Raw genomic sequence first — 72,089 nt, forward strand, 5'->3', positions numbered from 1 at the left:
CTCCTAGGGACTGTGAAGGAGCTTGTATACAGTATGAGAGTGCTGGATGAGCCCGGCTTAGAATGAAAACAGTGCACAGGGGTCCCCAGCTGCAGGAGTCGCCGAGTGAGCGAGAGGTAGCAAGGGGAAGCACCTGCCCACTCAAGGTTCAGGAAGGCATGCAAAGGGTCAGCATATAAACAGATTTCTTAGAACTCTGGTTACTTTCCTGTCGTTTTTACACTGCCTGCCTATATCCTCGTGCTTCAGGAGCAAACAGAAGTATGTTGACGGACTAAGGATGAGTAAAGGAGTCAACCCTGCGATGACACTGGAGATCATAGGGGGCATGATTTTACTTTCGCTAACACTGGCATGTTGGTTAATCGACTTTCATTGCTTCTGTGCCCCTCTACCTGCAATTGTCTAGTCTTAGTGCTGATGTAACCACTGTCCGGTCCCTGCCCTGGGACTGAAGTATCCTCCAGGCTCCCGCTCCCCGAAACAGTTTACTGCTTCAAAATGGCTAAATCCCTCAAGTTTAACCTTTGCAAATTAAAATACAATTGATTGCGTTCCGAAATAGTGCAGCGGTGCATCACAGGTTGCCACATGGATGTGTCTCCACCTGGGGTCAGGCCAGGGAAGCCGCATTTTAGGTGTTTTCTGATGGAGTCAGTAAGCAGAAACTTGAAACTTTGGAAACCTCGCTTTCTAATGGCAGATTTAGCACAGGGCGCATGATCTGGGGCCACTCTACCTTATTCTAAATATCCGATTCTTTGGTGGCAAGCAGAATTTTATTTTAATGATTTATCACTTCAAGAAGTTATTGGTAATCCATATATGGGATCTGGTCAGCACATATATTTTTGTCCTTTAGTTACCCTCCCTCACTCTGCGCCTCACTGTATGACTCTCTCCATTCTCTGCATGTTTCTCTCTCTATTTCTCTATACTTCCCTCTATTCCCCACCAGATTTCTCCTGCCTTCCTCTCTCACTCTTATTCATTGACTCTTTTCTCTACCTCTCTCGCTGTATATATTTATTTTTTTGTCGTTTTTTATACCGTGGACCAGTCCCCCAAAGTAACATAATATGAAAATCTATAAAAGGTTCTCTTTCTTCTATTGTCCCTCTGTTTTACATTCGTCTTACACTGGTGCCCCTCTCATACTCCATACATGTGCTGTGATTGTGCACTGTCTTCTCCGATCCCATCCGAGGTAGCTTACGTTTTCTTATATCTTTATTAGCTTGAATGGTTGGTTCTGGAACTTGTAGTGTCTCAAGGCAGACTCTCTTTCGTCTCGGGAAAACATGCTGAGCTAAAAATTGCTTGCACACTTAAGTAGAGTTGGTATTTATTCCTAACTCTTGTCCAGTAAGGCTGTTGCAGCTCTCGATCTGAGTAACCAGCAGTTTCTTGCCAGGAAAGGATCCCTCCCCTCCCCCCCAAAAAATTGGTTCCTCACCACGTCTGGCCTGCAAAGGGTTAATTTTATGTGCTTCTTTCCTCACCTCAGTGCTCACAGGGACTCTGACGGTATGATGGTAGTAGTGTACTTGAAGGGGATGGCTGCATGAATTATTACAATTCAGGGCCTCTGAGTTTTCACTAGCCTTCTGTGTACCATTTTGATGTTTGCAGTTTGCGTGTGAAGTATAAAAATAAATAAAACTCATCGCTCCCTTCGTGAATGGCATATTCTGTGTATCTGTGATGTTGTTATGTGGAGAAATTATATATGTTAGTCTGTAAAAAGAACAAAAACATTAGCAAGGCTTGTGATTAGGTCATAATGCTTGAGAGTGCATTCCTCTGCTCTGCCTATGAGTGCAAATTAATCCACAGCCAGTAGTGGCTTCACATTGAAGCATCTTATTGCTGTTTGGGATCCGGCATTAGTAGATGTATTTCAACAATCTTTAACACACTGCCATATGCAGTGTCTAGGTGCGTTCCGTTCACTTGTGATTGAGAAAGCAGCCAGTTTGTTAAGTGAGACTGCAGTTAGCGCTGGCGCCTTTATGTACCACTTCTAATATACCTGGAAGTGCAGCCATAGTGAGTTGCTGAACTCCCCTCTTTAATTTCAGACAGTGCGGCTACTCTTTCTAGTGCCCACAATTACTGTTATATCTACTGTATGGCAATGTTTGGCTTTTCACATGGTTCTCCATTTAACCAAAACCGACTGTTACTGAGTTTATATGTGTTATGAGCGCTGGCACATCTGGGTATATATGAATATAAGTACTGGTGAGTGTGGACTAAACCTAGTTGGGAAGTTGGTGCCTGTGACCGCGATGGAAAGGTAGATTTTATATGCTTTCCCAGTGCTTAATTTGAACTGGCTGTTGCAGGTGGGTCTCACCAGCACTTATTTTGGGGACCGCTACCTATTTTTCTTAATCAGACTTTCACCCAAAGCAGAGAGACAAAAACATAAAAAGGGGAAAGAAAGAGGGAGAAAAATATGGAAAAACAGTGACACATGAAGAAAGCAGTAATGAAAAAGAATGTGCACGAATTAAGGGAAAGGGTTGGCTGGAGCTGTTCAATGGAGATCTACATGAAGTGCTGACATTCTGTGAAACAAAGAGATAGACCTTTTCAAGTGGGGATAGAATGTAATCCTGACCTAAAAAAGTTAAAAGGCATCTCCCTTTAAACATTGTCTCTCTTACATTCCTTTGAGATAGGGACTGTAGAGCACCCAATACTTGTAACTGTCATGCTGCTTCACTTCAGCCACCATTTTGCATGGAAGCTCCCATATTGCATCTGTCCAGGGTCCACTAAATGAACCTTTGCCACCATGTGCTAGTTTTCTGAAACTTGAGAGTCAGAAGTGCCTGTTGAGGATGTGGGTGGGGCTTCTAGAGTAAGTGGGTGGAGCCGAGGGAAATGGGTGTGGCCTCCTAAAAAAAATGTGAGCACCTGCACTTCATATTTTACAAATTAAGCACTGTATGCGGGGTGATTAGCTGTGCATGGCGAGGGTGCGAGTTGTAGTTACCTTAGGGCACAAGTTACCAAGGGCACTAGAGATAAATATAACTGGTGAATTTCAGCGTTTTAGGAATTTAAAATGTTACATTATCATTGAAATTTACACTTAACTGTAACGTGACTTTAACCTTTGTTTTTTCAGTGAATTTCTAGTTTTTTTTAACCATAAAGTAACACTTTATTACCATACATAAAGCTACCCCCCCCCCCCCACGTGCATGGCGTAGGCTTGGCTGAAGGGCCTGGCCTGCAAGCAGCCAAACCAACGCAATGTACAGACTTCTGCAACACCAACATTTTAAAAGTGAGCCTATTAGCTTTATCAAGGGGAGAACATATCAATATACCATAATGCAGATCTATTACCTTTCTCTAAAAATCAGCAATATTTTTAACCAAATGTATATTTCAATAATTCGCACAATGCAACATTCATTAATATTGATGATTATTGAAATGTTTAATAAAGTTTTAATAAAAAAACATCTCTGTGATTTATTCCTATTTTCATAGTTATTATTATTATATGTTGTGGGTGCAAAATGACAAAATAAATAGTCAGACACAAACTGTTTTTTTTTTAAACCAAAAAAAAAACATTTCTGAGTTTTTCTTTTAACATTTTTCAGCCCAGAAAATGCAATCAGAATACAACCACAGGAGGGCCTTTCACTCCACCTGTAGATCATAGACGTCCAGCTAGGAGGAGTGCTTTTAAAAATATGGCGGGGGCTCCTGGACTTCACTAAATAGGACCCTATGACCCCCAATTCGGAATACAATATGTGAAGAAAGTACCCTTTTCAAAATGGCAAGGTTTTTTATACTATGTTTTGCCTGAGTGCAAATGCAAGACATGCCCTTCCAAAACGGCGCTGATATGTGCCCCAACAGGCTTTGTCACTTTACTTTGTTTATTGTTAATGTCTGTACTAAGTTTTGTATATAATTCACTGGAAAACTGGGGATCACCGTCGTGACAAAAGTAGAAACACGTTGATTAAACCTTAACTTCCTCAGTGCCGTGACTTTCTTTATTTGGTGGAGAGTCATTATATATAGTTGTATACAATGCTGTATCGTGTGGGCTATTTTGACCTATGGATGCATTTGATACATGTTAGTGCACTTTAGGGATTCGTGCAATATGCAGCAGGAGCACTTTATATATTAGTTAGCCATGTTGGTGCACTTTATGGGTTTTGTGCAATAGGATAGAAGCATTAGCACTTTATACTTAGGATATTGACTCTTGCAGGATAAAGATTGACTGTTTTCCATAATATTCATATAGGAATAACATGGTGAATTAATGACCTGCAGATTGTTATGCTTACATGGAACACACTGAATCATTTGTATTTACAACCTTATCATTTATGTACTTATAATGCTAGTTGGTTGATTTATGTGTAGATACGTCTGCTTTTCCAGTCTTGGCCATTTATTTATTGGTGTATATTTTCCACCCCCCCCCCTTTCTTTGACCTATTTTAGGTGTAAGTTGTCAATATGTACAGATTGTGCACTGTGGACCGTGAGACTACTCTAAGATTGCACTTGACAATGAGAATTTCAATAAGGCTGACACCCATTGACAAGAGTTTCTCCTTTAACATTCTAGATGTTGCCATTAGGAAGTGCAGGCTGTGGGTGCATGAGTCCCTTGTTGCTTTTTAAACACTGGTTGTGGGGTGAATGGGATGGCTCGGTTGAAGGTTCAAGCCGAAACGCGTAGGCTTTCCAATGTGCGGTGTTGCTAAGATGCAAGAATAGCAATAAAAGTCACCCAGCACCTGGACCTGTGGTCACGCTGTCATCTTTTTTTTTTTTTTTATGTTTTTAATGGTATTTACAAGATTCATTATACACAAGGAAACATTGACATATATATATTTCGGCTTTCGTTATCTGGGGTCAGAGTAGTTGTTTTGTTATGCGCTTTACTAATGTCTGCCCTGTGAGGACTAGTTTACATAAAGACATAAAACATATATCACATGGATTGTTGCAGTTGGGCTCGTGCTGAGTTGGAACAGAAAGACATTAAGGTAACTGGTGGTTATTTGGTGACAGATCGCCGGAGCTGGTTTGGATTGTTTGCCAGGCATGTGTTTTCTATGGGGGTTCGTAGGTGTTTAGGCATCTGTCTAGTTTCGCCCACATCCCTCTGTCAACGTGCCTCCCCGGTGTGTGTCTGAGAGCAGTGCTATCTGCTCCTCTGAGGAAGGTCACCCAGTTCAGTCACCCTTCTTTGAATGTGGCTTTGGAGGTGTCCTTCCACTTGGCTAGTACTGTTTTGACTGCCGTCGTAAGGAGGAAATCTAGGAGGTTTCTGTCCTCTTTGGTGGTGATGTCTGGTATGATGTGTGCTGTGACAGTTTTGGCAAATGTTGCCTTTATACTGAAGCCTAGGATTTTGTTTGCGAAGTCGATCACCTTCTTCCAGAAGTTTTTGACCTTGGTGCAGTGCTAGATGAGATGCTCTTGGTCCCCTATGTCTGTGCCACAGTTCCAGCAGGTGTCTGTGTCTCTTATACCTATCAATGCCAGGCGGGCTAGAGTCCAGTATGCTTGGTGCAGAAGCCATAATTTGGTTTGGGCTAGCACTGGGGATATCATGTTTTTTGACCAGAGGGTTTGTAGTTCTAGTTGTGTAAGTTTCAATCCTATTCGGGTTTCCCAATAGCTGGTGTTTTTGGCATTGAGTTTGGTGGAGACTGGTCGGAGGAGTTTGTAGAGGAGCGAGACTTGGTGCCCTGATTTGTTTATGGTTTCCATATATTGGAAGATGGATGGTTTCTCTCTGCTTAATTTGGACTTTGTTAATGCAGTTTTTATTGCTAGGAAATTATATAGTTCTATGTCTGGAAGGTCGTATCTTGTTTTCAGGCTGTTGAAAGTGTGGGTTTCTCCATCAGCTTCTAGTTGGGCTGGGAACGAGAATCCCAGTTTTCTCCATGTCGAGCTGTTTCTTTCTGTATTTGATCTTGGGGTTTGCCCATAGTGTCTCCCACTGTGAGTTTCTGATGCTGTTTGCGAGTTTCTGATCTTCTTTGAGTAGCACTTGCCTTGTGATCTTAAAGATCGGGTTGTTCTTAAGTGCTTGTTTGTTGGATGTGAGGAGTGTTAGTGGGTTTGTGTTATTTAGGATTGCTTCCTCTATGGCGAGCCATGTCAGTGTATATTGCTGTTTCGGGAGCACCCAGTTATCCCCTGTCTGGCTATGAAGGCTAGTTGAAATGTTCTCAGGTCCGCTACATTGAGACCGCCCAGTTTTTTCTCTAGTCTGAGTTTTTTAGGCCAATTCTGGGTTTCTTTTCTCTCCAAATGAATTTGTTTACAATTCTGTCTATTTTCCTGTGGACGTCGTCTGTGAGTGCTAAGGGTAGCATACCTGCAAGATAATTAACTATGGGGGCGATCATCATCTTTACAGTGTCTATTCTGCCCCCACCAGGTGATGTATTTCGGTGACCAGGTTTCTAGTAGCTCCTTGATCTTTTTTAGAGTTGTTTTCTCATTTTGCTCTAAGGTGCTTATTAGACTTTTTCCAAATTAGATGTGTAGGTATTTGACAAACCCAGGCTGCCAGGCCAGACCCGAGGTCCCTATCACCCCTCTTGTTGCGCGTATGTTGAGGGGAAAGCATTCTGATTTGTCTCTGTTGAGTTTGTATCCTGAGTGATTTACGTATTTTTGATTGTTTGAATGAGTACTGGTATGGATTGGTCCGGATTTTCGTTATAATAAGTAAATCATCGGCGTAGGCGGCAAGTCTTGCTGTGGTGTTGTTGATTGTCAAACTTGCTATTTCTCTAATTTCTCTATTGGCCAGAGTATCTCTTATGAGGGGTTCGAGTGCTAATATGAACAGTAATAGTGATAGCGGACATCCCTGTCTGGCCCCTCTCTCAAGTTTAAATTGGGCTGAGGTACTACCGTTAATGGATATCTGTGCTTTGGGGTTTTTGTACAGTGCCATGGCTTTCTTCATGTAATTGTCATCTAGTTTATATGCTTGCATGTTCTGCTCTAGGAAATGCCAGGATACTCTGTCAAAGGCCTTTTCTGCGTCTAGTGTGATAGCTACTGCGGAGTTGGGTGAGTTTGAGCAGTGTTCTATGACTTGACAGAGGAGTCTTGTGTTATCGTGGGACATGCATGTTTTCATATAGCCTACCTGTGTGTTACCTATCAATTGAGGTAGCAGTTTGTTTAGCCTTGTGGCAAGTACTTTGGCATATAGCTTACAATCTAAGTTTATGAGTGATATGGGGCGGTAGTTTTTGGGCCTTTGCAGGTCTTTTCCTTCTTTAGGAATTACAATTATGTTGGCTTGTGTCATAGTTTCTGTTACTATACCCTCTTTAGTGCAATGGTTGAGGGTTTTGGTGAGGACTGAGAGAAGGTGCTATTGGAACGTTTTGTAAAATGTCGGGGTGTACCCATCCGGGCCTGGGGAGTTGTTGTCTTTTATGGATTTTATAGCTAGCGCGTCCTCATTCTCTCAAATTTTTTGGTCCAGTGTTTTGGCTTCTTCTTCTGTTATCTTTGGTAGGTTTAGTCTGTCTAGGTAGGCAGAGGTCTCCTCCTAGTCGATGTTGTCATCTCTGGTGTAGAGCTCCTTGTAGAACTCCATGAAGGTGTGTAGGATATCCTTGTATCTGGTGTGTGTCTTGTTGCTTGAGTCTGTGATTGTGGAGATGCAGTGTTGACTTTGCTTGCGCTTGAGGTATGATGCTAGTATTTTTTCTGCCTTGTTGGCTTCGCAGAGGTTGATCTGTTTATATTTTCTTATCCACATCCCTGCTCTTTCACTGAGAATGCTGTTAAATTTGTATTTCTTCCCTGTAAGCTCTATCAGGACCGCTGTGTTTGAGGTGTCTGCAATATGTTTGGTCTCTAGTCGCTTGATGTCTGTTTCTAGCTGGTCAAGCTGCATTTTGGCTTCTTTGTCTCTTCTGGTTTTGATTTCTATCAGTGTACCTCTGACGGTCGCCTTAAGGGCATCACATAGGGTTTTGGGGTCTATGTCTTGTGTTTGATTCTCTTTTACATAGTCCTTGATGGCTTGCTCTATTTTGCCTTTGTCTTCTTGTCGCGCTATCGTTATGTTGTTGAATCGCCATCTGCGGGTGATGTGGTCATTATGTCGGCCTCTTAGTTGTAGACTGATGCAAGATTGATCTGAGATTGTTCTTGCTGCGATGTCTGTGTGTTTTATGAGATGTGTGTGTGAGCCTGAGATGAGGATGTAGTCGATTCTGCTGTAGGAGTTATGTGGGTTCGAGTAGAAGGTGTAATCCCTGGTGTCTGGGTGCTAGAGACGCCATGTGTCTTTCAGGTCAGATTATTTGCATATGTTTTTCAGAGTGTTGTATGAGGCAGGGGGGCATGTTTGAGAGATTGATTGTCTGTCTAGGGTGTGGTCTAGGACTAGGTTAAGTCCCCACCACTATGTTCATGTCGCTCGTCTGGTTCGCTTCTAATTCTTTTGACACCCCCTCCCAGAATGTTCGACAGTAAGACAACAATTAACAGGCCAATACAATGAACAACAATACACTGCTGTCCGATCTTTTTTTTAAAAATTTTTTTTATTTATTTATACAGAAACACATGAGTCGGTTGGTACAAAAACAGTAAAAGGAGAAGACCTTTTGTCGAGCACATACAAATTCAAATCATATCAATTTAACACATACAGTTACAAGAATGATATGGAAAAAAAGGAAGAAGAAAAAGACAGAGAAAAAGCAGAAAAAAAAGACCAGCTGTTAGGAATACATTTCATAAGGGCAGTCACAATTAGGACCGAGATAAATTATAGACATTCCCCTCAAATCCCCCCTTACATCTCCAAATAATTTGTAACTAACCCCCATATCTGTTCCCCGATCTTCCTTCTGCGGGAGCCCTTTAAAACATACAAGCTGTGCTCATTGTTATGTACCGAAAAAAAACGGGACCGCCAAGCTTCAAAAGCAGGCGGTTCTTGTTGCAACCATGCAGATGCAATACACAGGCTATAGACTTCAGTCACTAAGAAGATTAACTTAACATGCTTCTTCGGAATGCTGGTGCTCGGTATGCCCATTTCAACACCAAATAATATCTGTGTTGCTGATAACTGTATCTGGCTACCCACAACTGCCGAAATACATTTTTCTACCTGAGACAACAAGGGAGCTAATACAGTGCATGCACAGAAAATGTGGACATCATCCGCTGAGACAAGCCCACAACGAAAGCATTTCCCTATTGCATCACCCGGCCATTTGGACACTTTGTCTGGGGTGTAATATAAATTGTAAATTGATTTAAAATGTTGCGCCACCAACTTTGCAGACAGGAATAAGTCTTTAGCCATACCTAATGAAATTTCTATTTGAATGTCCTGTCTGCCAAGTTTAGCGCCCCATTTACTATTCTGTTGCTCTATATCATCTTCTTTCGTATTTAACATATGATTATATAGAACACCAATCCTTGCCCCTTTCATAATGTCCTCAATCACAGGATTCGGTTTAAAGTTACTCCCAGTGCACATTAGATAATTTCGAATCTGGGGAGGAGCTACGCTACGATCCAAGATGGCCACATAAGCTCCCGGCTCCGCCGACCTCCACCGGCAGCTCGTATATCCTGCCCCTTATCCTTCAAGCACGCCGGACTCCCACACGTATGAAGTGCTCCTGACTCCTGCGGTGCAAACCCGGACCCTCCAACTTACCGGGCGACAAAGTTACGTCGAATTTACTTCTCGGCCTATTCCAGAGCTTCCACCGGGACCTCGATTTCTGACCCACCCGAGTTGGATGTGATCAACATCGGCTGTGGGACCAGGGTTGCTTCCGGTCTCCCGACCTCGGTTCAAACCTTCTAATTCCAGTTGGCAACTGAGTAATCGGCTTCATTCAAGGACACGGCACAGTGACGCTTGTGATATCGGTGATCACGGTCCGGGGTCCTATGCCCGGTGACCCCCTGGGGGGCCCGGGTTGTCGGGCTGGCCCCCGCGAGTGGCGAAATACCGTCCCTGCCTGTTGTGTGAGCGCTCGTCGTTGTCATAAGCCCCGTGTGTGCCTGGTTCCTGGACGGTGTTTCAGGGACCCAAATCCTGCCTCGTCTCATGCCGGAGGAGAAGGGAGATACTGACGGTACACCAACACTGAGGTCCGTAATGGCAGCCTTTGGGGCGCTCCGCTCTCACTTTGCCGTCCTGTGCCAACGGATGTCTGTAAAGCTGGACAATGAACACTTGGAACCAGAAGCGGATAATCCGACACATTGTCAATATGCCTTGGACCCCGTGGATTATTCTCCACACCATTTAGAGACCCCCGGATGGAAGCCTGCTTTAGCCTATTTTGATGACTCTGGTCTTACGGAGGGTGCACCTGTGATCGTCGCTGGCTTTCCCTGCTCCATTCCTGTTCGACGAAACATTGTTGCTAAAGGTCTTCACCGCCAGGGACAGTTCTTCAGTGACTTTCGGAGAGGTTTGCCTTCCTTCTTCATCCTCCATTGTCAAATTTTCAGATGCCGCCATTTTGTCTCCTCTCCTCTATCCATCGCCATTGTTTTGAACTGTCTTGAACGCTTCGCCTTCTTCGCGATCAGTGTGGCTCGGACGACATGGGCTTTCGTGAAAAACCGAACTGGTCAAGGTTGACTTTGACATTCGGGGTTAGCTTTTCTATCTGTTTTATGCCGGATATGCACCGTGTATGCTATTGGGAGACGGGAGGTTTTTATTGGAGTTCTCCCCATGTACGTGTTCAAAACTTGCTTTAATAGTTGACATGGAATTTGGGGAGGCTGCTGCTGGTGGGGTGTAACGGGGACCGGGAGTGTGTCTATTGTTCTCCTCCTCCGCTTTCCTTCCTTTTTGTGGGGCAGTTCTGGGGCGACAGGCACGCTGTTAGTGGGGTTGGCCGTAGCCATTACAGGGGTGCAGGGTGGTGGGTGTTGGGGGGGTTATTATTTTAGCTTGTTTTGTTCTATGGTCTCTTTCTCTTTCCTTTCTCTTTCTCTTAGGTGGGGCTTTCCTTCCTCTTCAGTAGGTTGGCTGTCTCTCTCTCTCTCACTTCTTTCTCTATCTGGCGTCTATACTTGCCTATGCCTTATTTCTCTGGAGGGTGGGTTTTTCGGGAGGATGCTCTAGCTGAATCGCTTGCTATTATGCTGATTTTTGCTCCTTGTTTGCCTTAGCGGGCGTAGTATGTTTAAGGCTGTAATGTTCATCACCTGGTTCTGATTACGTTACGGGGTGCGTCCCCCCCCATCTCTTCTTAATTCTATTCTATGGTGTGACGCCATCGATAGTGCAGCCACTACTGCTTCTTCATAACAAAAAAATGAAACCTTTGATAGCCTTTGCTTAATAGCACATAAAATCATAAGCTATGCTTGTCTCGTTGATATTACGCGGTTGTATACATTTGCATGCCACCTGAATCTATATCCTGAGTTTGCGGCCGGCCCCTGTGGTTGTAGGCCTGCGCTTGTAAGCTTTGATAAATCAATAAAGGTTTAAAAAAAAAAAATAATAATAATTTCGAATCTGTAGATATTTCATAAAATGCTGTCTAGGGAGAAGATATTGTTCTCGTAGTTGTTCAAAAGATTTAAAATAGCTAGCATCATACAGGTCACCCACCACTCTAATACCTTTCTCCCTCCAAATGTGTACTACTCTATCCCACACATCTACAGGTAAGAAGAACGACGATGACAATGGAGTGTACCACGTTATTTTTTCCAGGCCCAGTAGCCCCCTAACTATACGCCAAACCTTATATGCAGCCTCCATTGTCTTAAAGCGCGTGCGTTTGTAATAGCTTTGTTCTAGATGTATAAATAGGCAATTTTTAACTTTTACCCCCAGCAACATTTGATAGATCGAAGGACAATCCGCAGGCCTTGCTGGACCTTTGCCAGTTAGTAAAATTCCCATACCTGGCAACTTACAAGCGTAGTAGTATAATGTAAAGTCTGGTACCGACCAGCCCCCCAAGTTCCTTGGCAGAATCATAAAACGCCTAGCCCTTCGTGCTTTACCCCCAGACCACATAAAGCACATACATATTGCCTGCAGTTGTTCTAAACTTGTCTTATGATCCCGGTAGATTCACTGGTTTACCCTTTTTATGAAATACCACTATACGTGCTTCTTGCCATGATTTGGGAGATGAGAATTTCTGTGCTGCCAGCATTGTTGCCAAAAGATCCTTTTTTTAAAGCGTAAAAAACGTTTTGTATATTTTCAATGGTAATTTATCTGGGCCTGCAGCCTTTCCCAGAGCCAGTCCATTTACCGCTAATTCTAGTTCTTCCAAAGTAATGGACGCCTCCAGCGTTGCTCTATCATCTACCGAAAGATCCTTCAGACAGTACTGACTAATCAATAATGCAGCATTATCACCATTATACTCATCACTCTGATATAACGTCTCGTAAAACTGCCTGAATACCTCCAAGATACCCTGCTTGTCCTTGACAGAATCACCATTCTGATCTAGTACCTCATCAATGCGCTGTGCTGTTTTTGGGCGAGACATCTGCCACTTGCCACGCCATATTCATAGTGGATTTGTTTTTTAGCAAAAAAATTCTTGGCTGCTTCCTGGGACCACCTCAAATTTACCCTTGCCTTCAGACGCGCTACTTCATTGATCTCATCATCTATATTAATCCCTGCCTGTATCCCCACCATGAGCACCTCTTCAGCCCTAATCAACTCCTGGTAGAGTACCTTTATTTCAGCTGCCTGCTTTTTTTGATTATACAGACCCAAACTCAGTGTCTCCCCACGAAAGGCAGCCTTGAAACAGTCCCACACACAACCCTCATTACTACTCCCGCGATTATTGTTAAAAAAAGATACGATCCACTCATTCATATGCTCAATGAAGAATTGTTCAGTCAATAATTAACGATCAAAGGAGAACTGTCGTGGACGCTCACTAGAAATGATGCTAGATAGAGTCATTACAACTGGCCCATGGTCTGATGTCACTCTAGGATATTCTTGAATTGCAGCCTGATTTAATAACAATACAGAAGTAAAGAAATAATCTAATCGAACCAATGTCCGATGTGGAAAAGAAAAAAGGTGTACCCAGGTGACCCACCCCTTAAAAATGACCACACATCCACCAATCCATGAGCTCCCATGAGTGCCTATAGGGCTTTAAATACTCTCGGCTTCCTGCCAGTATATCTCGACTTCTCATTATTTAACGCGTTGGGTGCTAGGTTTATATTAAAATCACCACACATGATCAATGGTGTGGGCCAAGCTGCTAATTCTACATTTAGAAAATTGAGAGTTTCCGCTTCATCTAGATTTGCCCCATATACCACACACACAGTAGCTTTAGTGTGGCTCACAACACATTCTGCTATTGCCCAACGTCCTAGCCCATCAGATTGTATCCTCCCTGTAGTACCTATATAATTCTTGCCAAGAATTGCCACTCCTCTAGCCGCCCCTCAATATTTAGTGCATACAATTAAATTAAACCCTAGTTCTGTTAAAAGTTGTCTCTTAGACCAAACCACATGGGTCTCTTGTAGATATATGATATCACATTGCAAAGCCCGTATCTCCTGTGCAACTCTTCGTCTTTTCTCCACTGAGTTCAGCCCCCTAACATTCAGCGTGCCCACCCTTAGACCTATACCTGCCATTTAGCCACTTCAAATTTTGCGCCTTTGATCCAACTCATTTTCACAAAGTGCTCACCGACAGCAACAAAATACAAGTTTCTTCCCAACCTTAGCTCATGTGTTATTTTCTTTTTCCACCCCACTTCCCCACACGCCCCCTTACCCCCTCCCTCCCCGCCCTCACCCACCCACCCAACCTCGCCACCACCCTTCGCGAGGCTTAAGGACCATGTCCTCTGCGTTGTAGAAGTGCCTCCACTGCATATCATGACTCCCCTTCTCACCCCACAGATTCGGTCGCTCCACACCCTGAATCACCAGCCTTGCTTCAGGCTTATTATATCCTCTTCAGGATGTCCCCCATAAACTCTAACTCAAGAGCCAGCATATCAAGCATTACATCATGCATATAGTATTTCTCCCATCCACAGATAATCTAAGGGATCAGGCCTCTATCTAAGACCAAGTCAAACATTACATCATGTTTGTAGTATTTCAGGCCCTTGTCCCCAGGGCACCAATTGCCTATCCAATATTCCTGCACTAAGTTTCCAATGCTGACTCCAGAATAAAATTTGCCTAAAAGAAAATTAAATGGGGGAAAACAAACCATTAAATGTGCAGGGCCTATAGTCTAAAAACAAAACAAAATTACCTCCCCTACACCCCTGATCACCCTTAGTCACCCTCTTAGATTACACCTCAACTCAAAAGCCCTCCCACAAGTGCAACATGTCCATTAAAGCTAATTTTCTTAGGGCTAGTTCTTGGAATTACATTTTCGCCTGTTTGTCCATTTGATTCAAATATAGCTGAGCCTCAGACCCAGAAGTGAAATATCGAGTTTGTCCTTTAAATATAGTCTTCAGTTTAGAAAGTATTGGGCGCCTTCTGCCTGGAACGGCGCGATTAATTTCCGCATTTGCCATCTCTCATTCACCGTTGTTGGGCAAAAGTCAGGGTGGACAAAAAACTCACACCCACCCCCATTCCTCCTTTTCTCTGGGCGTGCGAGATCATACAAAGCCTCCCTTAAAAGAAAGTTATTCAAACAGATCAGAATGGCCCTTGGATATGCATTCTGACCATTGTCACGCCGCCGATTCGCAAACGGAAACCTATGTGCGCGAATAATTTCAATGTCCCAGTTCCAAGATTTTAGTTCCGGAAAGGCCTCCCTGAACACCTGAATGATGAAACTACGGGGGTCCGACCCCTCTTTACCTTCCGGGATGCCCAGGACACGTACATTATTGCGCCTAGCGCGATTCTCAAGATCGGTGAGTTTCCAGTCTGTGTCCGACTTTGACTTTTGCAGTGTCTCAATGGCCGATTGATGTTTTCCCAGGCTGTCTTCAGTTGAGGAAACTCGCTGTTCCACCTCCGTCACCCGGGTGGTTACCCCGGTACAGGTTTTCACTAGGCGCCTTACTGTATTCTGAAGTTTCTTCACTGCTCCTTCTGTCTGCAGTCCTTCAGCTCTGGTCTCATTCCGGTGAGCCATTACGCTTTTGTATATCAGCCCTAAAGTGACTGCATCTTCGGTAATCTCCTCCTCATCCAGATTGAACTGGGCACAAGGGGCGCCTTGGTTCTGGTCTAGGTTTCCTGCCACTTCTGCCACTTTCCTGACTGTCTCACAGGTTACGCCATGTTCATAACCGTCATGTTCTTCCTCACCCGGCATTGTTCCCCAGTCACCAAGGTTACTTAGGCTGTCTTCATCATTTTCTTCATTTTCCTTATCTGATGGAGTGGTCAGATCTGACATTGAGTAAAATTTTCCATCTGAGCCTGCATATTCTGACCCGTTGCCTCTCTCGACCCCCAGATGGGTGTCTGTAGCTATAATATTATCCGCCCCTATGCTAGTGGTATTCACTGCACCATGTGCCTCCCTCAGTATATGCTCTTCATCGCTTTTGACAAATTCAATTTCCTCCCCAAGTTCGGGCTGGGATATTAAAGTCGGATCGTTATCAGGTAACGGAGTTTTCTGCGGGTCATATTGAGATCCAACCATCACTTGATCATTGTGGAACTCCAAATTTGAGACGCTGACCTTGGACTTTTTACCCTTTTTGTTGAAGATTGCTGGGACGACTCGCTGTCGCACTGCCCCCTCTTGTAAACCTTGGCTTGACTGAGTCGAAACATTTTTTTGAGGCAGCTGAGAGCTGGGAATAGGCAGAGTCGCTGATGCATCTTGTTGCGCATTACTCGCGCCCATGGAATGTGCGCCATTAAGTACAGTCCCCAGAGTTCCATCCATAATACAGGGTTGCACTGTATTACCTGCCATATTCACTTCTGCACCCCTTCTGTTGACGTACCCACAGGGGCTGATGCAGCTGCGGCCCCCCGATTCCTCGTGCCACCTCTCCCTTTCGGCGCCATTTATGATTCCGATATGACAACGAGTATGAAAGCAGGCTCTCTCTTCAAAGACCTCCAAAAGTTGGGCGTTTGCTTTGCTTTTTTTCCCCACTATAGTTTATACTGGGTTCGCATTTGCAATAAAGCAATAGAGCACCATGCATGCAATAGACGGTATACGACGGTATACGAAGTGCTATACGAAGTGCAGCACCAATTGTTTTTCTTTCCTCAACGCAGCTCACTGTTTCAATGTAGGTTTCGGTATCAGGAGTTTCTTTTACGCCGATAGCATCCCAGCCGCCGCGTTACAGCTCTCCCCAGCAGCGTTCTGCCGCACTCAATCCAAAAACTGACCGTAGGAACACAGCTGCAGTGCGTCTGCAGGCTAACGGCCGGACACTCCCTGCTCACTCCAGGGGCCGCCTCTTCCTCAAGCTCCTCAGCAGCTTCCCCCAAACCGCTGACCCAGGCCGACACGTCCGTGCCCTAGGGACACCCGCTCGAGAAGCCTCACGTTCTATGGACCAAGGACGGTAACGATGTCTGCGGTGAGCCGCCGTCTAATGGGTGTAGGGTGTAGGGAGAATCTAGCAGGGGGGATTAGCGAGGAGTCATGCAGGACGCAGCTCACAGCACTTCACCGGCCACAGCAGCGGCCGCCATCTTGCCCCGGTTTTTATTATCACCCGGTTTTTATTATCACTGTCCGATCTTAAGATCATCTCCCTCAATGTCAAAGGTCTGAACCACCCAATGAAAAGTAAAAAGGTTTTTGACTACCAAGCTAAGACCAAGAGCGATATTATTCTCCTTCAAGAAACCAAACTCTCAATGGAAGAGGCGAACAAAGTCAGGGCGAGGTGGATAGGCCAACTAGCATGCTCACCAGCAGTAAGGAAAAAACAGAGGAGTAATCACACTAGTTAACACTAAGTCCAAGCTGGCCATTGAGAGTGGCCAGCACGCTGTCGTCTTTTTTAATATATATATATATATATATATATATATATTAGATCGAGAAAGGCTTCTGCGAAGCCGACGTCTCTTGTGTCTCGAGGTCAAGGGAGGCCAGAAGAAAATAAAGTTGCTGTATCCTAGCAGCCTTGTGTATGTGCCTTCTTCATCGTTGGAGCAGGATTGTGTGGTTATATACATATATATGCTTTAGTTGAAGCACCCCCACCCCATTTCTGTTCTGGCATCTGGTTCAACTACAAACTGTACGATTGGTCCACAATTGCCACCCTAAGGGACCCCTCATCAAGCTCATGCAAGCTGCCATTGCAGCCTGTGTGTCTTGGTGCAGGGAAAACCGTAGAGTTGACATGGCACACATCCCTGTGTGCCATGCCTGCCAGCACTACATGTGGCATAGGTAAGATGCCCCTACGGCAGGCCTTACAGCCCTCGGGCAGGTTGCACTATACCCATGTGAGGGCATATTTGCAAGAGTAGATATGTCCCAGTGATATCTAAGTTCAGCCTTAGATATTGCCGAGGCTAGCCATAACAAGTACATGGTCTGGACACCCGTCATTATGAGTTTCCCAGCTACATGATTGCTTCACTGTACCCCAAGGTGTTTGGTACCAAAACCCCATCTTTATAAACCCACACTGATGCCAGTGCTGGATTTAATAATAAATGCACACAGAAGGCACCTTAGAGGTGCCAGCTGAAAAACTATCATCTACTAGTGTGTTGACTGACTGGTCTCGACCAGCCTGCCACAATTGACAGGTTTCTGACCCCCTGGGGTGAGAGCCTTTACTCTCGGAGGACAGGAACAAAGCCTGCTCTGGGCGGAGGTTTTCACACATCCTCCAAGCAGGATGGAAATTCCAGGTCGGGAAGCTTCAAAGGCCTGCCACCTTTGTCACGCAAACCTGGTCTCTCCAGATAGTGGAGTTAGCAACCCCCTGTCCTCACCCCACTTTTTGTCAGCAAGCAGGTGGGATAATTAGTTAGATTAGGAGGTGTGCCAACATTCAGCCAGCACCACCCCTAGGACGGGCCAGCTGATGTGGCCCCTCTTTCAGATTCCTTCATTTTATTTATAATGGAATTAACCTTCTAGGGTCAGGGTTACACCCACTTCCCACAGGAAGTGGTCATATAGAGGGTATAGACACCATAACAGGTAGGTAGCCTATTCGCTACTACCTGTCACTCCCCATAGCACCCCTAAATTGAGTATTTAGGTGGAAGTCCTGAACCCAAGAACTCAGATTCAATGGTTCAACAGAAGAAGGACAAAGAAGAGTCACTGCCATACAAGCACTGCAGCAGAACTTTAGACTTTGGCACAAAACTCTGCCGTTCTCTGCCCTCTCTCGACAATCGCAACAGAGTCACAAGTCCTGAAAATTGAAGAGCTACCAAAGCCTTGGGCAGCCTGCCAGCACTTCAAGAAACACTGAAAGTCCCCCTAGAAGTAGAGGAGCTACTCCCCTGCAGTCCGCAGGCACCAACAAGCAGAGTCTGGCCCACCGCCTTGCAGCTCCCTGGCCCAACCAATGCCGAAGACGACCAGGAGAAGGTCATGCTCTCGAAGGTCAGATCTGTCCCCCGCCAAGTGTGAAGACACTAGGATAACCGGAGCCATGCAGCACCAACTACCGGGAGACCGGACACCCAGCACCAAACACAGACCACGAGTGTCCAGCCCGGATCCTCACCGCACCAGGACCAAGCAGCCGTCGAGGGATGTCAGCATCACTAAGACCCACTTTGACAGTGGCCCAGCTGCTCTGAATTTGCCCCGGCAAGCTGTGTGTCCCTGATTGCGAGGTGCATTTTTGGTCACCCAGCGCAGTCAACCTAACCACTCTGCCCCCGAGCCCCCCTGCTCGGGTCCTTATGAACCGGCTGTGCCCCACGGCTCCATGACCCCTTGCAACCTGAATCCCTGTTTGGAAGCCCATGGACTTGCCCACAAGCCCCGCTGTGCAGCCTCTTTTCAGGTGGCCATCCGTCTCTGTAGAGTGCCAACCACCAGCCTCACCAGCCAGCACCCTGCTCCCTGTAGAACCTGGGCGGTTTCCAAAGAACTGCTGGTAGTACTTTGAACCCTGCCCCACTACTAGAAAAATGCACTTTTGTGCATTTTGTCAAAGTTTTCGCAAATTACCATCATTGTAATTTGCATTTCTTAATAGCGAAAGAGCTATTTTTTGTTTTGTTGTTGAATTGCATTTATGGAATCGCAATTTCCGATTCCCTAAATGCAATCGCAATTTAAATAATCACAAATTTTGCGATTACTTAAATAGAGATTTTTGCATTTGGGATGCTGCATCCCAAATGCAAAGATTGCGGTTGCAAAGGGGAAGATTCTGCGAATCTGCTCTTTTGCGACTGCAAAAAGCAATGATGCATGTGCCCCAAAGGCCTTTTGCCATTTATACAGCAACATCTTTAAGCAAAGGATTAGCAAAGTAGTATCCATGCTGAACTGTAAAATGACAAAATCCTTTTACCACTCCAGGCACTGTATTACAACTTTGGATTAGTAAAATATCATCCAAGCTGACCGGTAATGTATGGATGGCACAATGCTATTCCTATGCTTAAAACTTTGCTAGAAAAACAGACATTTGAGGTAAGCAGATTCAGAGTGTCGCTGGGGTTGCCCGGTGCTCTATAAAGGACCTGCTCTCCACCTAAATTTGGGAACTGCCAAGAGTTCTCTCCTTTCTATTTTGCATAAATTATTCGGGCACTCTAGCCTGAAAGGGTACTGTTTTAACTTATACTGGGTGCTCCCTTGTATCTGGAAAAAGCTATAACTCTCTGAAGAGCTCTAGTGAGAGCAAAACACGTGTTCGGGTTGCTTTTATGCATTCCAGGTTGGCATGGATGGTATTCTACTAATCCAAAATTGTAATACTGTGCCTGGAGTGATAAAAGGCTTTTGTCATTTTACCGCTCAGCATAGATAGCAATTTGCTAATGCTTAAAGATTTTGCTCTGTAAATGACAAAAGGCTTGTCCCTTTCTAGCTTGGCATGGATGGCACTGTGCTAATCCAATACTTAGAAACTTTGATAAAAAACTGAAATTTGAGGTTATCAGATTCAGAGTGTTTCCTGGAGTTAAAGGGTGCTCTATTTAGGAGCTGCTCTCCATCTAAATGTGGAAACAGCCCGAGTTATCTGCTTCCAATTTTGCATAATTTATTCGGCACTCTAATCCTGAAAGGGTATCTCTATCTATCTATCTATCTATCTATCTATCTATCTATCTATCTATCTATATATATATATATATATATACACAAAGTTTGCCCCAAAGCTCGAGAACGCAAGCCTCCCTTCTTTTTCAATTTATTTGGGCCTTGGGGACCCCATCCCCCAGGGCCTGCCCCCTAATTTTTTTTTAATATAAAAAAATCAGGAACGGGGTTGCGTGGCCCCCCTCCCGAGACCTTAATCGCCCCAGGGACCCTGTTAGACCTGGCACCTTGGCGTGAGTCTCCCTTCCACTTTTTGCTGATGTGCCTCCGATGTTTTGCTGGTTTTCCGATACTCAGGGCACTGCGCCACGGCTGACCCGTGCCGCAGTGCAAGTGCTCCCTACTGTAAATTGTACATGCGATTGGTATCCATGATTGGTTAATTGGATTTACTGTTAGTCCCTAGTAAAGTGCACTAGAGAGTGCCGGGGCTTGTAGATGCCAATACTGCTGGTGGGCCTGCAGCGCTGGTTGCGCCACCCACCGAAGCAGCCGTAAAGATGTGTCTGGGAACTGCGACCGCAGAACCCGCGTGCGGTCTCGTACTGTCACGATAGCTGGGCAAGTGCACCCACTTGCCAGCCCCCGAACCTTCCCTTGACTACATGTTAGTCACCCCTATGGTAGGCCTGCGGGCAGGGTGCGTTGTAGGTGTAAGGTAGGACAAGCCCTGATGTGTGTGGCCTGTCCTAGTAGTGACTTACAACCAAGACCGTATTTCACTATTGAAGACTACCTGCTCCATTAGGCCAGACTGAGCTGCTGGAATTATTACACCCTATAATCCCAGCAGGCTCCAGGAGCATGGTAGCGCGTCGTGTTTAGTATGCCTGAACTCAGGATGATAAAATATTTCTTTTAGTAAAGTTTATTTTAGTATCCTGGGTTTGCAAATGCTACTTTTAGAAAGTTAGCATTTGCTTGCTTAACCATTTCAGCCCGCCTCTGCTGGTATGTGTATCTGACTGTCTGGGACGTGTGAGTGACAGGGCTGGGGGGATGACAGGTGGTGAATGCGCAGATTACACCTTAGTGGGAGGTAGGAGTGGCTCTTGACTCAAACTGTAGCTGTGCCCTGCCACCACAATGCTGGCTCCACCCTCCTGGGGAGCGACTGATGACTCAGCCGGCCTCTGGCCCAGGAAGGGCGAAGCCCCCATCAACAAGGTACTCTGGCAACCCCCGTCCGCACAATGCTGGCTCCACCTCCTGTGGGGCGTCTGATGCGCCTGCCCCTCACACTGAAAGCAGAAGCCGGAGTACACCCGCCGGGGTACTCAAGGACTGAGAGTGGCTATGCAAAGGCCCCCCTGGCCTGCGAGAACATAAGAATTGGCCTATAAAAGAAGGAGCCCTGCTCCTTGAAAATTAGATCCTGTTTGGGCCACAGAAGGACTCTGCCCTACGAGAAGGACCGTGAGAGACAAGGGAGGGTGCTGACTCTTGCCTGTGTCTGGTGCCTTGCTGCTGAAGGAGAGGAAGAAGAAAAGACTACGAGAAGACTTTAGCTTTACTTTGTGCCAAACTCTACTAAAGAGATCTCCAAGGGCTTGCAACTGAACTTGCCCCCTGACCAGCGTCCCAGGACCAGTGGACGCTACCCCCTGAAAGAAAGCGACTGCGGGTGCTGACCATCGCTGCAGTACCGACGGAGGAATCTCCTCCAAGGCGACGACATCTACCTGACCACCGTGACCGGGGCCCAAAGCAACAGCGAAAGCAAAGTGAGGACCAGCCGCCGCTGGCCCGAACACCGTGACCGCAACTGCACCGGGAGCCCGAGAGCAAAGCGAAGGAGGACCCGTCCGGTCCAAGCTCTCGAGTGGACTGCGCTACGAGCAGCCACTCACCTGCAAAGACGGACAGTTGCCCTGTGAGAATCCGCAAGGTCAGTAACCTGCCCGACAGCTCAGCTGTGAGCGCACAGCTGCACCGGCACTTGGCTGGGTACGTCCTGCACTTGGGGACCGTACTGCCACTTGCCACCCCCGCACAGCCGCCGCCGCCAGGGTCGGAGCTGATGACGAGGAGAGGACCCTGCCGCCACAGAACACCGCTGCCCCGGATGACCCGTGAACTGCTCGGCTGAGAGCCGCAACGAACAGCGACCCCGGGAAGGCAACGCGACGTGGGACAGATCCCCTGGAAGCCGCCTGCTCCACAAGAACTTTGTTGACATCGGCCTAAGGGCCCTAAGAGAACGCTTAAACTGCTAGAAAGAACTGTGGTAACCTGAACTGAGTAATTTGCAACCGTTATCGTAAAGTACGTTGACTGTATTCACAAGCCTGCTTAAAATCTATATAAAGATATATATTTTTACAGAATACAGTCTGGTCTCGTTGTGTGGTGGGTTGGTTGTAAAGGTGTACTATTGCAAGTGTTTAACCCTATGTGCCCCAAAGATTAGCCTACGACTGCTTAAGCCACACTACCTAGAGGGTAAGCAGAGGTTGTCTGGAAGGTAACCCTCAGCCCTGACGAGGAAGAGAGAGTCCCTGCTTGTCGCTAGTGTTGCACTGCGCCAACTAGAGCCTCCCCCTTCCTACATTGGACGCAGCAGTGAGGATTTTCGAATTTACACTTGCGATATCTATACCTGAGCTTCTGACCACTACACAAGGATTACGGTCCAGTTACTTAGCCACAGACTTTGCTTTTTGAATTTTGCCGAAAGAAGATTCCGAGTGCAGAAACCATGCCGGGCACGAAGAGCCTGGATGGAGCAGAGTCCACGAACTCCGAGGTATTGGAGGTGGAGTGGGACCCCGCAAAGCTGGATAAATACTCCAGAACAGAACTGAAGTTTTTTTGCAAGAAACTCAAAGTTCCACACACCGGTTGCAAGAACAAACCACAGCTCTACAAGGCCCTGAAAGCCTGGATAGAGTCCAGAAAGACCCCGGAGGATCAAGACGCCCTCGCAGAGCAGGATGCAACAGAGGAGCAGAATGCAATGGAGGAGCAGAATGCACTTGGAGATCTGATTGATCTCGAACGACGAGACAGCGAGCGCAGCTTTGGTAAAGGCCTGTCGCCAGAGGAGCTGGCGGACAGGAAGGAAACAAGGAATCACGAAAGAAAGCTGGCAGAATTGAAAATCCAACTGGAGCTTGAAACAAAGAGAATGGCGCTGGAAGAGCGAAAGCACCAGATGGATTATGAAGTAAAAATGAGGGAGATAAGTCTCAAGGAGAGAGACTTGGATCGTCCTCCCTCTGGTGGCAGCACATCGCCAGTGCAGGTAGAGTCAAGGGTGCACATCCCGAAGGACGTAGTTAAGGAGTTCTTTAAGGGGGATGACATAGGACAGTGGTTTAGGGCATACGAGGTAGCCATGTCCTCCCACCGGGTCCCTGACAAGGATTGGGGAGCGGGGTTGTGGGGAAGGTTCCTTAGCGAGGGGAGAGATACCTTGCTAGATTTGCCCGTTGAAAATCAGAGATCCTATGCCCACATGAAAGAAGCTTTAATGAACAGGTACGGGCTTACCCCTGAAATGTATAGACAGAAGTTTAGGGGATGTACTAAGCGGCCTGGGAATACGTATGTGGAGTATGTGACTTACTTTTGCAGAGCACTGGATGGTTGGGTGAAGGGTAGCAAAGTTAATGATTTTCAAGGTCTCTTTGATTTAATTGCATGGGAGCACTTGTCTGATCACTGTTTTCCTGAGTTACGCCAACACCTGATCGATAGCAAGCTGTCCAACCCGAGGAAGCTTGCTGAGGAGGCGGACCGCTGGCTCAGCACCAGGGTCCACAAGGGTCCCGTGGGAGACTCCGCCAAGAGTGGGCAGGGTCCCCAGCAGAAGAGTGGGGGGGACAAGGGGGGAAAACAGAAAGGGTTCCAAAAAGGCCCCCAAAGTAGTTCCCAGGGGAGCCCGCAGCAGGGTTCTCAGCCTCCCCCACCCCCGAAGCAGAATGGAGCCCCGACAGGTAAACCTGTTCCAAAGGGGCCCTTCAATTGTTACAAATGTGGCGAACCTGGACACATCTCCAGTGACCCCAAGTGTCGCCTGTTTGGAAAACCTGCACCCACTGGTGCTCCGCCCCGTCAAGTGACTAGCGTTCACCTGGGAGAAGAAATGATGGTCCCGGGGGGTGGAGATCCCGTTCACATGACCCTGGTCTCGCTAGGAGACAGTGAGATGATCCCTACGAACTACCTGCCCTCTAACACTAAGAAATATGGGCAGGTGGTGATCATCAATGGTAAGGAAGCTGAGGCTCTTAGAGACACAGGAGCCAGTGTGACTGCAGTGAGGCAGCACCTGGTGTCTCAAGAGCAGGTTGTACCCCATGCCTACTGTAGGGTTATCAACGCTGATAAATCAGAGAGTCAGTGTCCGATGGCTCAAGTTCCCTTCGAGTGGGGGGGGGGTCTCTGGTACTCTACAGGTCTGTGTAAGGAAAACCATGCCTGTTGACTGTTTGCTAGGGAATGACTTGGAGCACTCCCCTTGGGAAAAGGTGGAGAAGACGACTCACCTGCGGATGGTGGGTCTACCTGACTGGGCGTGCGTGACCACCCGGTCGATGGCAGCCAGTAGGGGTGATCAAGAGGTCCTGGGGCCTGAAGGAGAGGCCCAGGAACCGGCCTTAGGGAGAAGGCGCAGGGGGCGCGGGAAACCGGCCCCTGAAGTTCCCACGGTCCAGGAGGAAGCAGACCTTGAGGGGGATGCCCTGGAGCCTACAGGGGAACAGATCGCCGAACTTGGGGACCTGCCTGAGCTGACCCATTGGCAGCAAGAAGGAGGACCCTCCAGGGAGGAATTCTGCAAGGAGCAGAAAGAATGCCCTTCTCTCGTGGGTATGCGGCAGCAGGCTTCAGACCAGACCAATGGTGTTCAGGCCAAAACACATTACGTGTACTGGGAGAACGACCTCCTGTATTCAGAGCCTAAGGCTGCTGAACCTGGGTCAGCCCGTGTGCTGGTGGTACCCCAGAAGTTCAGAGCCTTCCTACTGGGTCTGGCTCACGATGTGCCTTTAGCAGGACATTTGGGGATGGACAAGACCTATGACAGGCTTGTCACCCACTTTTACTGGCCCCAAATGCATAAGAGTTCAGACGCTCATTGCAGAACCTGTCCGACTTGCCAGGCAAGTGGGAAGACCGGAGGGAAGAACAAGGCTCCCCTCCAACCCTTCCCTGTGGTCGGTACGCCATTCCAGCGAGTGGGTATTGACATCGTTGGGCCTCTGGACCCCAAGACAGCCATGGGCAACAGGTTCATCCTGGTCTTGGTGGATCATGCCACCCGGTACCCTGAAGCCATCCCTCTGAGGACAGTGACGGCCCCCGTGGTGGGACGTGCACTGATGGGAATTTTCTCACGAGTGGGATTCCCTCTAGAGGTGGTGAGCGACAGGGGGACCAATTTCATATCCAAGTATATGAAGTCCCTTTGGCAAGGGTGTGGCGTAACGTATAAGTTCACCACGCCGTACCATCCCCAAGGTAACGGGTTGGTTGAGAGATTCAACCGAACCCTGAAAGGCATGATCATGGGCCTAGAAGGTCCGATGAGGCGTAAGTGGGACGTCCTCTTACCATGCCTACTCTTTGCATATCGCGAGGTGCCACAGAAGTCCCTAGGGTTCAGCCCCTTTGAACTACTGTACGGCCACCCCGTGAGAGGACCACTGAGTTTGGTAAAGGAAGGCTGGGAGCAATCTCCCAGGAAACCTCCCCAGAATGTATATAGCTACATGCTGGCCTTCAGAAACCAGACCAGACGCTTCAGACAACTTGCCGAGGCAAATCTGGAAGCGAGCCAGGAAGAAATGAAGCGGTGGTACGATCAGAATGCCACTCTGGTCGAGCTTCAGCCTGGACAAGAGGTGTATGTCCTGGCCCCAGTGGAGCCCTGTGCCCTTCAAGATAAGTGGACAGGCCCATTTGAGGTTGTGGAGCGCAAGAGCCCCGTGACATACTTGGTGGACATGAAGACGCCCAGGAACCCTTTGCGGGTCCTACATGTCAACCGCCTCAAGCCCCACTTGCGAAGGTCCGAAGTGGGCATGTTGTTGGCAACTGATGACGGAATGGAGGAGGAGTCGGAGCCTCTTCCTGACCTCTTGGTGGCCTGTGAGAAAGACGGGTCAGTGGATGGAGTTAACCTCTCACCCACCCTGACCGCCGAACAACAGGAGGACTGCCGCCAGTTGCTGGGGCAGTTTCCAGATCTGTTCTCCCTGGTTCCGAGTGTCACAGATTGGTGCGTCCATGATGTGGACACTGGAGACAGCTTACCTGTGAAGCATAAGGCTTACAGGGTGACTGACAGGGTCCGGGCCTGCATCAAGGAGGAGGTCTCCAAGATGCTTGCCCTCGGGGTGGTTGAGTCTTCCAGCAGTCCTTGGTCCAGCCCCGTGGTCTTGGTTCCGAAGGCTGCTGCGCCGGGAGCCACACCCGAACTCCGGTTCTGTGTGGACTACAGAGGACTCAATACAGTCACGAAGACTGACGCGCACCCCATCCCCAGAGCTGATGAGCTCATTGATCGGCTGGGGGCTGCTAAGTTCCTTAGTACGTTTGATTTGACGTCTGGGTACTGGCAGATCGCCTTGACCGATGGGGCAAAGGAGAGGTCGGCATTCTCTACACCAGATGGGCATTTCCAGTTCCGGGTTATGCCATTTGGAATGAAGAATGCCCCTGCCACCTTTCAGAGATTGGTCAACCAAGTGTTGGCTGGACTGGACGAGTTCAGTGCCGCCTACCTGGATGACATCGCGGTGTTCAGTGGCACCTGGCCAGAACACCTGCGACACCTCTGGGAAGTGTTGATGGCCCTGCGCAGAGCAGGCCTCACAATCAAGGCAAGCAAGTGCCAGATTGGGCAGGGTTCAGTGGTGTACTTGGGACACCAAGTTGGGAGTGGCAAGGTAGCACCCTTGCAGCCCAAAATCGAGACCATCCTGGCTTGGGAACCCCCCAAGACCCAGACTGCAGTGAGAGCCTTCCTGGGGCTCACTGGGTATTACAGGAGGTTTGTCAAGGGCTATGGCACGATCGTGACCCCCTTGACAGAGCTGACTTCGAAGAAGCAGCCCAGGAATGTGATTTGGACTGACACCTGTCAGAAGGCTTTTGACACCCTGAAAACTGCCATGTGCACGGCGCCCGTGCTCCTGGCTCCTGATTTCTCCAAGGAATTCATAGTGCAAACAGACGCTTCAGAGCATGGTGTAGGGGCTGTTCTTTCACAGATGACTGAGGAGGGCTTTGACCAACCCGTAGCCTTCATAAGTAGGAGGTTACTTCCACGGGAAAGTAGGTGGAGTGCAATAGAGCGTGAAGCATTTGCTGTGGTCTGGGCGCTGAAGAAGCTAAGACCCTACTTGTTTGGGTCTCACTTCCGAGTTCAGACGGACCACAGGCCCCTCAGATGGTTGATGCAAATGAGGGGTGAGAACCCGAAACTGTTGAGGTGGTCCATTTCTCTACAGAGTATGGACTTTACGGTGGAACACCGCCCTGGCACCGATCACGCCAACGCTGACGGTCTGTCCAGATTTTTCCGCCTTAGTGATGTGGAACTCCCTGGGGAAGGGTAGTTCCCCCCACATTTCAGCTGGAGGGGACACATGTTAGACCTGGCACCTTGGCGTGAGTCTCCCTTCCACTTTTTGCTGATGTGCCTCCGATGTTTTGCTGGTTTTTGCGATACTCAGGGCACTGCGCCACGGCTGACCCGTGCCGCAGTGCAAGTGCTCCCTACTGTAAATTGTACATGCGATTGGTATCCATGATTGGTTCATTGGATTTACTGTTAGTCCCTAGTAAAGTGCACTAGAGAGTGCCGGGGCTTGTAGATGCCAATACTGCTGGTGGGCCTGCAGCGCTGGTTGCGCCACCCACCGAAGCAGCCGTAAAGATGTGTCTGGGAACTGCGACCGCAGAACCCGCGTGCGGTCTCGTACTGTCACGATAGCTGGGCAAGTGCACCCACTTGCCAGCCCCCGAACCTTCCCTTGACTACATGTTAGTCACCCCTATGGTAGGCCTGCGGGCAGGGTGCGTTGTAGGTGTAAGGTAGGACAAGCCCTGATGTGTGTGGCCTGTCCTAGTAGTGACTTACAACCAAGACCGTATTTCACTATTGAAGGCTACCTGCTCCATTAGGCCAGACTGAGCTGCTGGAATTATTACACCCTATAATCCCAGCAGGCTCCAGGAGCATGGTAGCGCGTCGTGTTTAGTATGCCTGAACTCAGGATGATAAAATATTTCTTTTAGTAAAGTTTATTTTAGTATCCTGGGTTTGCAAATGCTACTTTTAGAAAGTTAGCATTTGCTTGCTTAACCATTTCAGCCCGCCTCTGCTGGTATGTGTATCTGACTGTCTGGGACGTGTGAGTGACAGGGCTGGGGGGATGACAGGTGGTGAATGTGCAGATTACACCTTAGTGGGAGGTAGGAGTGGCTCTTGACTCAAACTGTAGCTGTGCCCTGCCACCACAATGCTGGCTCCACCCTCCTGGGGAGCGACTGATGACTCAGCCGGCCCCTGGCCCAGGAAGGGCGAAGCCCCCATCAACAAGGTACTCTGGCAACCCCCGTCCGCACAATGCTGGCTCCACCTCCTGTGGGGCGTCTGATGCGCCTGCCCCTCACACTGAAAGCAGAAGCCGGAGTACACCCGCCGGGGTACTCAAGGACTGAGAGTGGCTATGCAAAGGCCCCCCTGGCCTGCGAGAACAAAAGAATTGGCCTATTAATGAAGGAGCCCTGCTCCTTGAAAATTAGATCCTGTTTGGGCCACAGAAGGACTCTGCCCTACGAGAAGGACCGTGAGAGACAAGGGAGGGTGCTGACTCTTGCCTGTGTCTGGTGCCTTGCTGCTGAAGGAGAGGAAGAAGAAAAGACTACGAGAAGACTTTTGCTTTACTTTGTGCCAAACTCTACTAAAGAGATCTCCAAGGGCTTGCAACTGAACTTGCCCCCTGACCAGCGTCCCAGGACCAGTGGACGCTACCCCTGAAAGAAAGCGACTGCGGGTGCTGACCATCGCTGCAGTACCGACGGAGGAATCTCCTCCAAGGCGACGACATCTACCTGACCACCGTGACCGGGGCCCAAAGCAACAGCGAAAGCAAAGTGAGGACCAGCCGCCGCTGGCCCGAACACCGTGACCGCAACTGCACCGGAAGCCCGAGAGCAAAGCGAAGGAGGACCCGTCCGGTCCAAGCTCTCGAGTGGACTGCGCTACGAGCAGCCACTCACCTGCAAAGAAGGACAGTTGCCCTGTGAGAATCCGCAAGGTCGGTAACCTGCCCGACAGTTCAGCTGTGAGCGCACAGCTGCACCGGCACTTGGCTGGGTACGTCCTGCACTTGGGGACCGTACTGCCACTTGCCACCCCCGCACAGCCGCCGCCGCCAGGGTCGGAGCGGACGACCAGGAGAGGACCCTGCCGCCACAGAACACCGCTGCCCCGGATGACCCGTGAACTGCTCGGCTGAGAGCCGCAACGAACAGCGACCCCGGGAAGGCAACGCGACGTGGGACAGATCCCCTGGAAGCCGTCTGCTCCACAAGAATCTGCCTAAGGGCCCTAAGAGAACGCTTAAACTGCTAGAAAGAACTGTGGTAACCTGAACTGAGTAATTTGCAACCGTTATAGTAAAGTACATTGACTGTATTCACAAGCCTGCTTAAAATCTATATAAAGATATATATTTTTACAGAATACAGTCTGGTCTCGTTGTGTGGTGGGTTGGTTGTAAAGGTGTACTATTGCAAGTGTTTAACCCTATGTGCCCCAAAGATTAGCCTACGACTGCTTAAGCCACACTACCTAGAGGGTAAGCAGAGGTTGTCTGGAAGGTAACCCTCAGCCCTGACGAGGAAGAGAGAGTCCCTGCTTGTCGCTAGTGTTGCACTGCGCCAACTAGAGCCTCCCCCTTCCTACAGACATCATCCCTCGGGGCATGGCCTTTTGATTTCTTTAAAAAAAACTATTGGGGAAGGGGACCTCGTGGCCCCCCTCCCAGGCCACTTATGGCCCCAAAAAATGTAAAAAGAAGGGGGGGGGGCTACATAGCCCCCCTTCTTAAAATTATTATTAATTTTTTTTTACTTTTGGGGAGGGGGCCGCATGACCCCCTCCCGGGCCACTTGTAGCCTTGGGGACCCCATCCCCCAAGGCTGGCCCTCTCCGTTGGGGACTGTGGGGGGTCCTCAATCCCCCCCGGCCCCGCCGGCTCACGCCTCCTGCGGTACCCGGCATTGCTTTTCCACACGGGGAGCAGCTTACATGCTGCTCCCGATGTGGAAAAGCAATCTGCTTTGCTATTTGGAAGAGAGAGCAGGTTTCCTGCTCTCTCTTCCAAATAGCAAAGCAGTTTGCTATGGCAGGGTGGGAGCTGTGAGGCTCCCGCCCTGCCATAGCAAACTACAGTGTCCCGGGGGTGGGCACACTGGGACACTGCAGGAGCCGGCCCTGGGGGGTGGTGGTTCCAAGGGCCTTCGAGGGCTCCAGGAGGGGGCCCCCTCCCACCTTTTTTAAAGCCCCGGGGAGTGGTGGTCCCCAGGGCTGGGTGGTCCGTCACGGACCCCCCAATTTACAAATATAAAGCCCGGGGAGGTGGCGGTCCCCTGGGCGTGTGGGGGGGTTCAAGCCCCCCCACACCCAGGATTTTTTTTAAATTAAATCAAAAATAAGCCCCAGGGTGGTGGTCCCCGGAGCTGCGGGGGGCAGTGTGCCCCCCTGCAATTTCAATGTAGTCGAGCCCCGGGGGTGGCAGTCCCTGGGGCTCGGGGAAGGCCTTAGAGGCGCCCCCATTATTAAACTTTTAAGCCCCGGGGTGGCGGACCCCGGGGGGCTGCCAAGGGGGCCGTGTGCCCCCCGCAATGTCAATCAAGTGGAGCCCCGGGGGTGGCGATCCACGGGGCTCGGGGAGGCATTAGAGGCATCCCATCATTAAACTTTTAAGCCTTACGGGGTGGCGGTGCCCGGGGCTGCAGGGGGGCCTTGTGCCCCCCGCAATTACACATGCTTTTGCCCCAGGGGTGGCGGTCCCCGGGGCAGTGCGGGGGACATTGGGCCCTTCACACTTTATTTTCATAAACATGCCCCCGGGACTTGGCCCCCCAGGGGCTAATTATCATAGAAGCGCGGGAGCCCACACTTCGTTTTTTTTTAATCGTCAAGATCCACGCACGCTGCGCGGATTTTGCCGATTTTTTAAAAAAAAATATTATTTTGGGCCCTGGGGGTCCTTGTGGGACCCCCTGAGCAGAGCTAAGGGGTCAGGGTGTTTCTACCCTGCCCCCTTTTCGCTTTTTGTACATTTTTTATTTAGATTTCTTGTGCCTCGGTTCTACCGAGGCACAAGATGGCTGCCAACACTTCCTGACTTCAAGTGTTGACAGTCAATTAGAATACAGCTCGTGCACGGCAGGGTGCGCGTATCCTACGAGGCCATAGATATATATGTACTTTTAATTGTAATTTTCTCAGGGACTACTAAATGGATTTACATCATTTAAGCAAAAGGCACGAGTCTGAACAGAGGACTACCTCTTTGCTAAATTTGGTGTAATTCCGTTCAGCAGTTCGGGCTGTACGGTTCCTATGGAAAATTGCATGGGGAAAACACGTTTCGAGACCCCCCTTTTTTCTCGGCCCCCGATTCACGAATCACACTGAGACTTCCAGGATAGGAGTGGACCGGAGCGCATAAATAGTTTTGAAAATTTCGCGAAAATTCGTCAACCGGCGCCAAAGTCATTCCAAATATAATGCTTTGGATTACCTATGGAAAATAGGTCATAACTATAACTATCTACTGGCAAGCGCCAGTAGGTAATATATATATATATTCACACATTTGCCCATATGGCACTTCTAAATTAAATATCATATATAGACTATGTTGCTCTATTTAAATATATACAACAGGATCAAAATCTATAAAAAGGAAGTGACAGAAATGAAGCAACATAAAGTTCAACGAGACAAACAGGATTATATGTCAGGACACATTCTGACATGTGCAAGGAAATTCGACAAAGCCAGATTGGAGTTGGCGAAGGATAGAACACTTAGTCAATTGATAAAGATAGAGGAGAATCCAGCACTGATCTGCGTTCCGACCTGGTGTCCAATGAGTTCCCAATCTGCCACACAATCAGTAAGGATGTCTTTTTCCTAGGAATATTGACTGATTAAACAAAACAACGAAGAGCCCTTCGAAGACCAACAGAGAGGCAGAGGCAGAAGGTTCAAAACCAGAAACAACGCAAATGCAGGAAAAGAAAAGAACACTGGCATGGAAACACGGGCCAAGGATAAAGGAAATTATAATGGCTGAACCAATATCCTAGCTAATGGTAATTAACCTTTTTTAGAGGGAACTTACAGAAACAGTGGTGCAAGTTTTAAGGAAGGGCTTTCCTTCTGCCTAGACATGCCACTAGATTATGCAAAAATACAAGTTGACTTATATAAATTCACCCAAAAGCTAAAGTTGTACAAGGCGAATGCCTTGAAGAAACAAAAAAAGGACATCGCAGACACCAATCTGCCAAGGTGCAAGAACATTTTTACATATTCGTTGGTGATACAGAAACACTATATATAATGTATGATTTAAGTGTATCTGGGGGAGGAACACCACTCGGGGAACTCCATGACCCATTTGATTCCATGTTTATAAGAGGCTTACCCTCTGCCTATGGTATTGATACAGGCACCAAAAGTGAGACAAGCTTCAGACTGCCATCCAGGCATGTCCCACCAACACCAAGAGACCACATAGATATATTTTGGGAAGTTATTCACTAGTGAGATACTCAAACTCAGGTCCCAAATAGAAGCAATATGATTAAAAAGCAATGGGAAGCAGCAATGTTTTGGGACACACATATATGATTCTGAAAAGATCAGATAGAGATTTGCTTGTGTGAAAATGTTTTTATGTTTGAAAATGATTTGTTTAAACAGACTCGGGACTGCTATAAACACCAACTTCACCCCCAGCTACGCCAATTTGGTGATGGGCTGGTGGGAGAAGCAGGTGCTCTGTGGCAGCGACCTAGCACACTGGATAGAGAAAATCAGTGTCTGGGTTAGATATATATATGATGTTTTCTTTGTTGGGATGGTGATGAAACTGAATTAAACACCTTTGCACTAGCTCTTAAAAGACCCAATATGAATTTGAAGTTCACCATGCAACACAGTCAAAGGCCCATTTATTTCCTAGATATAAGGCTGACTATTGTCGATGTGGTTTTAAACACAGTACTGTTCAGGAAACAAACAGTGGGTAACTCAATCCTACAGGCATAAAGCTGTCACACATATAGTTTCAGATGGAGTATTCTCTACAGAGAATATCTTCGACCCAAAAGAAATTGCAGCTCTGAACAGTTCCCAAAAAATAAAAGGTGAGATAAAAGACTGTTAGCGGTGGATTATTCATGCAAGGCACTGAAACAGGCAAGCAACAGGGCAGATAAAGAGAGGAAGATCTATTTTGTTCTCCCCCAACTAAGGACCAGCCTGGTAATGTACCTATTCGGTTCATAACTAATTTCAGTAACAAGGCTGGGAAATTGAGGCAGATTCTGAAAAATATATGGGGAGTCCTGATGCAAGTCAATGTTTTAAGAGAAAAAAACGCCCCCCCCCCCCCACAATGACCAACCAAAGAAATGTGTCTTTGAAACATATGCTACAACACAGCCACCTAACTGCAAATACAACCAATTGGTTGGGACAGGGCAGGGGTTCCTGTTGTTGCTGCCAATGTAAGGCAGATTATCTGCATTACACATACTCGAATCCCAAATTATCCTATATGCTGGTTGTATCACTCCGCTGGGAATGAGCACTGATAAGGAATTACATTTGCATCTTTAAGGAAACAACATAGATGAGCCTCCACAATGAATACAGCTTTGGTGCTTAGTTTGCATTTTTTGGTTGGTTTTTACTGTGGTGAAGGGAAATTTTAATGCAATGGCATGTGGGACGTAGGATGAACAAAAACGTTTGCTATCTTATTACAGGTTTTTTTTTACCTATTTAACCTTGTGTATCAGTTAATTTTATGCTGCAGGTAACATATCCACTTCCTTACAGGACCTTGTGGCAGAGAATGAGGAAGACCTGAGATTAGCCAGGTATGGACAGTTGATCTGCATGGGAAAGGTGTACTACGTAGTCATGGAACCTTTCTCCTTTGGGGAAGATCAGTTAATAGTGGTAGGGCTATTGTAAGCTTCATATATGAATAGGACAAATTTACTTGTGCATGAGCTAGCTGATCCTCTCAACATGTTTATTATTTTTACTTTTGATTATGTACTTAGTAACGATGATCTAATGTGATTAACAGGCATCAAGCAATGATACACAACTTCGAGTGCTCTACCTCAACACTCGCTCCATGGTGAAACAACAGCTTGACCTATTCCTCCTGCTCACCACGGATAGACCTGATGCACTGCTATTGACCGAGACATGGCTCACCCCGGACTCCCATCCGGATATTCTAGCTGCCCTTCCTCCAGACTATTACATCCTTAATGTCAATCGTCCTTTGAACCGCCCCGGAGGCGGAGTAGCGGCCATTATTCATAAAAAGTTCAGATTTCTCACTTCCGTTTTGCTTACTTTACCTGGGACAGATATCATAGTCATCAGCTTGGAAACTGAAGGTGGTGCCCTCGCACTTGTACTACTCTACCGCCCCCCTCTGTCGATGCCATCTTTCCCCTTATCCTTGAGCGAACAGGTAGCTGACCTACTTACTCATAACTCTAGAATCGCCATATTTGGCGATTTCAATTATTGGTTCGACAACGACCTAGCAGGGCCTCATGCTACTGAGCTTTTTGAAACACTGTCCTGTCTGAATTTGACACAACACATTACCCTACCTACCCATACCAAGGGCCACATTCTTGATCATGTCTGGACCCACAACCTCGCCCTGTCTCGCCCAATCATCTCCCCTTGTCTCTGGTCAGATCATCACCTGATAGAGGTTACCATCATGATCAAAGGGAACATTAAGGCCCCTACCCTTCCTGGTGGACAATGTCGTAAATGGAACTCCTACGACTCCCAGGGGTTCCTTGACTTTGTGACAAACACCCGCCCCATCATTAACCCAGAATCTGGTATCGACTCTATGGAAGACGCAATAACCACCTGGCTGCAATCAGCCAGTGACAAATTCGCCCCTCTCACCAGATTTGCTCACACTAGGTATGGCAATTCCCATCGCTGGTTCTCCGAGGAACTTAAAGCTCAAAAATTAAAGTTACGCCACCTAGAACGCAACTGGAGACGGGGTTACTCCAAGGAGGACCGCGCAGAGTTTGTGAGGGCCCGCAATGAATATAAAAACGCTATTACTAAAGCTAAGGCTTCACATATCTCTGAAAGAATCGACTCAGCCTGCAATAAATCCAAAGAAATCTTTAAAATCATGAATCATTTCTCATCGAATCACAGAGTACTTCCCTCTCAGGCTCCAATCCAAGACACCTGCAATGCGCTCAATACTTACTTTATTCAGAAAATCGCTGACATCAAGAACGCTATCTCTCCTTCCATTTCCCCTAGTCCTTTAGACTCCTCCCCTCTCAACCCTTGCACCTTCACTCAGTTCCCAGCTATCACCCCCAGTACTCTTGCTGAGCTCACGACTCGTATTAGATCGGGTTCTCCCGAGGACTGTTGTCCACCCCCGGTCCTTAGGGCAGTCTTCTCAGCTCTACCCGATAGCATTCTCCCCCTTTTGAACACTCCCCTAAGTACTGGTACGGTCCCCTCCATGTTCAAACAGGCCATACTAGTTCCCCTCCTAAAAAAAGCCGGAGCTGACCCCGCCAATTCTGCCAATTATAGGCCCATCTCCCTCCTACCTTACACCTCTACACTTCTGGAGGCCCATGTGACAACTTGCCTGTCGGCATTTATAGAGAGTTCTGGCTTCCTGGAACCTAACCCAGCCGGGTTCAGACCAGCTCACTCTACCGAGGCAGTTATTCTAAAAGTCATTGATACTCTTCGGGAAAATGCCGACAGAGGGTCCCCACAGGCATTGGTCCTTTTGGATCTCTCGGCCGCGTTCGACACGGTGGACCATGACATCCTTCTCCACCGTGTCGGACAAGCGGGCATCCAGGCCCCTGCACGGGATTGGATTAAGTCCTTCCTCTCGGGCAGAGTGCAAACAGTCCATCTAGGCCCCTTTACTGCAACCCAGGTACCCACCACCTGTGGAGTCCCTCAGGGATCCTCCCTCTCACCATTACTTTTTAATTTATACCTCCGACCGTTAATTCATTCACTAAGTAACTGGAACTGCACTGTCCTCAATTATGCAGATGACATGCAGATTATTTTTCCATTAGACGCCCTTGATGCCGCATCTAACTTCCAGGCAGTAATGCTGCACATCCAACAATGGATGATTTCCAACCAGATCAAATTAAATCCGGAGAAAACAGAACTCATCCTGCCTGGCACTAGCTCGGCACACTGGGGGCCACAATTTTGGCCAGACGAGCTGGGCACTGCTCCCACTCCGTCGAGTGCGGTAAAAAGTCTGGGCGTTACTATTGATAATGACCTCTCTCTTAAAACCCACGTCGGAGCCATTATCTCAGCCAGCATGTTCCAGCTACGTAAAATCCCAAAAATTTCTCACCTGCTTTCCCATGAGGCCTTGGTCCAAATCGTCATTTCTCTTGTCCTCTCCCGCCTCGACTTTTCCAACTCTCTTCACTGGGGCCTACCCAGGTCCCTGCTCCATCGCCTCCAGATGGTGCAGAACCAGGCAGCAAGACTCATCTGCAAAGCCCCTAAATGGCAATCTGCTAGACCCCTTCTGTCCAAGCTGCACTGGCTGCCCATTGAACAAAGGGCTGCCTTCAAAATTGGATGCCTAATCTACAAGGCCCGGCAGACCAAGTGCCCGGCCTTCCTGAAATCCCTCATTAACCCACACTGCCCGGCTCGTAACCTCCGTTCTGCCCATCTCCTCCTCCTCACCATCCCGGCGATCAAGCTAAAAAAACTGGGTGGCCGGAGATTCAGCTTCCTGGCACCCAAGCTGTGGAATTCTCTCCCCCTACACATCAAAACGTCTGACACTTTGCTGAGTTTCAGAAAGAGCTTAAAGACCTGGCTCTTCTCGAACTCCCACTAGCTCTCAGTCCCACCCCAATCACAATCTCAGCGCCAGGAAACCTCCGGTGTCAGTGCACTTTATAAATTCAGCTTAACATTAACATTAACTGTCTAAGTACGTATATGGATACTTTACCCCTAAAATGATTCCGGATGAAACAATACTGTATTTAAAAATTGCACCAACAAGAAATTTGTCACTTCATTAATAATAATTGATGAAATGTTATATGGTCAACAAGGTCATATTGGGCAATTAATCTACCAACTACCATTTTTCTTAGCCTTCAAAAAACAAGAAACTATGGTCCATGGACTAACTTGGCTACTTTCCACCATCAATGAACCATCCCACTACATGACCACATGTCACAGTTCAGGATATTGTTTACTGTAAGGACTGATCACCATGATTTTGATTGCCTATTAACTGACAGAAAGTTAATTAAATATAGATTTCTTAGTCTTGACTGAAATTGTGCTTTATGTAGAAAATTGATCAGTCTTTTGACTGTTTTTGTTATTGTCGCAACCTGTATGACCCAGTTTAAAAGTGCAAGAAGATGAACCTGAAGACATGCGACCAAGACCCTGTGTAGGTCAAAATGCGTAATTTGTTTTCTGCCAGATTAAAAAAGACTTGAAACAACAAAAGATCTGGAGTGGCCCATCGTTTTCATCAGATCAGTGAGAACGTGTATATGTGTGTGTGTATATATATATATATATATATATATATATCTATACTACTATTATAAAGAGAGAACACAAACCTTTTGGCAAGGTAAACTCAGGAACCACAGCGCCAATCCACACACCCGATACATTGTAGAAATTGTCAGGGTGTGCAGATGGACATAGGCTATAAAAAATAAAAATAAAACGTACATTTAAAAATATAACTTTAAAAAAAAAGTAGTGCCCTGAAAGTAGCGCCGACCGCGACGCTGCTCTGGCCGTGACGTAGCGCTGGCCGCGACGTGCGTGATGACGAGGAGGAGAGACATGGAGCTGCGGTGAAGTGAGGAGCGCGGGCGCGTCATGGCGAAGAGGAGCGGCGGTGAAGTGAAGATCGCGGGAAGGAGCGGCAGCTCAGGTAAAGTAAATGCTCATTGAAATCAGGGCGGGGGGGAGTCGGGCCGGGAGGGGGGCGTGAGCGGGTGTGCACAGAGGGACAGGCGGGAGGAGTGGGGGCGGGAGGGAGTGGGGGCGGGAGGGGGTCGGGGCGGGAGCGGCTATACTGCCCCCAGCCCCTTTCTGCCCCAGGCAACGCTGGAAAAAACACAGTTGATGGACAGAATGTAGAACAATGTCATACATTCACCCCAGTACAAGGATCTGGGCCTAAATCCATCGTTTTTTTGCACTCCACACCACCCTGGGTTAGACACTGGCTATATGCAAATCAGCTCTGACCCTGTACTTCATGGGAACAGTCCAGTCCGAACTACCAAGCCATGTCTTTCTCAGACCGGAATCAAGCATCCAAGGACCGGTTTCTGGCTATCAGCCTTCATGAGCCTGGATAGCTTGACTCCAGTGGTGTGGAGAGCCTGGGACTCACGTCTGAGTATACCCAGCACACTCGGGGTGAAAATTGCAAAAATCACAATTGGTTGGGACAGGGCAGGGGTTCCTGTTGTTGCTGCCAATGTAAGGCAGATTATCTGCATTACGCATACTCGAATCCCAAATTATCCTATATGCTGGTTGTATCACTCCGCTGGGAATGAGCACTGATAAGGAATTACATTTGCATCTTTAAGGAAACAACATAGATGAGCCTCCACAATGAATACAGCTTTGGTGCTTAGTTTGCATTTTTTGGTTGGTTTTTACTGTGGTGAAGGGAAATTTTAATGCAATGGCATGTGGGACGTAGGATGAACAACAACGTTTGCTATCTTAATTACAGGTTTTTTTACCTATTTAACCTTGTGTATCAGTTAATTTTATGCTGCAGGTAACATATCCACTTCCTTACAGGACCTTGTGGCAGAGAATGAGGAAGACCTGAGATTAGCCAGGTATGGACAGTTGATCTGCATGGGAAAGGTGTACTACGTAGTCATGGAACCTTTCTCCTTTGGGGGAGATCAGTTAATAGTGGTAGGGCTATTGTAAGCTTCATATATGAATAGGACAAATTTACTTGTGCATGAGCTAGCTGATCCTCTCAACATGTTTATTATTTTTACTTTTGATTATGTACTTAGTAACGATGATCTAATGTGATTAACAGGCATCAAGCAATGATACACAACTTCGAGTGCTCTACCTCAACACTCGCTCCATGGTGAAACACCAGCTTGACCTATTCCTCCTGCTCACCACGGATAGACCTGATGCACTGCTATTGACCGAGACATGGCTCACCCCGGACTCCCATCCGGATATTCTAGCTGCCCTTCCTCCAGACTATTACATCCTTAATGTCAATCATCCTTTGAACCGCCCCGGAGGCGGAGTAGCGGCCATTATTCATAAAAAGTTCAGATTTCTCACTTCCGTTTTGCTTACTTTACCTGGGACAGATAACATATTCATCAGCTTGGAAACTGAAGGTGGTGCCCTCGCACTTGTACTACTCTACCGCCCCCCTCTGTCAATGCCATCTTTCCCCTTATCCTTGAGCGAACAGGTAGCTGACCTACTTACTCATAACTCTAGAATCGCCATATTTGGCGATTTCAATTATTGGTACGACAATGACCTAGCAGGGCCTCATGCTACTGAGCTTTTTGAAATACTGTCCTGTCTGAATTTGACACAACACATTACCCTACCTACCCATACCAAGGGCCACATTCTTGATCATGTCTGGACCCACAACCTCGCCCTGTCTCGCCCAATCATCTCCCCTTGTCTCTGGTCAGATCATTACCTGATAGAGGTTACCATCACGATCAAAGGGAGCATTAAGGCCCCTACCCTTCCTGGTGGACAATGTCGTAAATGGAACTCCTACGACTCCCAGGGGTTCCTTGACTTTGTGACAAACACCCGCCCCATCATTAACTCAGAATCTGGTATCGACTCTATGGAAGACGCAATAACCACCTGGCTGCAATCAGCCAGTGACAAATTCGCCCCTCTCACCAGATTTGCTCACACTAGGTATGGCAATTCCCATCGCTGGTTCTCCGAGGAACTTAAAGCTCAAAAATTAAAGTTACGCCACCTAGAACGCAACTGGAGACGGGGTTACTCCAAGGAGGACCGCGCAGAGTTTGTGAGGGCCCGCAATGAATATAAAAACGCTATTTTAAAGCTAAGGCTTCACATATCTCTGAAAGAATCGACTCAGCCCGCAATAAATCCAAAGAAATCTTTAAAATCATGAATGATTTCTCATCGGATCACAGAGTACTTCCCTCTCAGGCTCCAACCCAAGACACCTGCAATGCGCTCAATACTTACTTTATTCAGAAAATCGCTGACATCAAGAACTCTATCTCTCCTTCCATTTCCCCTAGTCCTTTAGACTCCTCCCCTCTCAACCCTTGCACCTTCACTCAGTTCCCAGCTATCACCCCCAGTACTCTTGCTGAGCTCACGACTCGTATTAAATCGGGTTCTCCCAAGGACTGTTGTCCACCCCCGGTCCTTAGGGCAGTCTTCTCAGCTCTACCCGATAGCATTCTCCCCCTTTTGAACACTTCCCTAAGTACTGGTACGGTCCCCTCTGTGTTCAAACAGGCCATACCAGTTCCCCTCCTAAAAAAAGCCGGAGCTGACCCCGCCAATTCTGCCAATTATAGGCCCATCTCCCTCCTACCTTACACCTCTAAACTTCTGGAGGCCCATGTGACAACTTGCCTGTCGGCATTTATAGAGAGTTCTGGCTTCTTGGAACCTAACCAAGCCGGGTTCAGACCAGCTCACTCTACCGAGGCAGTTATTCTAAAAGTCATTGATACTCTTCGGGAAAATGCCGACAGAGGGTCCCCACAGGCATTGGTCCTTTTGGATCTCTCGGCCGCGTTCGACACGGTGGACCATGACATCCTTCTCCACCGTGTCGGACAGGCGGGCATTAAGGCCCCTGCACGGGATTGGATTAAGTCCTTCCTCTCGGGCAGAGTGCAAACAGTCCATCTAGGCCCCTTTACTGCAACCCAGGTACCCACCACCTGTGGAGTCCCTCAGGGATCCTCCCTCTCACCATTACTTTTTAATTCATACCTCCGACCGTTAATTCATTCACTAAGTAACTGGAACTGCACTGTCCTCAATTATGCAGATGACATGCAGATTATTTTTCCATTAGACGCCCTTGATGCCGCATCTAACTTCCAGGCAGTAATGCTGCACATCCAACAATGGATGATTTCCAACCAGATCAAATTAAATCCGGAGAAAACAGAACTCATCCTGCCTGGCACTAGCTCGGCACACTGGGGGCCACAATTTTGGCCAGACGAGCTGGGCACTGCTCCCACTCCGTCGAGTGCGGTAAAAAGTCTGGGCGTTACTATTGATAATGACCTCTCTCTTAAAACCCACGTCGGAGCCATTATCTCAGCCAGCATGTTCCAGCTACGTATAATCCCAAATATTTCTCACCTGCTTTCCCATGAGGCCTTGGTCCAAATCGTCATTTCTCTTGTCCTCTCCCGCCTCGACTTTTCCAACTCTCTTCACTGGGGCCTACCCAGGTCCCTGCTCCATCGCCTCCAGATGGTGCAGAACCAGGCAGCAAGACTCATCTGCAAAGCCCCTAAATGGCAATCTGCTAGACCCCTTCTGTCCAAGCTGCACTGGCTGCCCATTGAACAAAGGGCTGCCTTCAAAATTGGATGCCTTATCTACAAGGCCCGGCAGACCAAGTGCCCGGCCTTCCTGAAATCCCTCATTAACCCACACTGCCCGGCTCGTAACCTCCGTTCTGCCCATCTCCTCCTCCTCACCATCCCGGCGATCAAGCTAAAAAAACTGGGTGGCCGGAGATTCAGCTTCCTGGCACCCAAGCTGTGGAATTCTCTCCCCCTACACATCAAAACGTCTGACACTTTGCTGAGTTTCAGAAAGAGCTTAAAGACCTGGCTCTTCTCGAACTCCCACTAGCTCTCAGTCCTACCCCAATCACAATCTCAGCGCCAGGAAACCTCCGGTGTCAGTGCGCTTTATAAATTCAGCTTAACATTAACATTAACTGTCTAAGTACGTATATGGATACTTTACCCCTAAAATGATTCCGGATGAAACAATACTGTATTTAAAAATTGCACCAACAAGAAATTTGTCACTTCATTAATAATAATTGATGAAATGTTATATGGTCAACAAGGTCATATTGGGCAATTAATCTACCAACTACCATTTTTCTTAGCCTTCAAAAAACAAGAAACTATGGACCATGGACTAACTTGGCTACTTTCCACCATCAATGAACCATCCCACTACATGACCACATGTCAAAGTTCAGGATATTGTTTATTGTAAGGACTGATCACCATGATTTTGATTGTCTATTAACTGACAGAAAGTTAATTAAATATAGATTTCTTAGTCTTCACTGAAATTGTGCTTTATGTAGAAAATTTATCAGTCTTTTGACTGTTTTTGTTATTGTCGCATCCTGTATGACCCAGTTTAAAAGTGCAAGAAGATGAACCTGAAGACATTCGACCAAGACCCTGTGTAGGTCAAAATACGTAATTTGTTTTCTGCCAGATTAAAAAAGACTTGAAACAACAAAAGATCTGGAGTGGCCCATCGTTTTCATCAGATCAGTGAGAACGTGTATATGTGTGTGTGTATATATATGTGTATATATATGTATATATATATATATATATATATATATATATATATATATATATATATATATATATATATATATATATATATATATATATATATATATATATATATATATATATATCTATACTACTATTATGAAGAGAGAACACAAACCTTTTGGCAAGGTAAACTCAGGAACCACAGCGCCAATCCACACACCCGATACATTGTAGAAATTGTCAGGGTGTGCAGATGGACATAGGCTATAAAAAATAAAAATACAACGTACATTTAAAAATATAACTTTTAAAAAAAAGTAGCGCCGGCCGCGACGCTGCTCTGGCCGTGACGTAGCGCTGGCCGCGACGTGCGTGATGACGAGGAGGAGAGACATGGAGCTGCGGTGAAGTGAGCATGGAGCTGCGGTGAAGTGAGGAGCGCGGGCGCGTCATGGCGAAGAGGAGCGGCGGTGAAGTGAAGATCGCGGGAAGGAGCGGCAGCTCAGGTAAAGTAAATGCTCATTGAAATCAGGGCGGGAGGGAGTCGGGTCGGGAGGGGGGCGTGAGCGGGTGTGCACAGAGGGACAGGCGGGAGGAGTGGGGGCGGGAGGGAGTGGGGGCGGGAGGGGGTCGGGGCGGGAGCGGGTATACTGCCCCCAGCCCCTTTCTGCCCCAGGCAACGCTGGAAAAAACACAGTTGATGGTCAGAATGTAGAACAATGTCATACATTCACCCCAGTACAAGGATCTGGGCCTACATCCATCGTTTTTTTGCACTCCACACCACCCTGGGTTAGACACTGGCGATATGCAAATCAGCTCTGACCCTGTGCTTCATGGGAACAGTCCAGTCTGAACTACCAAGCCATGTTTTTCCCAGACCGGAATCAAGCATCCAAGGACCGGTTTCTGGCTATCAGCCTTCATCAGCCTGGATAGCTTGACTCCATTGGTGTGGAGAGCATGGGACTTACGTCTGAGTATACCCAGCACACTCGGGGTGAAAATTGCAAAAAACACAGTTGATGGACACAATGTAGAACAATGTCATACATTCACCCCAGTACAAGGATCTGGGCCTAAATCCATCGTTTTTTTGCACTCCACACCACCCTGGGTTAGACACTGGCTATATGCAAATCAGCTCTGACCCTGTACCTCATGGGAACAGTCCAGTCCGAACTACCAAGCCATGTCTTTCTCAGACCGGAATCAAGCATCCAAGGACCGGTTTCTGGCTATCAGCCTTCATCAGTTCAATAAAAAAAAGGGCTTAATGGGGTCTCTGAAGAAGACTGATCTCCATAAGTAGAATAGAGGAATACATGAGAGTTAGAAAAGAGTGTCCGAAACAGTGGAAATGAATCCCATCGGCCCACCCATGTGGCGGAGTCTCGTCATCTGGGATTAGTTTTGGGGTCCCGGTTCAGATGAGGAGACACACCTGATGAATTGTGTGTTTCTTCTCCAATCATCCAGGACCACCCAGGCGGATCCAACCTCAAGTGTACAGTGGGTAAGATGGTGTGAGGGCTCAAAGAAAAGGTAATTTGCAGTGTAAAAGATATGAGAAAAATAGTGAAGTAAAATTGACTACCATGTTCTAGGGAAACTTTATTGGGAAATGAACCATGGGGTCAAGATTAAAACTGAAGTGGAAGGCAGTGCAATATAATAACTGCCCTAAGAAGGTGATAAAGTGGTCGACATGTTTCTGCTGTAATCAGGGGCAACTCCCCTGCTTAGCTTTCATCAGGACCAGATCTTAGTTTCTACACTACTGCAAAATGAAAAAGTAATTTCTTGAAGTGATTCAAAGGTGAAACATAATCACCTATGTTTCACCTTTGAATCACTTCAAGAAACAAATCAGCTCTGACCCTGTGCCTCATGGGAACAGTCCTGTCCGAACTACCAAGCCATGTCTTTCCCAGACCAGAATCAAGCATCCAAGGACCGGTTTCTGGCTATCAGCCTTCATCAGCCTGGATAGCTTGACTCCAGTGGTGTGGAGAGCCTGGGACTCACGTCTGAGTATACCCAGCACACTCGGGGTGAAAATTGCAAAAAATACAGTTGATGGACAGAATGTAGAACAATGTCATACATTCACCCCAGTACAAGGATCTGGGCCTAAATCCATCGTTTTTTTGCACTCCACACCACCCTGGGTTAGACACTGGCTATATGCAAATCAGCTCTGACCCTGTGCCCCATGGGAACAGTCCAGTCTGAACTACCAAGCCATGTCTTTCCCTGACCGGAATCAAGCATCCAAGGACCGGTTTCTGGCTATCAGCCTTCATTAGCCTGGATAGCTTAACTCCAGTGGTGTGGCGAGCCTGGGACTCACGTCTGAGTATACCCAGCACACTCGGGGCGGGCTGCTAGTATAATATATATTAACAGTTACCTCCAATACCAATGAAAGTAATATTTCCAGGTATTGGTAAACAAGATTTGTACCTATTGCCCCTGTTGCTATTTGCATACGGTCGGGTATAAAGTACATTAATTACAAGTGATAGGATGTTTTTAGGTTAATCTTTGGCAATGAAATGGGAATATTTATATTTTAAAACATTTTATGTATTTATATGTTTTATTATTATTCTTAAATTGCCAATGTATTTTAACCTGATTTGTGCATTAGTATTCAGAGGTTGTTATATTTATATATTTATATATTTATATACATGTAGTTAATAATCATAACTCTACCTCTATTGGAAGTCTTTTTACACATTATGTGTCAATTGTGTTAAGTAACTTTACTATGTCAATCATGTAACGGTTCACTTGCACTTTAAAAAGGGTATGCCAGCACCCATGACGGTGTCGTGTGATCAAGGCTTCGTTAAGCCGAAACGCGTCATGGCAGATTGGTGTTGGGCTAAAGAATAAATAATTTGCACCAATTTCTGGGTCACCCTTCGCCTATTTGGCTACTCTGCTGAATTTTGAGCGTCAACATACCTAATATATATATATATATATATATATACTTATTAACTGCACGTGAACAGCGCGACTTTTCATTTCATTGCAGCGCCACTGATGAAAGGATTGAATTCCTGAAACGCGTCTGGCTGGCAATAATAACTTTGATGCTACATTCTGGTGAGGTGCCTGCTGGCAAGGGTTTGGCATTAAAAAATGGAACCACGAGTGCTTCCTGTGGCCTCCCTCCTTTGGTGCTTCCTGATATGTTGGATTTGTAGGGCTTTGCACAGCCGTGGAGTGAGGCCCACTGCGGGTCGGCGGGTCCATTCTGACTTTCACACACAAATGGGAGTCGGAAAAATCGGAAGGAAGAGGTGTTTGATGGCAATTCAGGGCTGCCGCTTACACGATGTTCAAGTCAATTCCTACAAAGCGAGGCAGGCGCTGCACGAGAATTGTGTATCAACCCACTTGGTGATTTGATTTTTGCATAAAGAACTTGAATGGAAGCGCACCCACTGGGAACAATTACAGAAGCAGACTACAACAACCAGAAGGCTGCGCTGACAGCCACGCCCTCTGAGGTAGTTGTTGTGAACGTATTAAATGCACGTGAACAGCGCGACTTTTCATTTCATTGCAGCGCCACTGATGAAAGGATTGAATTCCTGAAACGCGTCTGGCTGGCAATAATAACTTTGATGCTACATTCCGGTGAGGTGCCTGCTGGCAAGGGTTTGACATTAAAAAATTGAACCACGAGTGCTTCCTGTGGCCTCCCTCCTTTGGTGCTTCCTGATATGTTGGATATATATATATATATATATATATATATATATATATATATATATATACACACACACACACACATATATATCTTATTTTTTATTAATTAGCGGCATCATGAAAAATATTGGTGACGTTTTTCTCATGTAGGAAACACTAGTAATTCCCTGAATTATTGTGAACATAATGAAATGAATTATGTTGAATGGGGATGTTATAATGAATAACAGTTTTCATTTGTATTAGTGTTTACCACTCAAAGATGGGCGCTAAGAAAGTGTACATATTGTGTGGCTGCTTTGTCTTTTGTTGATTTCAATGTCTGACCAAAGCAATGAACTGCCACTACCTCCTCTTGTTTTAAATTGACAAAAAAATTAAGCCTCACTGATACTGAAAAAGGCTATGGTGCCGAAACGTGTCAGTCCAGTGTTTTCTTGACGTGTTGGCAATGAAAAGGAAATAATTAGAAGCTCCAGGTGTGCAGTTCAGTTTTTTTTGGTAGATATATATATATATATATATATATATATATATATATATATATATATATATATATATATAATTTTGATCCTATCCTGAGATACTGCAGAAGTGCATCATAACAATGCACAGTCAGCACTCAAATAAATTCTGTGTGATTAATGTTACTAAGAAAAGATGGAGTACTGCATATTTGAAGTACTTCATGTAAAAATGTATGAGACCTATAACAGTATGCATAGATATGTGACAAAAAGGTATTTGTAACATTTGCATATTAATGTGTCAGTGGAAGTTAACATTGTGAAGGTTATATAACAGGATGTGTATGTATAGATTAACTTTTTTTTTAAATCAGCGGAACAAGCAATTGTATCAATGTTGATGCATTTCAATTTACATCTTTGTAAATATTTGCAATTTATTCATGCATTAAGAAGTTGCATTTGTTATTTGTGTAGAAATGTGCACATATTTGTAACATGTGCACTGCTAAATTGACATGAGTTGGGCCTTGAGAACCGTTCAGTTCAAGCTCACGTTTAAAGTCCAAAATGCAATTCGTATTCAACCTTCAATGTAGAATGTATTTGTTTTTATTTTTTTTCCACTGCAGGGGTAGACAAATTCTCATTAGCTAGCCTAGAAGGGTTTTGTTTTCATTTAGCTAGCAAGGTATGAGAAGATGAAGTTTGACATTAAAAAACACGATATCAATCGAGGATGTGAGTTTTCATGGAGGAGAAGAATGACCAAGGATGAATGAAACTGCAATTTATCGATGTGGGGAAGGTGGTGCAATTATCCAATTTGTGCCGGATTCATGGAAAAGTACTGGAGGGAGAAAAGTCATGTGGGATTATCTACCACAATGTAACAAATATTTTAAGCTGTAATTTGCTGAGGATCAGAGAGCCATCTTGGGACTTTACGCTGAGCAGACCTAGGCTTCTGCTTTGTGTGGCTTTATGCTACGTGACCCATAGTTGGACTGCCTTCTTCTGAATACTCTGACAGCTGACACCTTTCTAATTTCACCTAAATTCAATGCTTCTTAGTTTAGGGTTGTCCCTTTATGACAGTGTAGAGAGCATTAGCATGCTCATGCTTACCATTGAGAATCATTTGATGCAGTTTAATACTGAATTATTTTTCCTGATTATTTACATTGTCATTATAGAACCAACTATCTGCTTTGGTTTAGACAGGTGTAATCTCTTTAGTAGACTTGGACTCATTTTGTTAGTTCTGTATTTCCATATGCTAATGTTGAGGCTAGTCTATATCGATTTGAATATAAATTTATAATTAAATCTTACTAATCTCAGATTTTGTTGTCGAGTGGATTATTGTGTGACCAAGTTGGTTAAACTGTATTCGGATTCAATTGTGATTATTTTCTCCCTCTTACCTCTCAAGCGGTTACAAAGACCATCTGGTTGAGGATAAATGTTTGAGTGGCCCAAGCTCTCTCAGTTGGTAGCAGAGTAGGATGGTTAGCTCTTGAAGTAGAGGGAGATAGAATCTAAACTAGTGTAGACCCCAACCCCAGTGGCCCCAGTCCAGAATCCAGGATCGAGAAATGAAGAATGGACGTAGTTCCTGTGGTGTGCATTGAAACAGCAGCAGTGGAGGAGTATTAGTAGGGTTGTATGTATTAGGATCACCTTTAGCTTGCAATGCAATTTTGATTGTGTGATGTCTAGTGGAAAAGTTGTGAGAGTCGTATGAATGTGGTGTTAAGTTGCTGAAGATGAAGTTGCTGTTTAAGCTGTTATCAGGTCCGACGTGACCTAAGATCCCGGGATATATAATAAAGATGCAGAAGACACTGTGTTGTATTTGTCTGCTATGGTTTTGTGGGGTTTGTCGTGAGAATTGGTCAATGGCCCAATTGAGATTGAGAACTTTTGTGTGTGAGACAGAGTTGTGATTAGTGTGGTGGATCCTTTTGCACAGGAGGGAAACTATACTGATCGAAGTGATTCCCCACTGGTCGAGGTTTCAATTGTGAGTGTGTGCTCTTCAGGTGATTGAATAATGTCAGTTGTTTTAGAGGAGCAGACAATTGTTAGTTGTTTGTTTTGTGTGATTAGAGTGACGAGAGAGATCATGGGAAAGTTGTGAAGGAGGGTGAACTGCTGCGAGGAGTAAAAGTGACGTCAGAGAATGCAGTGCTGGGATAGATCGTTTGGTGTAACGCCGCAATGGGATTGGTTGCATTTGTCATCTGGTGTTGCATTGTTATTATCGGGAGCATTGTTTTGGAATTTGAAATGTATTGGCTGTGGAATTGATTAGTATTGACAAGTACACAATTAAAAAAATGAGATGTTTATAGCATTTAAGGGACATGATGTACCTAATAGAGTTGATGAGGAAGCGCCACCAGAGGATACGCCAGCTCATTGTATGGCGACAAATGTAGAGCTTCATCCTATTATCTGGCGTAAAAATTGGCACAAGGTCACAGAGAAAGAGAGTGCATTAACGTTTCTTCGTTATGGTACTTTTAATTTGAGAATAATTGACTATCTGAGAGGAATGTTGTTTGCAATGAAATCCTTACCTAAACCCACACAGTTTGAATCGCTTAATGCAAGGGAACATGAAGCGTATGTAAAATAAAGAGACAAATATCAGGGGAGGATGAAGAAAGCGCTGCCTACATATGCCGACGCGAAACGGGATGAACAACAAAACAGATGGAGAGCAGACATGATTGAGGGAGCGAAATTATACCCTGCCATAACAAGCGAGGTAAATGTTGCTGAGAGAAGGAGAAAGAAGAAGGAAAATTTAGAGAGATGGGCATGAGGACAGTGACAAGAGAAAGCCTTTTGGATGGATGTTAGCCGAATGTCCACCCCCGTATAATCAAACGCACTTTGGAGGTGGGGGAAATACAAGTGTTCCTGGTGGTGTCTGGGTTATATCAAATGACACAACACAAACAATAGCAGGAGGAAATATGGGAGAGAGTGTCCCAGGCTCTTCAGAAAATTGTAACCCCAATTTGGCTTCAAAACTTCTGGATGATCTTACAGTGCCGGTTACTAATGTTCCTATAGTCCCTATGTACAATCCTAGTCCTGCTGGGAACAAAAGTCAGAGACTGTCTGCTTCCACAAAAACGAACAACTCAGAAAGAGGAGCAGATAGCCAGAGAATGCAGTTTGTCCTGTTGATTCCAATGAATGTGAGATCACAGTGTGCAGTGAGTACAGATCCTTATGTAGTACAGAGTGGATTCAGACCTATAAGGTATTTTCCTAGATTGGTAGGTATGGATTTACCTGTATGGGACGCTATCCCGAATACACGTAATAGTATGCCACAAGAAAGCACTACACCAAAAAAGACTTCCGAGGGCCTACATCTATTTGATGTCCAAGATTTAGAGACATGGTTGAAGAAACATAATAATAATAATTCAAATGATAATCAGAGTGCAGAGGTCAAGCCATTGAACTGTAAAATTGTAAAAGTAGATTTGATAGATGTGGTTAGATTAAAAACTGAATTGGATGAAATGATAAGTTGAAGCTTAGAGTTTTATCAAATCGATACCTTCCAACATTATGAATTGTTATTCATGAGTAAAGATGTCCCTAGGAGAGCAAGGCAGGCTTGTGAGAAATTATGTGAATGTGCTCAGAGATATGATGTTGAAATAGAGCGAATAAAGGCTTTACAGAAAAATCATAGGCTTGCATTTAGCGATCAGGACATAAAGAATCTGAGATTACCAGGATTGAAGACCCAAATCCGAGAATAATTCTAAATATTCTGATTTGGAGTACACTGGACGAATAGGAAGAAAGATGGGCAAAAAGAAGAGGTTTTAAAAGAACTATGGGAAAACCTCCTCCTTTGAGGGAAATGGGAATGGGTGTCAAGGATTTCCCCTTGCGGAAAGTACTGAGTGGAGGTTATATGCATGTACCCTTGACAATGATTTTCTGAGGTTGAGAGAGAAGCCTATAGAGTAGTACAAATAGGTCAATTGATTTGTGAAAATATCGAAGGAGTTGTGGATTGATATGAATACATTGTCCGGGACTGTTGTTACCAGTGATTTGTGGTCAGCATGTAAAATAGCTACAGAATGGCCCAAATGTGAGCCTGCAAGAAATCCAGTGGTACACTGTCCATCGTCTAAAGTGATGAAGAAATATGAGCAGGTGATTACTTGGTTGAAAGCTAAAGTGCCACAGCAGAATATTGATTGGGTAAAGATTGATAAGACGACTCAAAAACGTAAGGAGCCGATTCATGCGTTTTATGAAAGGTTGTTGCAGGCCTTTAAACAGTACAGTGGGATGAACACCCTAGGACCCAAGGATATGGGGCAGTTTGTGTCCCAATTTGTGACTGGACGAAGACCTGAAATTAGTATGATGATAACAACATTTGATTTGTTGGCAGAATAAGTCAGTTGGCGAAATTCTGCATTATGCTAAGTATTGTTGTGATGAGATTGAGATGAAGCACAAGAAGTTAAAGGAAAAGTTGATGGTAGCGCAGATAAAGGCGGTTCAAAGAGGAGGTCAAACAAAGCCTTATGTAGGGCATAATGTCCCTATGCAGGGGGTCTACCAGTCTGGGACTCTAATGCAACAAGGTAGAGGATTTCAGAAAAAAATAAGGGAATAGGTGTTCCTATAGATCCCAAGACTGGAGTGGATGTTGCCACTTTAAAGAAGTTAAATCCATGTCATTATTGTAACAAGTTGGGGCATTGGAAGCGTGAATTTTGCTTTAATCCCGCAAATCAAGAACAGAATGAAGGGTTTACTCAACCCCAGAAGGTACCCAGATTGACATTCCAAAATTCTACTGGTTCCCAAGGGCCTGTGAGGCAAGTGCCACAAGCCCCGATGCCACAGCAAGCTGTAAATAGCCCCCGATTTAATCAGAACACCGACATGAATAGGAATCAGAATCTGTACCATCATATTGGCCCATACCAACAGTTTCCCATATTTGATGCATCTAATGGGTATGGCTCAGATCAGTCCTTATAATGGTGCTTGAGGGAGGAAGAAGACTGTACACTTTGTGAAGTCTTAGAGGTATACCAAAGTGGACCATACATTGATGCTGATGTAGATGGCCACAAAGTCCCTTTCTTGATTGACACTGGTGCTACCAGCTCTACTGTGAAAAAGGCAGAGGTTCCAAACCTACCCCTCTTGGGAAAAACAATCCAAGTTGTAGGAGTTGCAAATAAAAAATTGTCAAACCCCCTTCCCGAGTAAGTGCCTGTGAAGATAGGGACATTTGAAAGTAATCATCAATTTGTGGTGTGTGATTCGAATGTCTGACTAATTATCGACAGACATAATATCGATACACCAAAATATCGCAACAAAAATATCGAGGGACAAAATATCGGGATGCTATCTTTAAAAAGGTAAGTACCAAAATATCGGAAAAAAAATATCGAATGTAAAAAATATCGGTTTTTGTACAATATCGTTATATTTTAATTAAATAAAAAAATTATATTAACAAAATAATAATTATGAATGTAATAAACATGTTTAAAAATGTTATATTTTATAAAATATTAACAAATAATGTAAAAAAAAGTATTAATAAATATATAATACACAGTATATTTTTCATTAATAATAACTCTAAATTAATTATTTTAATAACTTATAAATATATAAAAATATATCATAAATATAAATGTATATACATACAATAGTATTATAAATTACAACTAATAACATAACATTACAAAAAAATACATACATTACATATATATAAATAATTGTATAAACATAATTTAATTTTATAAATAACAATTAATAACAACATAAAAGTAATAATAATAAAATTATAAACATAGATAGCGTATGAGTACAAATTACTATTCAACTCCAGAGAGCGCAACAGTAGGGAAAGTATTGGATAGCGTAGGGGTTAAAAATACTATTCCCACTCCAGAGAGTGCAACAGTAGGGAAAGTGTTGGATAGCGTAGGGGTACAAATTACTATTCCTACTCCAGAGAGTGCAACAGTAGGGAAAGTGTTGGATAGCGTACGGGTAAAAATGACTATTCCCACTCCAGAGAGTGCAACAGTAGGGAAAGTGTTGGATAGCGCAGGGGTCAAATTTACTATTCCCACTCAAGAGAGTGCAACAGTAGGGAAAGTGTTGGATAGCGTAGGGGTTAAAATTACTATTCCCACTCCAGAGAGTGCAACAGTAGGGAAAGTGTTGGATAGCGTAGGGGTAAAATTTACTATTCCCACTCCAGAGAGTGCAACAGTAGGGAAAGTGTTGGATAGCGTAGCGGTAAAAATTACTATTCCCACTCCAGAGAGTGCAACAGTAGGGAAAGTGTTGGATAGCATAGAGATAAAAATTACTATTCCTACTCCAGAGAGTGCAACAGTAGGGTAAGTGTTGGATAGCGTAGGGGTTAAAATTACTATTCCCACTCCAGAGAGTGCAACAGTAGGGAAAGTGTTGGATAGCGTAGGGGTAAAATTTACTATTCCCACTCCAGAGAGTGCAACAGTAGGGAAAGTGTTGGATAGCGTAGGGGTAAAAATTACTATTCCCACTCCAGAGAGTGCAACAGTAGGGAAAGTGTTGGATAGCGTAGGGGTAAAAATTACTATTCCTACTCCAGAGAGTGCAACAGTAGGGAAAGTGTTGGATAGCGTAGGGGTAAAAATTACTATTCCCACTCCAGAGAGTGCAACAGTAGGGAAAGTGTTGGATAGCGTAGGGGTAAAAATTACTATTCCCACTCCAGAGAGTGCAACAGTAGGGAAAGTGTTGGATAGCGTAGGGGTAAAAATTACTCTTCCCACTCCAGAGAGTGCAACAGTAGGGAAAGTGTTGGATAGCGTAGGAGTTAAAATAACATACGTATAAATAAAAAATAACATTAATTAATCAAAATATAAACTATTACATAAACAATTACAAATTAATTAAAAATAATTACCAATTAATAAAAACTATATAATAATTCCTACAAATTAATACTTAATTGAACATAATTAAATTACTTCCCATCCTATTCCGCTATAAACAACACCCTACATAACATATTTATCAATTAATCTATTAATTAAAAATTAATAACAATTAATTAAAATTAATTACCAATTAATTAAATTTAATTATTCATTCCTACTAATTAATACTTATTTTAACATAATTACATTACTTCCCACACTATTCCCCTATAAACCCACAACCCGCTACATAACATATTTATCAATTAATCTATTAATTAAAAATGAATACCAAATAATTAAAATTAATTACCAATTAATTAAAATTAATTACCAATTAATTAAATTTAATTTTTCATTCCTACTAATTAATACTTATTTTAACATAATTAAATTACTTCCCGCCCTATTCCCCTATTAACCCACAACCCGCTACATAACATATTTATCAATAATCTATTAATTAAAAATGAATACCAAGTAATTAAAATTAATTACCAATTAATTAAAAGTAATTAATAATTCCTACTAATTAATACTTATTTTAACATAATTAAATTACTTCCCACCCTATTCCCCTATAAACCCACAACCCGCTACTGAACTAAAATGCTAAATTTAATTAAATTACATAAATAAATACTTAAAAACATATTATATACTTTATAATATACAAAAAAATTATTAGAAAATCGATATTACTAACATCAAAATTATTTACATCGATATTACTACACATCGATATATTTAACTTCGATATTACTGATATCGATATTAAATAGTGTCAATATTACTTACCTTCGATATTATGTTACATCGATATTTAAATTTCGATATATTTGTATATCGATATTTAAATTTCGAGATTATGTCTGTGTACCGTGTGATTCTAATCTGGTGTGTCTGTTAGGATGTGATAAATTGCACTGTCTACTGCACACTAAAGGGTATTGAGCTTCAGACAAACAATGAGGACATTGCCTTCAAAATGGCAAATCAGAACTTGTGCAGTTCATTGTCCCCCATGTTGACAGTAGTAGTCGTACCATTGGATCTCGGAGACACAGTGAGAGACCTAGTTTGGGACTTTTCTGGAAAAGGCATCAGGTTCATCCGAGGAGTTGAGCCTGTTCGTATCCAAGTTAAGCAAAATGCTGAATATCTGACAAAACTGCAGTACAATATGACGCCCAAGACAGTTCTTGGAATTACACCTGTGATTGAGACTATGATTGAGCAAGGTATCCTGAAAGAGATTCTGCAGAGTCCATGTAACTCATCCATTATGGGCTTGCAGAAGCTGAGCATTAAGTACCACAATGTACAGGCTCTCAATAAAATTATCAACATTGTGGTTTCTTGTTGTCCCGTCATATCGAATGCATCTGTGATATTGTTTCAGATTCCATGTGAGGCTGAATGGTTCACTGTCATTGATCTTTGCCAGGTCTTTTTCTTCGTTCCTCTCCATGATGAAAGAGAATTCTTATTCGTTTTCGGCAGGGGAATTGTGTTTTAACTTGGTGCCATGTTCCACAAGGGTATACTGAGAGTTCTTCCATCTTTAACTTGATCTTTAAGAAAAATCTGGAGTCTCTGGTCATGCACTGTAATTCTGTCCCAGTCCAGTATATCAATAACCTTTTGGTTGCATCAAATACCCGAGAAGCATGTAAAACTGATACAGTAGCCGTGCTGAAGCATTTGGCTGAGAATGGACAGAAAGTGTCCCCAATAAAGTAACAGTAATGTATGACAAAAGTCATGTACTTAGGATATCACATTATGAAGGGATCATGCAAATGAATACGCCTCACATGCAGAAAGAAGTAAGGATGTTTCTGGGAATGGTGGGCTACTGTCACCAGTGGATATCTAACTTTTTCCTAGTGGCTAAACCTCTGCAGAGGTTGACACACAAGGATGTGTCCGATCCAGTGCCCTGGGACAATACTTGCTTAAATGCATTCCTGGAGCAGATAGAAAGTCTTTGTTACGCTCCTGTATTAGGAATGCCAGATTACAAAAAAGTGTTTTCGATCTTTTGTAGTGAAAGAGAGGTTGTGCTCTCTTGGTATTAACTCAGAATTATGGAAGTGTCCGTAGATCAGTTGCCTATTTTTCAGCTACTCAGGATCCAGTAGCATCAGCCTTGCCTGGATGTCTCAAATTCGTTGCTGCAACAGGTGTCAGCATAGAGAGATGCGAGAGCATTGTAATGATTCACCCTTTGACTGTCTATGTGCCCCATTCAGTTGAAATATTGTTCACTCGAACTCGTACTCAGCACCTAATCAATAGTAGGCTCACAAGGTATCAGCAGACTATTGTCTGCTGAGAAGGTCACCTTGAAAAGATGTTCGGTTCTGAACCCTGCCACTTTGCTCCCTTTACCTGATTGTGATGAGGATGAGATTGAAGTAGAGCATGACTGTCTTGATGTCACCGAACTAAGCATCAAACCCCAGCCCGACAATACTGACGAGCCATTGTCTCAATCTGATTACACACCATTTGTGGATTGCGCTTGTCTCAGAGAAAATGAGGGAAACCTAAAGGCTGCTTATGCTGTCTGTACTGTTACAAGAATGGTTGAATCTGCCTGGTTTCCATGAGTATTCTATGTGCAGGTGGCATAGTTGATTGCTCTTACCATAGCATGCTGCGTTTCAGACCAGTTAAAAGTGACAACATTCATTGATAGTCAGTATGGGTTCCGTGTTGTTCATGATTTGGGACAGTTAGGGTCCCAAAGGGGATTTATGACTTTGTCATGACCCCGATCCACAATTGAGAACATGTGAGAAAACTGTTAGAGGCCCTACAAATGCTACCCCAAGTTGCTGTTGTTAAATGTTCTGCCCATTGTAAAGGGAACGATTTTGTGACAATTGGAAATCACTATGCAGACGAAGTTGCACATTGTTATGCATTAAACGTTTGAATTTTCATTGGTAAATATACTAATGAGGGAGCTCATGAAACAAATTTCAACCACTTGATGACAATTGCTGATACATGGGAGGAAGTAAAGAGAATACAAGAGGTAGTTACTGAGGAGTAACTGCAAGGTTGGTTCAGAGCAGGATGTGTGAAACAAGATATTGATATTTGGGTTTCAGGAGATGGAAGACCAGTACTGCCTAATAGTTTGTTGCCACCAATGGTGAGACATTATCCTGGGTTGATGCATGTAGTAAGGGGTGGCATAGTAGGTTGTTTAGGAAGACTTGATTTAACCCGAAGTTTTGAATCATGGCTGAGGCATTGTGTTACAGATGTGTTGTTTGTCAGCAAATGAATGCAGGAAAATGGACTGCTGTTACACTGAGTCACATAGGGAGAGCTGTAGGTCCTTTTAACAGGATGCAGCTGGATTTTGTCAAAATGCTAGTATGCAATGGATTGAGATACATTCTAGTAGTGGTGTGTGTAGGAAGGTGGATATCTGACTATGTTTGCCCCCAACTTTTTGCCTAGTGTTTTGCTGGTTATCGACATAGTTGGCCTGGGATCCTGCTATCCAGGACCCCAGGCTTCCTGCTCTCGCTGTTAAAATGGACTCCATGTACCTTAGGAACCTATCTAATTGGTATTGGGTCACTCTTGTAAGTCCTTGTACAGTGTACCATAGGTACCCAGGGCATAAGTGCACCCAAGGCCTACCAGGGGCTGCAGCATGTATTATGCCACCCCTGGCTGGCCATCCAAATCTGACACAACTGGCTGATCAATCAACTGGGGCAAGGTGGTGTAAACACCCTTTGCTTTAGATATAGTATACCTATATCTAACCCTAAAATGGACACATATACTCCTATAAGTCACTCCTATGGCAGGCCTTAACAATCCTGGAGGCAGAGTGCTTGGAATTATGTGAGAAGGTGCTCTAGCATGAGCTGAGCCTGTCTGCAGCTTTCAGAACCAAGTCCTTTAGCTGTTTCCATGATAATGCTATACCATATACTCTTAAGTGCATTATAATCCTCGCGGTTATTGCTAACTTTGGCATAGCATTATCAAAACATGTCGAGTAAGGTGTCATACTAATTGGAATACTACCCCCTCGCCAGTTCTGGCGACGGGGGTAGCATTCCATCCTTCTAGAGGGACACGACATGTATGTAACTGTGAACCCCAGTTAAAGTTAACTCGAGCCTCAGCATCACAAAATGGATGCTGCCACCACAGACACAAGTCTGACCTCCTGCTGCTGGGAGTCCTTCCAGCGAGGGAGGCCTGGACAAAGGGTTTCCTGCCTTGGCAGGTGCTAGCACCACCCCAGACAGGATTTTGTGTATTAGGTAGGACAGGCCTGAAAGGAATGAGACATGCCTGGGGCACACAAGGTGTCCCTGTGCATACACCGGTTCAAACCAGTTGCTGGGCCACCACAGCCCCAGCTCTGGAGCGAAACCTGACAAAGGATAGGGGATGTAACCACCCCCCTTTCTGGTCCCATCCATAGGAGGGACCTAGCCATAGTACAGCCCCCTTTAGGAGAATAAAGGTAGGAGCTGGTCCCATTCCAAACTAGATTAATCCTGATTTTAAACTCTACAAAGAAGAAACTCTGGACATCAACATTCTGCTCCACAGAAGACTGAAGAAATCTCCCTTGTGGCCAAGGAGTGCCCACCCTGCACAAGCAGGTACCATCAAGCGTTCCTGCGGTTCACTTTGTCATCTTCCCGGGTGGATCCAGACTTCAGAGCCCAACGAGACCTGGATTTCTAGACCTCTCCGACCTCTACCTACATCTGCAGCACAGCTGAGATCCGTGGGTGCGACGAGACACGTGGGACCGGCCATCTTGGAGAAACTGCACTTCGCTTCCAGCACAACTTCAGACGCATCCTCGATAAAGTGCTTTGGGCATTGAGAAGCCCCAGCCCCGAGCAGCTCCTGCACAGAAGATCAGCCCTCCAGCATCCACAAGATCTGCGTGGGGCACTTTTGCTTGATTGCTGCTTGACGCATTGTCTGGTTACGTGCCGGCTGGCTAGTGGCCTCCTAGACGCCGATCCTTGAAATCCACGCCACTGGTCTGGTTGCTCCAGACTGGCCCCTGCTTCCCTGCAAAGGAGAAGCACCCCGGACACTCCTGGTCCGCACCAGACGCCTTTTCCACTCACCGCGTGGGTTGCCTTTGCCAAGACCTGTTGATGCCGAATCCGGATCCAACACCGCCGACAGTGGGATCCTGCGTGGGACAGCTCGTGCCTCCATCCTGGTTGTCAAAGACACCACCTGTCCACGTGGCTGCAGAGTCAAGCGTCCACTCTTCACTTGATCGCGACAACAGTATCTGGTTCCTTCCTGGTTCCACCCCAGTCACTGGCTAGTGACTGTGAATGTTGTCCCCTCTGCGTTCAGGTCTTCATCTTCCTTGATCCACCCTTGGATCACTCCGGACATCTTCCAACTGGCCGCCTGCAGCATCTTTTCTTCCAGGCTCCATAGACTTCAACGCGGAAACCCGACACACTTTGACACCTATGCACCCGCAGCCCGTGGGTGAGGTAACAAGAGCATTTTGGTGCTCAAGGGTAGATTGACTCTCCTAGTGTCCAGATTTCCAGTCGTTTTAGTCCTAGCTAGTCGGAACTGTCTAATACTTACCTTTTCGTAAATTGTACTGTCCATTGACTTTGTTACCCATCTTGCGTGTGAGTTCACACTCTGCACACGCGTCCTGTGGGCCTCCTATTACTTATCTCAGGTCAGGATAGTGTAGTCCCAGCGATCATACAGCCTCTGGACAGCTCCATTCCTTCTATCGATTTCTTTATACCATTTACTTAGTATATGGTTTGACGTGCTCCCAGGGCACCATTGTAATTTGTGCAACTTATCGTATTTTTCTTAAGAGTCTTGTCATGTGCTTAGCCCTCTGATGTCATCAAGAGTTCAGAGGTGTTCGTTAGTTAATAAATATCTTGTTTATTTTCATAACTACCTGTGTGGTGTCCTTTCATTTGGTATTCAAGGGGTTATATGTGGTAAACCAGCTGGCTTCACATGCCAAAAGAGTTTAGCCTAAGACTGCTTTGTTCATGCTACCATTAGGATAGCTGGTCTATAAGGTTAACTTACAACCAATCACCATAAGGGTTGTTTGGACTGATACAAGGTGATCAACAGAATTAGTGAGCATCATATATCAGGCCAACTTCTCACAGTGTGCATCTTTTCACGTTGGGTGGAGGCCTATTCGACTATGAGATGTGACAGCCTCACAATAGACAGTAGATAAGCTATTGTTGATTGAGCTCATCTGAGATTCATATTTCCAACCTCGATGGAATCAGACAGAAGAACTCTTTTTAATAAATAGGTTTTGAGAATGCTATGTGCAGTGTTGCAGGTGGAACAGAGATTGCATTGCAGTTATTGGACAGAAGCTTTAGGTATTGTGGAACAGGTCAACTGCACTTTGAAATCCAGGCTGGCTAAAGTGTGTTCTACAACATCTCTGAAATGGCCTGATGCTTTTCCCTTGTGCTATGTCTTCGCACTGTTCCAGATCAAAGAACAGGATTGTTGCCCCATGAGATAATCATGGGAAGGGCTATGCAGTTGCCTGAATGTACCTGCGAATATGCTTGTGAACATCACAGACGATTTGCTGCTCGATTACTGTAAAGGATTGACTGACGTGGTTCATTCTGTGTCTCACCAGGTGGAGCGGCAACAGCACTGCCACATGAGGAGCAGTGCCATGACCATAGTTCTGGTGACCGGGTCGTGGTGAAAAAACATGTGAGAAAGAACTGTCTTGAGCCCCATTGGTGGGACCGTACCAGGTGATTTTAGTCATTATGACTGCTATGAAGTGTGGTGGTCTTTCTAATTGGGTGCATGCATCCCATACTCGTAGAGTCCTAGTCCCCTTGAACAATTAACTGCATCTCTCCCGGAAGAGACGTCACCAGTGGTGGAAAGGCCCAGAAAAAGCATGAGACAGCCCTTGAACAATCTGATGGGGGGTCTTGATGAATCGGAACCTGAATCTGAACTAGAAGAAGTTGATGCTGTGGTGGTAAACAAATCAGATTGGGATCGCAATGAAGGAACTTAGCGCTTAATGAGACCAAATTTCCGTATCTAAATTCAGAAGAATCTACTGTGCTTGTTGATGATTGAGAGTAATGATATCGGAGATGCTTTTTAATGAACTTGGTCCTCATATTATTAGGGATGACGTATTAACTTTGTTGAGTTGTTTAAAGAAGATTACCTAGCCCTGAGTGGAAGAAGAATGAAATTAGGGTTGACATCTAGAAGAACACAGAGTAGGGCTCAGGAAGCCTTACGATGATTGCAAGTATTTTGTAAATAAAGTTGAGTACAAATAAAGGCTGTTTTGCTTTTTGCACAGGTGGAGACTGACAGAATCAGACCACGCGGGTAGAGTAATAGCAGCAATAGAATCTTCTCTAAGTAGTATGCAATTGAAGAATACTAGTTGTTGACGTAGGTACATAATAGGTACTATATTAATGTGTGTAGTGTTAGGCTTAATAGTGTTAATTGTAGGGTTACATTTTGGTTCTACTAATGTCAATTAAGAGAAACATACATCTGAGCAGAATCAACCACACAAAATTGATGGAGGTTTATATTCAGGTTTATATTCATTAAGAGGGCACATTTCAATGGTGATTTATCCAGAGGGTCTATACATTAAATACTTATACTAACTTGCTTTACGAGTATGTTAACACAATGGAAGCAAGCAGTTTGCATGCAGTTACCAGCATTGACATATGACATTACATCTAGTTTATTGTCGAGTATTTTCTATGGGAAGGATAATTTTCAGTATTATTCAAATTATGATTTGGTTTTTCCAGAAGTCCTGCTATTCAAACATTTATATAGACATTCATATACTCAGGTTGCTGAAGCTGTTAGTAAGTATTTTGCCCCTATTAAAATGTTAGATACTGCTTATGCCCATAGGCATAATTTGACCTGTGTTCTTACTGACATCAAAAAGAAATGCTTAAATCAAGTAGAAAATAGATATAGAGCAGTAAAGACTAATGCAGCTAAAGGAACTCGTGTTACAAGTTGGTCACCGGAAGAAATAGATCATTAAACAGCAGTGTATACAAGATCATTTGTCATAAGATTGGCAACACCAAGGAAAATTGTGCACACAATGATAAGAATGAATACAATAAGATTTTTGTAGGGTAAAGTGAGTCTGATCATACCTTTAAGATTCGAAGATCTTGGAAATTGTCTTGGATGGAACTGACCCTGTGATTCCTGGGGTTTATTTTATTTGTGGCAAGATTGCTTATTTTAAGTTGCCGAACAAATGGTATGGAACATGCTTATGAAGGAGTAGTGTTTCCAAAGATTTATCATGTGGAGAATTTTGATCATCCAGTTTGGGAGGAAAAATCTAGGTCCACACGAGGTGCCAGTGCTGGGGAGATTGTGACAGGTATTTTTGGTGCTATAATTCCAAGTGATATTGAATGATATGAAAATCAGGAATCTTTCCACTGTGGTTGATAAATTGTCTACTAGTACGGCTGGAGCTTTGTTGCTTGTAAATACTGAGATGGTTGTGATTGGGGCTAAGGTTCAGACCAGTCTTGAATTAGACATTTTGCTCTCAAAGGAGGGCGGAGTCTGCAAGAAGTTGAAGGTTCACCAGTGTCTACTTACATCCAAGACAAAAGAAAAGATTTACAGAAGTACATAAATAATATTACTGACCTACATAATGAATTGAATGGAATGGCAGCAAAAGGTGTGTATAGTTGGTTACATTTTGAGACCACTGTTGATAATTGCTCTTTCTGCTGTGGTCTTGATTGTGTGTGTAAAGGTGTACATGAAATACAAGGCAAAGAAAGGAGTCTCTCAAAAAAGAGAAGACATAGAGTTAGAAAGGAAGCAGAATGAATACTACAATTGAATGAAGCGTTTGAAGGAGTTCAGGCGAAATACAACTGCCACAACAAGAGTTTAACTTGGTTAATCTGGTGTTAAGAGGGCTTGGGCCCACTCAAACATTTATCTTTAACCCGATGGTCTTTGTAGTTAAAATAATCTGCAGGCCAAAGGCCACGCAATGTGGTGAGATAGGAAAGCCAGGTTAAGATTACCAGGTCCTTCTTCATTATCTTCACCACTAAGCATCACCTTTTTTATACGACTGTGTAATAATAGTCCCCATAGATATGGCATGGGATTATATAGATGTTAAAGAGCTGACAGTAAGAGTTTCTGTTGATTGTCACGGTCATGACCCGAAGTGCTAGAGCGTGATTATAGTAGCAATAGTCATTCTCAAGTCCCCAATGAGATAGTGTGTGAACATACTCTTGATCAAGTCCCCACAGAGATAGCATGTAATGATATTTATCTTGAAGTCACATGAGATTTTCTGTCATTAGCATGATACCCAGACTACCACCCAGATAGTGGGTTATTATAGTCATATTGAAATCTCCTCAGACACAGTATCTGGTTATAGTCATGCCTGGCTCTCCACAGGTAAAGTGCCATGTCCCCATGGAGATCGTGTGTGAGTATGTGATTATAGTCAAGTTCAAATCTCCACATATAGTTTTATGACAGTCAAGTACAAGTTCCTGGAGAAATAGTGAATTATGATTGTCATGCTCAGAGATTGTTTGTGTTTAGTGATATCCAGGTGCCTGCAGATATTGTATGATCATACTAATGTGCAAGCCCCCACAAAAATATTGTGTGATTATAGTGATGCCCAGGTCCCTACTGAGCTAGAGATTATAGACCTTTAGACATAGTGAAAGTCAAGTTTAAGTCCCCTTCCCCTTTGTGAATGCAGGGGAAAATATTTTTGTGGGGCAGGCAGTGGTCCCAGGGTCCAGTACCTACCCTTAGAAAATGGAACGAAAAAGTTTCATTTTTCTCTTTTTAAATGCATCCTGTTTTCCTTTAAGGAAAATGGGCTGCATTTAAAAAAACTGCTTTATTTAAAAGCAGTCCCAGACATGGAGGTCTGGTGTGCCCAGAAGGCCACCATACCTAGGAGGACCAGCCATTCCCAATGGGGTCACAAATTGCGAGTGCCTCATTAATATGCATGAGGCATGCAATTTGGGAGCACATTGGGAATCGCAATCAGTGTCGCAGACACTGTTGTACATCCCAATTTGCGACTCACAAATTGCGAGTCGCTATTGCAAAGCAATTTGCGAGGCACAAATTCCTTGGTCATACATCTGGCCCATAGTGTGTTTAAATACAAAATGTGTTTAAGACTGCTGTACCGTCCCCTGTCTACAGGGACAGAGCTGAGCAAAAATATGAACACACTTTACAAAACACAGGTCCCCACAAGGCAATTTTTTAAAAAGTTGTAAAAATTGAAATAGCTTTTCCTGAAGTCAATTTTTATATCATTTAGAAGACAGGGTGAGTGTGTTATCACACCCAAGTCCCCACAAGGATTGTAATACAAACACACACACACACAGTATATTTTTGGGAAAAATCATGAAGATCGTTACAGTTACGATACTTCTTGATACCCGGTGGCTATGGGAGGCAACAGGTGCTTTTTGTGCCCATGAGCATTTAATATTCCTTCTGTTTGAATTGCTTTAGCTTTCCTTGGATTTAGCAGCTTGGATTATTGCAATGTTTTGTTGGCTTCGGCAAACAAGATGTTGCTATCAAAATTGCAGGCGGTACAGAACACCGCAGCTCGCCTCATTTGTAATTTGCCATCTGGGGCTGCCTTCGCTCTCCTTCTGCAGATACTGCATTGGTTTGCGGTTCAGAAGAGAATAATTTTTAAAGTGTGTTGTCTTACACATAAAGCCCTAACTCTTAATGACCCTGGTTACTTAGCTACCAAACTTATAGCCTGCTGAGACTTTTGAGAGAGAGAGATAAAGCATTGTTAATCATTCCTTGTGTCAAAAGGGCCCGTTCTGGGGGCAGGTCCATTTCTTATCCGGCTCCTTATTACTGGAGAAAATTGCCACACCATATTCAGATCTGTTTGGATCATTCTCGTTTTAGGAAAGTACTTAAGACAATCTTGTTCTGATCTAGCTGCTCTTGTTGCCTTGTTTCTTGGTTGTTCCGAGATAACCCTCAGGGTGATTAGAACGTGTTATACATTAAATTAACATAACATAACATTGGAAGTGTTGATGACTTGCTGCAAATCAGTGTTTGTGGAGAAAGTTTCCACAGTAGTGGTGAGTTTAGGAATTTTGATAGTGCCTGTATCTGTGTGAAAGCTTGCTATTGTTATTTTTGCATTTGTAAGGATTCTCGGTAACTCTAGCAGCCATGGAAAACCTCGATAATTTCAGTGTCCATGGGAGGCCTTGATAGCTCTTGTGCTTTTGGAACTTCTTGAGAAGTTTTGTTTATGTAAGAAATCGGGTAGATTTTTGTCTGTGAGGGGGCTTGACAATTCATTTGACTATGAGAGATCTTAATAGTACTTTTGCAGTGCTAAGTACCTGTTGCCTATGTGAAAATCTTGATCAAATCTGTTGAAAGGGTTGCATCAATGTGATGTCTTTGGGTGTCAATTCACAGCACTGTTTTTAGGTGTTTACACATGAGTAAAAAAGAATAAAAAGAACAAAATATAAAAATATTTTCATACCAGAACAAGCAGAGAACGATTTGTTTAAATATTTAAACAAACATCATTAATAGGAGTATTATATAAAAAAAAAGATAATGAATGGAGAAGCAGTGTAGAACATCAGATAAAAGTCTAGACACAATAGTGAAAGAATAAAGATCACCTACCAGACAGAAGGATAAGAGAATGTGGACATTATCGCCAAAATCAGGGAGCATTATACCTCTAAATGGGTAATTGACAACATTTCGCCTGTCCTCCTCCACTGCTCTCAATAACCTGTATTTCAGCTAATCCAAACTACATCCCACAACTTGCCGATCAGTTAGCTATTGACACTTCATCCATATCCAAACACACGAAAGAACTTCTGATCAAATTACAAGACGCAATCAATGTTCTCAGATCATGACTTATTTCCTCCAATAAAAGACATTTCCATTACATGTCTGTATTTCCTGATTAAAACGAGTAAGGGCAACCCTTTTTATTGACAAGGAGCTTGTCCCTACTTATACCCCCCCCCCTCCCATGCAAACAAATATGATGCTAAGAACTTTGATGATGAAGGTTTCTGTCATAAATAGGGCTGGAGTTATTGCTTACCACTCAGCAAGCATGGGGTGCAATACTCCACACCTGCTCATACTGAGCTCATGTCGGGGAAGGAATGGCTGGTGTTTGCTGAAGTATGATGGTGCTGTTTGGACTGAGTCTTCTCATGTTTGTAGAACGTATTATGTGACAATGCCCCAACAAGAAACTACATTTCCCAGCAGGCCATGAATTCTCAAGTAGAGAATATGAAGAATATATTATTTTAAAAAACCTAATCAATTTCGTTTCTTTAACATCGTTATAATTACCTTACTATTGTTTTCCACAGCATATCTGTAAAATCTATGTCCCTCACTACAAGTTAGGCGGAATAGTTTAAAGTATTTACCAAGTGTAGTCAATGTCTCCTATTCAGACTTTTAACTTACAAATGAGTCATAACATGCGGAATCAGCACATAACATAATGAATTTCACAGGTTTTGCTTTTCATGCAGGCCTTTTACCTGACAGAATTTGACAGATTTGACCTTCTGGAATATATTAGGGGGAAACGGGATGGTATGAGTATTATCGCTCAAATTTTAATTCCTATCCCTGAGCAAATAAGCATTTGCACAGGGATCAGAATTTAGTCTTGCACTTGTAATGAAGGTCTATGAATTTTAGTTCAAATAATTTGCATTAACAACCTAAACTTAACCTTTCTTTAAAGTTGCTATATTGCTTATGTGTTTATTCCTATGGTTATTTATTAAAGTTAGCTTAACTTTTAATTTTTTTATAATTTCAAAATATTTTATTTACTATATGTATTTGACATTAGTATGTCTCGGGGGTTGCATACCACATCCCTGCTTTATGCCATAGAATTATAAACATTTAAATGTAATTTTAATTATTAAAATGTATCCAGAAAATGTTTCATTCACATTTAATTTTGATTTAATGTTTTAAAATGGGAGACATGTAATGAGTTGAAAAAAGGGGAGAATATTAAAAATAACTGGAGAGTGGGAGTCGGTTTATAGTCCTGTGGCAACAAGGTACTTGGAAATGTGAATTAATGTACCAGGAGCCTTCCCCGCAACCAAGTACCAGCCTACCAACTTTGCCAGGCCTAGCAAAACAGACCAGGAGGAAAACAAACGTTTTACCATATGCATATGTTATTTATATTTCTCAGGAGTAAACTCTTCTAATACCTATACTTAAATATTTTATTTCATTCAATATAGTATATTTAAAATATCTTGTCATTAATAACCCTGACCTCCAAAATGATGGCACATATTTAAATGAATTTCATTTACATGTTATTAACAACCCAGACTTCAAAACAAATTGTTTTACTTACTGGGCCCGTTCCAGGGGTCAGGTGATGTAGTGGTCTGGCAATGTATTGTTCGGAAAATGCAGGAGGGGGGGGGGGGGTTGGGGGTACAGCGTTTAAATTCAGAAGAAATATTAAATAAGCATACAGTCCTGCCACACTCTCTCGTTATGATTTTGTGAATGACAAAAGAATGAAGAACATAATCCAAAAACAGAAATGTGAAGTGGGAATAAGGACAGCAGTGTGGCAGCGGATGCCAGAACCTACGTGCTTCGAACTGTGGAAATGAGGTAGCAACGAGGCGTTCGAGATAATTTCAAATCTCGGCTAGGTCACGGAAGCATCATAGCTGCACCGTTCTAATAATTGAACAAGCGTTAGAGTGCACCCGGCTGTCACGGCTTACCGTACATGGACCTCACATGCAATAGCAGCTTTCGTTACACCGTTTTCGGCAGATACTTCCATGGCAGTCTGATCAGGGCTTGCATATTTCATTACACTCACACTCAGAAAATAAACTCGCTCTCAGAATAAGCTTTCGACGCAGCTAAAGTCAGGCCAGCCCGTATTTCATTTCTATATTTACTTAAGGGAATTTGTAGCAAAGACTTTCGGCTACTGCTGGCGGTTGCTGACATCATTCATTAGAAACTCATAGCCGTGGCGTGAAGCAAGCAAATCCACTTATGATTTACATTAAAAAAAAGAGATTTAATGAAAAAAATACGTAGCTTTGACTCCCTGGCTTGAAAAAGTAGAAACTGGCAGGCCATTGTTTTTATAGGACCACTGGGACAGTTAAGTTGGAGGACTAACCCTGTTTTTCTTGCCTGGTTTCGCCATGCCTTGCAAGTGATTTTCCTTAGCCTGCATGGCGGACAATGAGCAAGGGCCCCGTGCACTGATAGAAAACTCTATAAACTCTATGGAAGCAAGCAATCACTGTGGGATAGGGCAGTGGTGGCTGCCATGTAAGGAGGGTGGTTGGGAGGGGACAAAAAACAAAAAAGTAAAACATAAGTAAAAAAAAAAATCGACTTACCTTCCTGGTGCGACGTTCTCTTTGCTCCGGTCTTCTCCAGGCAGGCAGGCTCCAATAGGACCCAAGAAACTGCAGCAACCAATCCTGGTGCTGCTCTCATGCAGCATGAAAGAAGCGGCAGGATTGGAGAGTGAGACCTCCTGCGACGCTCCTGAAGACACTGGGAGAGGTTTAAAATGCGCATGCCTGGCTGGCTGGCGCAAAACGGCCAGCCAAAAAGACATGCGTACTTTAAAATGTCCTGTCCATCACTGGTTTCTGCTACAGCCTGACTGGCAGCAACAGAAATCAGAAAGCCCCACCCCCCACATCCTGACGCTCAGACCAGTACAGCATCATGAAAAATAAAATGGTAATAAATGAACTTTATTATCATTTTCTTTTTTTTTTGCACCTCTGGGGAAATTTTCTTGTGGGGCGACGCTCCTCCTCTTTAACGGAGGAACCCCCCTTTGGCTAGGACCTCTCACGACTGTGTCCCAGCAAAACAAAAACAAGCCTGGCGAAGGAAATAGGTCCTGTATTGTTCACCAGGCTTTGTCAGTTGATAGTGTAGATAATGTTTTTTTTGCAAAAATCTTAATGTTGGAGAAGCTGCTGGGCCTTCATCAAGCCACAAAAAACATTGAAACATGTTTTCTGGTCTCAAAAAGTGCACATTGTCATTGTAGTGCCTGGCACTAAAGGGAACTACTTTGTGTGAGATTGTGCTCCTTGTGAAATGGAAGCATGTCGTCACTCACAGGAAGTTAGCTAGCAGCTGATATGGGGAGAACTACTTCCTCAGGCTGTACACTGCAGTGGGCAGAAGAGAAAGGTGAATTACACAATTACAGACCACTAGATGAATTTGAGTGGCTGAAAGTCCATATAAGTATGTTTTACATACAGTTTTAGTAGTAGCAAAAGGTCTTGACTAATGCCAGACCTAAAACAAGACATTTAACCAGAATCCTTCAGGGCCCTCAATGTATGGCCTTTGCTGGCTGAAGAAAAAAAACTGATGCCCATAAGTCAAATGCTGGAGTTGCAACACAAAGTCACCAGAAGTCCCCAGACCGGTAAACAAAGGCACACAGTGAATGATTGTGTTTACCTTTGGTTTCCCAGGTACTATTTCATTCTAATTGAAAACCTAGTGATAATTGCTTATTTTTAAATGTAACTTGTCAAGTGCTTTATTGCTTATAGCCCATGATTAATTTGCTACGAAACTTTTAAATATTTATATCTTCTTGTCTGCTATTTTTGGTTATTCTAGTTTGTCCAGTAAGGCAGATTAATGAATTTGTCAAGCACAGCATACCACTTCACAAGTATTCCATAATTATTAGGCTATGCACATAGTTAAAAAGGTTACGCCTCTTGTTGGATATTTCTTAAATGTGCTTCCGAGACCACACACACCCCTTTTATAGCCCCACAAATCTACTTTTTCCTTCAACTTAAAATCCTTGATGCAGGCGAGGGCTATCATTCCCACTCGAAGGGATTTGTTTCTGCAAAATAAATAAATGTTGGCCAGTAACCAAGAAACATTGTAGGCAGCCAACATTTCAGTTTTGACAAAAGGCCTCCCACCACGTCAGAGAGAACACTTTCACCAAAATGACCTCTATCAACAAGGTGAGGAACTCTAATTATGGTGCATAATCCCCCTCTGGGTCAGCTGTCAAATCATAAATATCCCCGTAGTGTTTTAGGTGAAGTCTGGAAAGGTGAGTCTTAACATCTAGCAGAACTAGTTGAGATTACACTTGGGGGCTTCTGGTAAGGGCTACCAAAGTTTTGGCATGTGGCCAGGAAAATGCTTGGCTGAGAATTTTAGTTTTTCTAGATTTGGGGATTTCCTGTAGAAGTCAAGATCTGTCTCTCTTATTTCTCTGATGTAGTTGATTTGTCTTGTGTGCAGCATTTTGTGTGTGACACAGGTCATGCTAAAGGAAAAATCTACCTTTAAGAGGCCACTAGTGAAATATCAATGCCAGAATTCAAACTTATCACCTTTATAAGCCCAGGAGCTGCCAAAAAAAAGGTATATGCTTTGGTGAAACTTTATCATCAAAATCAGTGGTTGGGGGAGCCTCTATTCATTTGTTTGAAAACTCTAACTTACTTTCTGAGGGTTTCACCCTGCCTGATATAGATATAGTGGTGAGAAATCGTTCACCGAAAGAGAATAGCTCTCCGTCCACTCCACCTGGTCAGCCCCAGTCTCCTGGGATTACATGTTTAGTAGTACCACGTCCGATCTCTCCTTGGCAGCTCTGGTGTCTTCGGATCCTCCTGACTTGGAGGCTCTCATGAATTTATCTTTCAACCTCCTGGGCCAATAAGTGCAAGTCTCCGAATCTCTTAAATGCCTGGAAAGGATGGGAGGCATGGATAAGACCTCTTGAGCATTATGGCTGGCACAATGCCCTGATGGCACCCAGGACGATCACGTACTCTTCAAGGCTATGCCTGGTGCAAACCTATTACCTGTATAGGGCCTATCTCTGCCCAGCTCGGCTGTATCGGCAAGACTACTTCCTGATCCCTCTTGTCCTCGATGTGGTGATGCTCCTGCTGACTTTTACTGTGTGGTCTGGCAATGCTCCACACTTCAAAGATTCCGGTCTGCAGTGGTTGAAGAATTAACGGAGGTACTGGGATGGGAGGTACCCCTTTCTCCCCTAATGCTTCTGCTGGGTGTCCTTGAGGGTTCCGGGGGAATGAGGGCAGACTGATCATTCTTAGAGACAGCTCATATGGTTGCCAAATGTCATATTGCTGCTTGATGAAAGTCCCCTTCTCCTCGCACCCTTTCGCAATGGCATTGGGGTGGACTGGTGTGCCCTGCAGGAGAGATCAGTTTAGGAAGCTAGGAGGTCGTCCCGTTAAGCATAGCTGAGTATGGGGGAAGTGGTTAGGCCAATGAATCCATGGTACTATTTGAGGGCGGGGATGCCACTGTTATTGCTGCTTTGTTATTGTTTAATGTATTGATTATGTGTAAATGCTTTGCAATTGCTCTATGTATTTTTTTTGCTGAGCAACAGGTGTGCAATATTGTTCTTCTATGCATAAAATCAATAACATCTGTTTATTAAAAAAATGCTTGTAAAGAGTTTTATCCTTCATCCTAGCTCTGCTTGAA

General features: G+C 44.7%; 1 protein-coding gene across 1 annotated transcript; it reads left to right on the top strand.

Moving 5' to 3' along the window:
• Positions 1–35,010: 35,010 nt before the first annotated feature.
• Positions 35,011–39,575, top strand: LOC147677850 (uncharacterized). The gene is made up of 2 exons (XM_086945591.1): positions 35,011–36,357; positions 39,438–39,575. Exons 1-2 carry the CDS (start codon positions 35,011–35,013, stop codon positions 39,573–39,575), a joined length of 1,485 nt encoding a protein of 494 aa, XP_086801717.1.
• The last annotated feature ends 32,514 nt before the right edge of the window (positions 39,576–72,089 follow it).

Source organism: Lissotriton vulgaris, chromosome 12 (assembly GCF_964263255.1).
Source record: "Lissotriton vulgaris chromosome 12, aLisVul1.2, whole genome shotgun sequence".
NCBI lineage: Eukaryota > Metazoa > Chordata > Amphibia > Caudata > Salamandridae > Lissotriton > Lissotriton vulgaris.

Bases quoted from the DNA above. Each gene is read 5' to 3' on its own strand.
- LOC147677850 (XM_086945591.1), top strand. From the start codon at position 35,011: ATGCCATCTTTCCCCTTATCCTTGAGCGAACAGGTAGCTGACCTACTT. The intron at 36,358-39,437 runs GCATTGGTCCTT...ACTTCCTTACAG, and splicing joins CCGACAGAGGGTCCCCACAG to GACCTTGTGGCAGAGAATGA.